Here is a 72,089-nt window from a genome sequence, read left to right as displayed (position 1 = left end):
TTACGTTTGTCCGCCTTTATGCCTTGCACATGAACTACATCATCGGGGTTGAGCAGATATCTAATATCTGTGTCGCTGACCCGTACTACATGCACGAGGGCTTCTTGGGAGTTTGCGGAAAGCACCGTGAATACGTGAGGGATTACATCGTCACTTTCATGCTCACCAATAAGGACAAGGAGGTGATTCTCGTGCCTTATCATCCCGTGTAAGTCATCCGCGCTGCTATCCTTCCTTTGATTTCAATCATTCATTTGCACGGCGGAGGCTAATTAATTTGAGGTGTACTTATTTTGCGCAGCGGCGGGCGGGCCGTCCTCATCATCCTCTACCCCCCGATTCTCCCACGCTCTTTACTTGGACTCGTCGAAGAACATTCACAAAAAAGATTACACCCACATCAAGGATGTTCTCAACAGTGCTATGTTTTACTACCAAGCAAGGGGTGGTGAGGTCAGGGACAAGAAGACAAGGGGCGGCTGGGCCGCCTTCGGCCAGAAGACCGACTTCTGCTGCATCTAGCAACCGAACGATTCTCTTAATGATGGATTCTATGTCCTACACCACATGCTGGAGTACAGACGGGATCACCAGAACCTTCGCATGTCACCTAGATCCGGCGATGCCCATATTCTGCAATGGGCAAAGGACATAGGAGATATCGAGGATCATCGACTTCGAGCTGAGTTCTATAACATCCAACGCGAACTGGCCCAAATCATCATGAAGGAGGTCGTCGGAAAAACAGGGATGTTCTACGGAGAAGGACAAATGTCGTGGGAAGACGTCCGAACATGGATAGCCTCTCAGTGTATCAACATGAAACCTTTCACTAAGCTCAAGGACTATCTCCCTGACTTGGATGGATGGAACGACATGTTGGAGTGATTGTCGATACATGACAATGTGTCTGTTTAGTCCATACTTTCTGTATGATAAAACTTTGACTTATGCACAGTGAAACTTTATTTGTGATGTAATTAAACCGTCCTCCTCCTCGACTAGTGAAAATCACTCTAGTTAGGGCATTTTGGGGTACGATGAACTTTGTTATTTATGCTTATGATATGTTGTTTCTATTTTTGCCAAGTCTGTCTCTTTCTGTTGCTCAACTATATATGTTGCATATCATCGACTCATGTGACGATGCAGGTGCATAGATCATAGATGGCGAAGAAGTGCTACACTAGGAGTATATATACGACAAGTGGCCGGAGTGTCAGGCCCAGGTGTACCGGTTTCCAGTTTCCGAGCGACAGGCAGTAGTTAGTTTAGGTTCACGCTAATGCGAGAGAGGGATACGAACTCATGTACTCAAAGTGATAGCTCTTCTCGCGTATATCATTGTTTAGATGGATGACGATGTATTTGCAAGTAATCGAGACTTGTATCGCTATTTTCGAGATGATGACGAGAGACCACTTTGTGTTGGATGATGATTATGATGAGACTATTTGTATGTATATGCTATGATTACATCTGTGGTCTCACAGGCATTTGTATGTGTATCATGATGACATTTGTATGTGCTAAAGATTCTTCTATAAAGCCTGTTCAAATACAAAACAAATATGCCGAAAAAAACAAAAAACTACTAAAATTAGCAGTAGCGAGTGGAGGAAAGTTAACAGAAGCGCGGTAGTAGTAGTAGCACGCACAGAAGAAGCGCGCTATAGCTATTAGCAGTAGCGAGCTTCCACTAAGCGCGCTGCTGCTACACTTGTGTAGCAGTAGCACTGGTGAGCACGCGCTACTGCTATGTGTTAGCTGTAGCGCCTTATTAGTAGCGCCGGTCCGCGCGCTACTGATACACCTAAAACCCATGCTGCTGCTAGCCTTTTCCCTAGTAGTGTATAAAGATGGTGATATTAGAGTCATGCTAGTTGAGTAATTATGAAATTGATAAATACTTTTGTTGAGGTTTGCAAGTCCCGTAACATGCATGTATGGTAACCATTGTGTGACAAATTTGAAGCATGAGGTGTTTCTTTGATTGCCTTCCTTATGAGTGGCGGTCGGGGATGAGCGATGGTATTTTCCTACCAATCTATCCCCCTATGAGCATGCGCATAGTGCTTGGTTTTGATGACTTGTAGATTTTTGCAATAAGTATGTGAGTTCTTTATGACTAATGTTGAGTCCATGGATTATACACACTCTCACCCTTTCCATCGTTGCTAGCCTCTTCGGTACCGTGCATTGCCCTTTCTCACCTCGAGAGTTGGTGCAAACTTTGCCGGTGCATCCAAACCTCGTGATATGATATGCCCTGTCACACATAAACCTCCTTATATCTTCCTCAAAACAGCCACCATTGCTAGCCTCTCTTGTGTCGCGCAACTTTCATCGGTACCATAAACCCATCATTTACTTTCCTCAAAACAGCCAGCATACCTACCTATTATGGCATTTCCATAGACATTCCAAGATATATTGCCATGCAACTTTCCACCATTCCGTTTATTATGACACGCTTCATTATAGTCATATTGCTTTGCATGATCATGTAGTTGACATCGTATTTGTGGCATGGCCACCATTCATAATTTTTCATACATGTCACTCTTGATTCATTGCACATCCCGGTACACCGCCGGAGGCATCTACATAGAGTCATATTTTGTTCTAAGTATCGAGTTGTAAGTAAATAAAAGTGTAATGGTCTTCATTATTAGAGCATTGTCCCATGTGAGGAAAAGGATGATGGAGACTATGGTTCCCCCACAAGTCGGGATGAGACTCCGGACGAAAAAAAGAGGCCATAAAAAAGAGAAGGCCCAAACAAAAACACAAAAAAATGAGAGAAAAAGAGAGAAGAGACAATGTTACTATTCTTTTTCCACACTTGTGCTTCAAAGTAGCACCTTGATCTTCATGATAGAGAGCCTCTTATGTTGTCACTTTCATATACTAGTGGGAATTTTTCATTATAGAACTTGGCTTGTATATTCCAATGATGGGCTTCCTCAAATTGCCCTAGGTCTTCGTGAGCAAGCAAGTTGGATGCACACGCACTTAGTTTCTTTTGTTGAGCTTTCATACAATTATAGCTCTAGTGCATCCGTTGCATGGCAATCCCTACTCACTCACATTGACATCTATTGATGGCCATCTCCATAGCCCATTGATACGCCTAGTTGATGTGAGACTATATTCTTCCTGTTTGTCCTCTCCACAACCACCATTCTATTCCACCTATTGTGCCATGTCAATGGCTCGCTCTCACATATTGCATGAAAGTTCAAAAAGTTTGAGAATACTAAAGTATGAAACAATTGCTTGGCTTGTCATCGGGGTTGTGCATGATTGGAGCACTTTGTGTGATGAAAATGAAGCATAGCCAAACTATATGATTTTGTAGGGATAAGCTTTCTCTGGCTATGTTATTTTGAGAAGACATAATTGCTTGGTTAGTATGCTTGAAGTATTATTATTTTTATGCCAATATTAAACTTTTGTCTTGAATCTTTCAGATCAGAACATTCATGCCACAATAAAGAAAATTACATTGAAAATTATGTTAGGTAGCATTCCACATCAAAAATTCTGTTTTTATCATTTACCTACTCGAGGACGAGCATGGGTTAAGCTTGGGGATGCTTGATATGTCTCCACTATCTATAATTTTTGATTGTTCCATCCTATTATAATATCTGTTTTGGATGTTTAATGGGTTTTAATATGCTCTTTTATATTATTTTCGGGACTAACCTATTAATCATAGGCCCAGCACCAGTTTTTGCTTTTTTTTTGCCTATTTCAGTGTTCCTTAGAAAAGGAATATCAAACGGAATCCAAACGGAATGAAACCTTCGTGAGGATCTTTCTTGGAACAAACGCAAACCAGGAGACTTGCTGTGGAAGTCTAGAACTCCGCGAGGCGTGCACGAGATAGGAGGGCGCGCCCAGGGGGCAGGCGTGCCCCCCACCCTCATGGGCCCCACGGAGCTCCACCGACGTACTTCTTTCGCCTATATATACTCTTATACCCTAAAAACATCAGGGGGAGCCCCGAAACCACCTTTCCACCGCCGTAACCTTCTGTACCCGTGAGATCCCATCTCGGGCCTTTTCCGGCAATCTGCTGGAGGAGGATTCGAACACAGAGGGCTTCTACATAAACACCATAGTCTCTCTGATGATGTGTGAGTAGTTTACCATAGACCTTCGGGTCCATAGTTATCAGCTAGATGGCTTCTTCTCTCTCTTTGGTTCTCAATACAAAGTTCCCATCGATGTTCTTGGAGATCTATTCGATGTAATACTTTTTGCGGTGTGTTTGCCGAGATCCGATGAATTGTGGATTTATGATCAAGTTTATATATTAATAATATTTGGTTCTTCTCTGAATTCTTATATGCATGATTTGATATCTTTGCAAGTATCTTCGAATTATCGGTTTAGTTTGGCCTAATAGATTGATCTTTCTTGCAATGGGAGAAGTGCTTAGCTTTGGGTTCATTCTTGTGGTGTCCTTTCCCAGTTATAGTAGGGGCAGCAAGGCACGCATTGTATTGTTGCCATCAAGGATTAGAAGATGGGGTTTATATCATATTGCTTGAGTTTATCCCTCTACATCATATCATCTTGCTTAATGCATTACTCTGTTCTTATGAATGTAATACTCTAGATGCATGCTGGATAGCGGTCAATGTGTGGAGTAATAGTAGTAGATGCAGAATCGTTTCGGTCTACTTAACACGGACATGATGCCTATAGTCATAATCATTGCCTAGATATTCTGATAACTATGCGCTCTTCTATCAATTGCTCGGCCCCCGGGTAATACATGTTATCATGAGAGAAGCCACTAGTGAAACCTATGGCCCCCGGGTCTCTTTCTTATTATATTGCATCTCTTTTTATTTACATCACATATCGTTTACTATTTTTCTATCTTTACTTTCCAATCTATACAACAAAAATACCAAAAATATTTATCTTACTATCTTTATCAAATCTCACTTTCGCAAGTGACCGTGAACGGATTGACAACCCCTCTATCGCATTGGTTGCGAGGTTCTTGATTGTTTGTGCAGGTACTAGGTGACTTGCGTGTTATCTCCTACTGGATTGATACTGATACGTTTCCATCGTATCTACTTTTTGAAACACTTTTGAACTTGTTTTCGACTCTAACTTGCATAATTTCAATGGAACTAACCCGGACTAACGCTGTTTTCAGCAGAATTGCCATAGTGTTATTTTTGTCCAGAAATAAAAGTTCTCGGAATGACCTGAAATTTCACGGAGAATATTTTTGGAATATATAAAAAATACCGGTGAAAGAATCAACGTCAGGGCCCCACACCCACTCCACAAGGGTGGGGGGTGCGCCCACCCCCTGAGGCGCGCCTCCTGTCTTGTGGGCCCCCTGATGCTCCACCGACCTCAAGTGCAACTCTATATATTCATGTTCGGGGAGAAAAAAATCAGGGAGAAGGATTCATCGCGTTTTACGATACAGAGCTGCCGCCAAGCCCTAATCTCTCTCGGGCGGGCTGATCTGGAGTCCGTTCGGGGCTCCAGAGAGGGGAATCCATTGCCATTATCATCATCAACCTTCCTCCATCACCAATTTCATGATGCTCACCACCGTGCGTGAGTAATTCCTTTGTAGGCTTGCTAGACGGTGATGGGTTGGATGAGATTTATCATGTAATCGAGTTAGTTTTGTTAGGGTTTGATCCCTAGTATCCATTATGTTCTGAGATTGATGTTGCTATGACTTTGCTATGCTTAATGCTTGTCACTAGGGCCCGAGTGCCATGATTTCAGATCTGAACCTATTATGTTTCCATGAATATATGTGAGTTCTTGATCCTATCTTGCAAGTCAATAGTCACCTACTATGTGTTATGATCTGGTAACCCCGAAGTGACAATCAGGACCACTCCCGGTGATGACCGTAGTTTGAGGAGTTCATGTATTCACCAGGTGTTAATGCTTTACCCGGTACTCTATTAAAAGGAGGCCTTAATATCCCTTCGTTTCCAATAGGACCCCGCTGCCACGGGAAGTTAGGACAAAAGATGGCATGCAAGTTCTTTTCCATAAGCATGTATGACTATATTCGGAATACCTGCCTACATTACATTGATGAACTGGAGCTAGTTCTATGTCACCCTATGTTATAACTATCATGAGGAATCACATCCGACATAATTATCCATCACTGATCCAATGCCTACGAGTTTTTCATATATTAATCTTTGCTTAGTTACTTTACCGTTGCTACTGTTACAATCACTACAAAAACAATACTGTTACTTTTGCCACCGTCACCATTACTTCCATATTACTTTGCTACTAAATACTTTGTTGCAGATATTAAGTCTTTCAGGTGCGGTTGAATTGACAACTCAACTGTTAATACTTGAGAATATTCTTTGTCTCCCCTTGTGTCGAATTAGTAAATTTGGGTTGAATACTCTACCCTCGAAAACTGTTGCGATCCCATATACTTGTGGGTTATCAAGACTATTTTCTGGCACCGTTGTCGGGGAGCATAGCTCTATTCTTTCAGTCACTTGGGATTTATATCTGTTGATCACTATGAGGAACTTGAAAGATGAAAGAACCAAGATTTTCCCCTCAACTATGAGGGGAGATAAGGATTTGCCATCTAGCTCTGCACTTGATCACCTTCTGTTTTGTGTAAACTTGCGACACCCACTCCTGCTATTTATTCTGATATGTCACATGTTATTGATGATGCCACTTCTTCTTTGCATCAAACTTATGATGAAACTACTTCTATGCTTGATAATACTGTGCCATTAGGTGAATTTCTTGATGAACAACTTGCTAGGGTTAAAGAGAATGAAATTATTAAAACTGATAATATTGATGAAAGTGATGATGAAGATTCTCCCCCTAGATATGAATTGCATGTTGTGCCTGAGGGTTATGTTATGGTTGAAGAAACTACTAGAGACTTTTTAGCTTGCAATGGTAGATATGATCTTAAGAAACTGTTAGCCAAGCTGAAAGAAAAGTCTTCGAATGCTAGAATGAAATATGACCATGCTTTTGCTACTTCACCTATCTGTATTTCCGACAAGGACTATGATTTCTCTGTCGATCCTCAGTTAATTACTTTGGTTGAATCTGATCCTTTTTATGGCTATGAATCTGAAACTGTTGTGGCACATCTTACTAAATTAAATGATATAGCCCCCATTTTCACTAATGATGAGAGAACTTGCTATTACTTTATCCTTAAGTTGTTTCCGTTCTCATTAAAGGGTGATGCTAAAACATGGTTTAATTCTTTTGATCCTGGTTGTGTGCGTAATCCCCAGGATATGATTTATTACTTCTCAGCTAAATATTTCCCTGCACATAAGAAACAAGCCGCCTTAAGGGAAATATATAATTTTGTGCAAAATGAAGAAGAGAGTCTCCCACAAGCTTGGGGGAGGCTTCTCCGAGTACTTAATGCTTTGCCTGATCATCCTCTCAAGGAAAATGAAATACTTGATATATATCTTTTATAATGGACTAACCGATGCTGGTTGTGTTTTCAGGGAAAGAACTATCGATCAAGCTGAATTGCTATTGAATAATATGTTGAGTAATGAAAATGATTGGACACTTCCTGAACCAACTCCTAAGCCAACTCCGAAGAAAAGGGGTATATCTCAGTCCTGAAGTTATGCAAGATGCAAATAAATCTATGAAAGAAAAAGGTATTAAAGCTAAAGATGTTAAGAATTTACCACCTATTGAAGAAATACATGGTGTTGATAACCCGACACGGGTAGTAAAGGTAAATTCTTTCTATAGATTTGATAAGGGTGAAATCCCATCTACTAAGTTTGCTAGTCAATGCTTGGATGAGTTTGATATTTTTATTGTTAAACAAGAAGACTTCAATGCTTATGTTGGTAGACAATTGAAACGTTATGCTTATATGATTGAACACTTGAGTGATTATATGTCTAGAGTTAAAGGAGAACTTAAACTTATTAGTAAACATGCTTCTAGGATTACCACTCAAGTAGAACAAGTGCTTAAAGCACAAGATGATTTGCTCAATGAATTAAATAATAAGAAAAATGACAATGCTGTTAGAGTTGTGACTAGAGGGGGTAAAATGACTCAAGAACCTTTGTATCCTGAGGGCCACCCTAAGAGAATTGAGCAAGATTAGTAGAGAACTAATGTTGATGCACCTAGTTCTTCCAAGAAGAAGAAAAAGAAAAATGATAGGACTTTGTTGACACACATGAGAAATCCAATGATATTTCTATTTCTGATGCTGAAACACAATCTGGTAAAGAACATGAACCTAGTGATAATTTTAATGATGATGTTCATGTTCATGCTCAACCTAGCAATGACAATGATGTAGAGATTGAACCTGCTGTTGATCTTGATAACCCACAATCAAAGAATCAACGTTATGATAAGAGAGACTCCGTTGCTAGGAAGCACGGTAAAGAAAGAGAACCATGGGTTCAGAAACCCATGCTTTTTCCTCCTAAACCATCCAAGAAAAAGGATGATGAGGATTTTGAGTGCTTTGCTGAAATGATTAGACCTATCTTTTTGCGTATACGTTGGACTGATATGCTTAAAATGAATCCTTATGCTAAGTATATGAAAGATATTGTTACAAATAAAATAAAGATACCGGAAGCTGAAATTTCCACCATGCTTGCTAATTATACTTTTAAGGGTGGAATACCTAAGAAACTAGGAGATCCAGGAGAACCAACTATACCATGCTCCATCAGAAGAAACTATGTTAAAGCTGGTTTATGTGATCTTGGAGCCGGTGTTAGTGTTATGCCTCTGTCTTTATATCGTAGACTTGATTTGAATAAGTTGACACCTATTGAAATATCTTTGTAAATGCCTGATAAATCAATTGCTATACCTGTGGGTATTTGTGAGGATGTGCCTGTTGTGGTTGCAAACTTTACTATCTTTACGGACTTTGTTATTCTTGGTATTCCCGAGGACCATAGTATGTCTATTATTCTTGGTAGACCCTTTTTGAATACTGCAGGGGCTGTTATTGATTGCAACAAAGGCAATGTCACTTTTCATGTTAATTGTAATGAGCATATGGTGCACTTTTCGAGGAAACAACCTCAAGAACACAGTGTTAATTCTATCGGAAAAACTTCAACGATTACTATTGGAGGTTTTGAATTTCCTCTTCCTACTCTCAAGAAGAAATATGATATTCTTATTGTTGGGGACATGCATATCCCCGTTGAGGTAACTTAGTGTTATTCGAAAATTCTTCGGTTTCATGTTATTCGGAAAGAGTTTGCTAACAAGACTTGATCAACCTTGTTAGTGGATTCCTTTTGATGAGCATGAGATGGACGAAGTTAGAAAGCACAACTCTCTGTACCCTCTTATTACTTTCTGTAACTTAGTTTAAATAAAGCAAAAATAGTATCTTCTGTCTATTTCTGAATTATCCTTGCAATAAGAAATACACCGAAATAAAAGTTCTCCAAATGTCCTGAAAATTTGATATGATTTTTATAGAATGTTTAAGAATTATTGGCACTGAGAACACACCTAGGGGACCCACCACCTAGCCACGAGGGTCCTGGGCGCCCCCACCCCCCGGGGCATGCCCCCCTGCCTCGTGGACCCCACGTGGGCCCCCTCCACTTATGTTTGCACCCACACACTTCGTCTTCCTCCAGAAAAAATCATCCACCAGCTCAAACCCGAGTTCTAGCTCATCTTGCTGCCATTTTCGATCTCCTTGCTCAAAGCTCCATTCACAAAACTACTTTGGGGGATTGTTCTTCGGTATGTGACTCCTCCAATGGTCCAATTAGTTTTTGTTCTAGTTCTAGCTCATATTTATTGCAATTTCTTGCTGCTTAGGTGACCCTGTTCTTGAGCTTGCATGTCAAATTTATGTGGTCAAAAGTAGTTTTAATGCATGATATGGCCTCTAGGCACTTGTGGGAGTAGTTGCTATCAATCATGTTGAGTTTGATTCACTTTTATTTTGAGTCAGTAAAATTTCAGAAATTTTTCAGAGGAAGAAAAACGTTTAGCAAAATGTACCAAGGTGGTTCCTCAAGGAAGCAAGGCCCAAGGCTCGCGATACGTGAGCCAGGCAGTGAACTACCAAGGGAAGCTCAAGTGCGGCCTTGTGAACGGCCGTCAGAGGAGTTCATGGTCCAGGCAGGCATCAAGGATGAATTTGACGCGTATGTGCGTAACGCTGATCTTGAGAGCTTTGTGTCAGATAAGTGCTGGCAATACCTCTATTTTTAACTGATTCATTTGTGAGAAGGTTTAAATTTACATCCTCGCACAATTCTCACACTGGTTTATTTGATCTTTATGATAAACCATATACCATCGACCTAGAAGATGTTAATACTGCTTGTAAACTCCCGCACTGGGCAATGTTAGTGAACCTCGCAAATCTAAATGTAAAGACTTTCTTGCTAGTATTACTGTGGGGGAATATAGGGAAATCACACAAGCTACCATAGGGAGCATTCATTTCCCTTCCATACATTATTTTGCTCTCTTCATTGGTAGATGCATTAACGGGAAAGATGAGGCTTGTCACATGTGCGTTCCAGATCTTAGTGTCCTCCAAAGTGCGGTATTAGGTGATAAACAATATAACTTGGGGGCTATTGTTGCACGTAGGTTGCATCACAACAATATAAGTGGAGATTTGTTTGGTGGAATTTATGCAACTCGTGTAGCTAACTATCTTGATATACCCATACATGGAAATTATATTGAGTTACCTCCTGCTTATCTAGATTATGAGGCTATGGTTCGTGCTACCTCTGGAGCACTGCGTTGGTTTTCCCTTGAAGAGGAAAGGGTGATGCAGCAAAGTAGCGTAAGTATTTCCCTCAGTTTTTGAGAACCAAGGTATCAATCTAGTAGGAGACTACACGCAAGTCCCTTGTACCTACACAAACAAATAAGAACCTCGCAATTAACGCGATAAAGGGGTTGCCAATACCTTCACGGTCACTTACGAGAGTGAGATCTAATAGAGATAATAATAATAAGATAAATATTTTTGGTATTTTTATGATATATATTGAAAGTAAAGATTGTAAAATAAAATAGATTGGAAACTTATATGATAAAAGATAAACCCGGGGGTCATAGGTTTCACTAGTGGCTTCTCTCAAGATAGCATAAGTATTACGGTGGGTGAACAAATTACTGTCGAGCAATTGATAGAAAAGTGCGTAATTATGAAAATATCTAGGCATGATCATGTATATAGGCATAATGTCCGCGACAAGTAGACCGAAATGATTCTGCATCTACTACTGTTACTCCACACATCGACCGCTATCCGGCATGCATTTAGAGTATTAAGTTCATAAGAACAGAGTAACGCATTATGCAAGATGACATGATGTAGAGGGATAAACTCAAGCAATATGATATAAACCCCATCTTTTTATCCTCGATGGCAACAATACAATACATGCCTTGCTGCCCCTGCTGTCACTCGGAAAGGACACCGCAAGACTGAACCCAAAGCTAAGCACTTCTCCCATTGCAAGAAAGATCAATCTAGTAGGCCAAACCAAACTAATAATTCGAAGAGATTTGCAACGATAACCAATCATACATAAAAGATTTTAGAGAAGAATCAAATATTGTTCATAGATAAACTTGATCATAAACCCACAATTCATCGGATCTCGACAAACAAACCGCAAAAAGAGTTACATCAAATAGATCTCCAAGAAGATCAAGGAGATGCTACCGCTTGAGCACTGCGTTGTTTTTCCCCGAAGAGGAATGGATGATGCAGTAAAGTAGCGTAAGTATTACCGTCAGTTTTTGAGAACCAAGGTATCAATCCAGTAGGAGGCTACGCGCGAGTCCCTCGTACCTGCACAAAACAAATAAATCCTCGCAACCAACGCGATAAGGGGTTGTCAATCCCTACACGGCCACTTACGAGAGTGAGATCTGATAGATATGATAAGATAATATTTTTGGTATTTTTATGATAAAGATGCAAAGTAAAATAAAAGCAAAGTAAAATAAAAGCAAAGCAAAGATGCAACAGTATAATATTTTTTATTTTTTTATTTGGCCTTTTTTTGGCCTTTCTCTTTTTTTAGGACAATGCTCTATGAATGATGGTCATCACACTTCTATTTACTTACAACTCAAGAATTACAACTTGATACTTAGAACAAGATATGACTCTATATGAATGCCTCCGACGGTGTACCGGGATATGCAATGAACCAAGAGTGACATGTATGAAAGAATTATGAATGGTGGCTTTGCCACAAATACTATGTCAACTACATGATCATGCTAAGCAATATGACAATGATGAATGTGTCATGATAAACGGAATGGTGGAAAGTTGCATGGCAATATATCTCGGAATGGCTATGGAAATGCCATAATAGGTAGGTATGGTGGCTGTTTTGAGGAAGATATAAGGAGGTTCATGTGTGAAATAACGTATCATATCACGGGGTTTGGATGCACCGGCGAAGTTTGCACTAACTCTCAATGTGAGAAAGGGAAATGCACGGTACCGAAGAGGATAGCAATGATGGAAGGGTGAGAGTGTTTATAATCCATGGACTCAACATTAGTCATAAGGAACTCACATTGAAGGGTGAGAGTGTGTATAATCCATAGCTCCAAGTAAATTTACCGATAGAAGTAGACGAAAAGAGGGGATGCCTTCCGGGGCATCCCCAAGCTTTGGCTTTCAGGTGTCCTTAAATTATCTTGGGGGTGCCATGGGCATCCCCAAGCTTAGGCTCTTGCCACTTCTTGTTCCATAATCCATCAAATCTTTACCCAAAACTTGAAAAGTTCACAACACAAAACTTAAAGTAGAAAATCTCGTGAACTCCGTTAGCGAAAGAAAACAAAAGACCCCTTCAAGGTACTGTAATGAACTCATTCTTTATTTATATTGGTGTTAAACCTACTGTATTCCAACTTCTCTATGGTTTATAAACTATTTTACTAGCCATAGATTCATCAAAATAAGCAAACAACACACGAAAAACAGAATCTGCCAAAAACAGAACAGTCTGTAGTAATCCGTACCTAGCGTAAGATCTGGAACCCCAGAAATTCTAAAATAAATTGCTGGACATGAGTAATTTAACTATTAATCATCTTCAAAAATAATTAACTAAATAGCACCTCCAAATAAAAATGGCATCAGTTCTCGTGAGTGCTAAAGTTTCTGTTTTTTACAGCAAGATATCAAGACTTTCCCCAAGTCTTCCCAACGGTTCTACATGGCACAAACACTAATTAAACACAAAAAACACAACCTAAACAGAGGCTAGATAAATTATTTATTACTAAACAGGAGTAAAAATGAAATTGGGTTGCCTCCCAACAAGCGCTATCGTTTAACGCCCCTAGCTAGGCATAAAAAGCAAGGATAGATCTAGGTATCGCCATAGTAGTAAGATAGATCATTAAAACTCATTTCATATTTTATACGTTCGGCAGCAAGTTTTCTTTGAGGCAAGCAAAAGTAATCAAAAGGGCTAAATTTAATGGGGCAAAAGTCCCCAAGATCAACCTTGGGAGGTATAGGTTCCTCCTTTGGTCCTTCGTATTGCACAACCAATTCATCATTATATGCATTCTTTTGACAAAACTTTGTGAGCCTATATTCAAGAGAATATCCTAGTTCATTATTTCGAATGGACAAATCATCATTAAGCTCAGAAATTGTATCAACTAAAACATTGGTAGGAACCCTTTTTCTATGATTTTCATTGAAAGCAACATAGTCTAGAGATTGAAAATGCATTATTTCTTCTTGATCAAAAAGAATAGCCTCTATGGGAGGACGGCAAGCGTCTACCCTATAATGCGCAAAGATTTCTTTGGCTTCTCTTATTATGAATCTAAACTCATGAGCCAAAAAGATAGTAGCGGCATGCTTAATAGAAGAATGCTCAATTATAGAAAATTCTAGGAAAATCCTTTGTATGCAAGGATGCAAGTGCATGAATTGTCTTTCAAGTTCAACTAAAAGCATGGCAATAGCGTCCGCAAGACTACTAGTGCTATGAAGGATAGAACTACCCATAGAAGGTAAAGCACCGACACAAGTAAAGAAATCTTGAATAACTCCTTTTCCAATAATATTACCACTACCAACACAGATATTTCTTGTATGTAAGATGGGGGGTTCTTTAGCAGGAGCATCAGAATTTTTCAAGACATTATTATTGTCCATATCGATAATAATTTCCCCTATTTCAGACATAATGGCGGACAGTGAGTGCAAAGGGCAAAAAGAGGCAAATAGAGAAAGAGAGGGAGGATAGAGAGAGAGAGGGCGAATAAAACGGCAAGGGTGATGTGGGGGAGAGGAAAACGAGAGGCAAATGGCAAATAATGTAATGCGGGAGATAGGGATTATGATGGGTACTTGGTATATTGACTTTTGCGTAGACTCCCCGGCAACGGCACCAGAAATCCTTCTTGCTACCTCTTGAGCACTGCGTTGGTTTTCCCCGAAGAGGAAGGGATGATGCAGTAAAGTAGCGTAAGTATTTCCCTCAGTTTTTGAGAACCAAGGTATCAATCCAGTAGGAGTGAGGGAGTCCTGGATTAGGGGGTCTCCGGACAGCCGGACTATCTCCATTGGCCGGACTGTTAGACTATGAAGATACAAGATTGAAGACTTCGTCTCGTGTCTGGATGGGACTCTACTTGGCGTGGAAGGCAAACTAGGCAATACGTATATGGATATCTCCTCCTTTTTAACCAACCTTGTGTAACCCTAACCCTCTCCGGTGTCTATATAAACCGAAGGGTTTTAGTCCATAGGACAACAATCATAACATACAATCATACCATAGGCTAGCTTCTAGGGTTTAGCCTCTGTGATCTCATGGTAGATCTACTCTTGTACTACCCATATCATCAATATTAATCAAGCAGGACGTAGGGTTTTACCTCCATCAAGAGGGCCCGAACCTGGGTAAAACATCGTCTCCCCTGCCTCCTGTTACCATCCGGCCTAGACGCACAGTTCGGGACCCCCTACCCGAGATCCGCCGGTTTTGACACCGACATTGGTGCTTTCATGGAGAGTTCCTATGTGTCGGGACCCCCTTCACGGTGGTTATCTTCTTAGCCCATATCGCAAGATGTACGGCTGATGGTGGGTTATTTTTAGTGGCCGACGGTGGTTGAACAAAATATACGGAACCACCTAGATTTTTTTAATCGAAAAATCAAGGGACGATGTGTTGCGCGTCCCAAAAAACGTCTGTATGCACCAAGCGGATTTTAGTAATGAGACGTATACAAAAGCGTCGAATAGAAAACGTCTCTACATAGCTATTTTGTTGTAGTGTAGGCTTGATGGCTCCTACTATCATCGATAGCAATGCGGTCCAGGGTGAGACTTTTCTCCCTGGACAGATCTTCGTATTCGGCGGCTTTATTTGCACTACGGGCTAATTCGCTTGGCCATCTGGAGCAGATTGAAAGCTACACCCCTGGCCATCAGGTCAGATTTGGAAGTTTAAACTACACGGCCGACATCCGTGGAGACTTGATCTTCGACGGATTCGAGCCATAGCCGGGCGCGCCGCACTGTCGCGATGGGTATGACCTAGCTCTGCCGCCGAACAGTACCCCAGAGGCCGCGCCCGCATCAGCTCCGACCCTTAGCTCGGAGCCAACTGCGCCAATCGAGGACGGGTGGCTAGACACCACCTCAGGGACTGCAGTCTCGACGGAGATCGAGCCAAACACCAGCATAATCCTCTGCGCAGCCCGTGACTCCAAGGTGCTGGACTCTTTTCCGGACTCCGAACCATCCGCGGCCCTGCCAATCGAATCCGATTGGGCGCCGATCATGGAATTCACCGCCGCGGATATCTTTCAACACTCGCCCTTCGGCGACATTCTAAATTCACTAAGGTCTCTCTCTTTGTCAGGAGAGCCCTGGCCGGATTATGGCCAACATGATTGGGATGCGGATGACGAAGAAATTCGACGCCCACCCACCACCCACTTCGTAGCCACTGTCGATGATTTAACCGACATGCTCGACTTCGACTCCAAAGACATCGACGGTATGGACGAGATGTAGGAGATGAACATGAATCAACACCTATAGGGCACTGGAAAGCCACCTCGTCATATGACATATACATGGTGGATACACCCAACGAAGGCAATGGCGACGAGATAGCGGAGGATGACCCCTCCAAGAAGCAACCCAAGCGCCGACGTCAGCGGCGCCACTCTAAGTCCCGCCAAAGCAAAAGTGGTGATACCGGCATAGGAGATAATAACACTCCGGATAGTGCCGAAGACAATAAGAATCCCCTCCAGCAAGATTTAGAGCAGGAGGATGAAGGAGCCAGCTCTCCTGAGAGAGCGGCAGACGGAGAGGAGGAGGATGATCACATGCCCCCTCCGAAGACGAGGCAAGCCTCGGCGACGATGAATTCGCCGTACCAGAGGATCCCGTTGAACAAGAGCGCTTCAAGCTCCGGCTTATGGCCACGACAAATAGCCTGAAGAAAAAGCAGCAGCAGCTTCAAGCTGATCAAGATCTGTTAGCTGACAAATGGACTGAAGTCCTCGCGGCCGAGGAATATAAACTCGAGCGTCCCTCCAAGAGTTACCCAAGGCGCAGGTTACTACCCCGACTGGAGGAAGAAGTGTATGATACGGCTGATCGGCCACCTCGTGGCCATGATAGAGAGGCATTCCAGCCAAAAGCTCAGCCTCCACCCCAACGCCATTCAAATAAAAAGGCATGGGGAGATACGCCAGACCTGCGAGACATATTGGAGGACAAGGCAAAGCATTCAAGATCGATCTACGGATCACGAGGGCGCTCCACTCTGCGAGACAACAAACGTCACGCCGGATACAGTAAAAGCAAATCCGACCGGGCCGAACACAGCGGGCAAGACCCATTCAAGCTGTGTCGCGATATAGCCCAATACAGAGGCGCCGCACACCCCTTATGCTTCACAGACAAAGTAATGGAATATCAATTCCCAGAAGGTTTCAAACCTGTAAATATTGAATCATACGACGGCACAACAGATCCCGCAGTATGGATTGAGGATTTCCTCCTCCACATCCACATGGCCCGCGGCGATGACTTACACGCCATCAAATACCTCCCACTAAAGCTCAAAGGACCAGCGCGGCATTGGCTTAACAGCTTGCCAGCGGACTCCATTAGCTGTTGGGAAGATCTGGAAGCCGCATTCCTCGACAACTTTCAGGGCACTTATGTGCGACCACCAGACGCCGATGACTTGAGCCACATAATTCAGCAGCCAGAAGAGTCGGCCAGGCAATTCTGGACTCGGTTCCTTACAAAGAAAAATCAAATCGTCGACTGTCCGGATGCGGAGGCCTTAGCGGCTTTCAAGCACAACATCCGAGACGAGTGGCTAGCCCGGCACCTTGGTCAGGAAAAGCCGAAATCTATGGCAGCTCTCACGACGCTCATGACCCGCTTTTGTGCGGGAGAAGACAGCTGGCTGGCTCGCAGTAATAACATATCAAAGAACCATGGTACCTCAGATACCAAGGACGGCAATAGCAGGTCACGTCGCAACAAGCATAAGCGCCGCATTAACAGCGAAAATACTGAGGATACGGCAGTCAATGCCGGATTCAAAGGCTCTAAACCCGGTCAGCGGAAAAAGCCATTCAAACAAAGTACGCCGGGTCCGTCCAGCTTGGACCGTATACTCGATCGCTCGTGTCAAATACACGGCACCCCAGACAAGCCAGCCAATCACACCAACAGGGATTGTTGGGTGTTCAAGCAGGCCGGCAAGTTAATTGCCGAAAACAAGGACAAGGGGCCGCATAGCGATGACGAGGAGGAGCCCCGGCAGCCGCACACTGGAGGACAGAAGAGGTTTCCCCCGCAAGTGCGGACGGTGAACATGATATACGCAACCCACATCCCCAAGAGGGAGCGGAAGCGTGCGCTCAGGGACATATATGCGTTGGAGCCAGTCGCGCCAAAGTTGAACCCTTGGTCCTCTTGTCTGATCACCTTCGATCGCAGGGACCAGCCCACTAGTATCCGTCATGGCGGATTCGCCGCACTGGTCCTAGACCCAATCATTGACGGATTTCACCTCACTCGAGTCCTTATGGACGGCGGCAACAGCCTGAACCTACTTTATCAGGACACAATGCGCAAAATGGGTATAGGCCCCTCAATGATCAAACCCACGAAAACGACCTTTAAGGGCGTCATTCCAGGTGTAGAGGCCCATTGCACAGGCTCAATTACACTGGAAGTGGTCTTCGGATCCCCGGATAATTTCCGAAGCGAAGAGTTAATCTTCGATATAGTCTCGTTCCGCAGTGGTTATCACGCGCTGCTCGGGCGAACCGCATTCGCTAGATTCAATGCGGTACCGCATTATGCATACCTCAAGCTCAAGATGCCAGGACCTCGCGGAGTTATTACAGTCAATGGAAACACAGAGCGCTCTCTCCGAACAGAGGAGCACACCGCGACCCTCGCAGCAGAAGCGCAAAGCAGCCTCTCAAGGCAATCAACCAGTTCGGCGCTTCAAAGCCCGGACACCTTCAAGCGCGCTCGGGGCAATCGGCAAATAGACCGCCTGGCGCGATCTGAGCTCGCGTAGCAATACGGCGGCCACCCCAATCCCAGCCCAACGGCGAAATTCGTGCCGCGCGTACATAATTACGCATTAAAAATACCATGGGCACAGGTGGGGAGGGGGGCACAACTGCGGCACGCCCCAAAACGCGGCCTAAACCGCACTAGGGGCTTCCCATTTGGTTATTTTTGTTTTTCTTTCAGGACCTTAATCTCTGGAAACACTGTCCGGCATCACTATTGCCGAACATATGATGCAGCAACCAAGGAGGCAAACAACTACGTCATACCACAGAATTCCTAGGTTGATTACAGTAACGAGCGAAATATTCGATTTCATATCATTCCTCAGCTTGCCCTTGGAAGGGACATAGTCCTACCCTTTGCTTATCGCACTATCTGTATCACTCTTCTTTAACGCAATTTTTCAATAAACAATGCATGACATTATGACTATTATTGCATTCTTGTTATATATATATATATATATATATATATATATATATATATATATATATATATATATATGTGTGTGTGTGTGTGTGTGTGTGTGTGTGTGTGTGTTCATTAATGACGCCTTGCAACTGTACACTCTGGTACGTCCAATACACCAGGGGCTTACGTACCCCACAATGCGGTGTGAAAAGTCCGAACACTTTCACAAGTGCGGCACCCCGAACTTATAGCATTATATGCATCAGCTCCGAATCATGTCTTTGGTCAAATGTTGGGTTTGCCCGGCTCCTATGTTTTGGTACCTTACGTTCCGCTCTATCGGCTAAGGTAGCGCTAGGAGAACTACTGCGATTGTGCCCTGGTTCTGCCGGGCTGAGCACCTCAGTAGAGGAAGCTAAAACTGACTATCATGATAATGCGAGAGACTGGTCGCTGTTCGGCGAGGTTTTTCGAGTCCCTAAAGACTTATGCCGCTTAGGGCGAGGGGCCGGCCCTGTCCGGCTTACAGGCGTGTATCGTGCCCCGAATTCGGCCTTCCGAATACCAGGGGCTTCGCTGAAATTTAAAATTATAGAATTCTATGGCTAAGTGAGAGTGATAAAGCATTATTAGTCCGGTTGCCTTGTTCGTTGTGCTGAGCACCTCCCTCGAAGGACCCAAACATGGGAACAAGAGTGCTCAGGTTTATCCCGAACACCCCAACACTCGTGGCATGGGGGCAGAAGTCGAGGACTAGCCATCTCTCAGATTGGATAAACAACCAAACAGAAGGTAATATTTTAAATTCAAACAAGCGTTGCATAGCGCATATGAAACAAGTTTTCATACATACAGGATAAAATGAGCAAATCTCATTCAAATATTACATCTTTTGAACACTTGTCCGCGATGAGACGGGCGCCCGGCAAAACACCCTCATAGTACATCTCAGGGTGGCAGTGCTCCTTGCCCTCTGGCAGCCCCTCCTTGATCAGCTTCACGGTGTCTGACTTGACCCACTGCAATTTCACATGGGCGAAAGCCCGGTGTGCACCTTCAATGCAGACACATCGCTTGACGACCTCCAACCGCGGGCAAGCATCCACGAGCCGCCTCACCAGGCCGAAGAAGCTGTTCGGAAGGGCGTCGCCAGGCCACAACCGGACTATAAAGCTCTTCATGGCCTGATCGGCCGCCTTATGTAGCTCGACCATCTGCTTCAGCTGGTCGCTCATTGGCACCAGATGTTCGGCCTCAGCATACTGATACCAGAATAGCTTCTCCGTCGAGCTTCCGTCCTCGGCCTAGTAAAATTGTGTGGCATCAGACACACTGCGGGGCAAATCTGCGAATGCTCCTGAAGAGCTCCGGATCCGGGTTAGTAATCAGTAATTTACTTTTACATGCTTACTTTGCATATAGAAAGCCTTACCCGCCGCTATCTTCTTCATCGCGTCGATCTCTTGGAGGGCCTTTTGGGCTTCGGCCTTGGCACTTTTTACACTCTCGAGGGCCGCGGCAAGCTCAGACTCCCGCGTCTTGGAGTCAAGCTCCAACGCATCGTGCTTCGCCACAAGAGCCTGGAGCTCTTGCTGCACCTTGCCCACCCGAGCCTCGTGCTTCTCTTGCTCGGTGCGCTCCTTGGCCGCTGTACCTTCGGCCTTGGTCAGCGCTTGCTTCAGGGTCGCCACCTCGGTCGTGGCCCCTGGCAAACATACAATGATCCTGTCATTTTGCAATCGCGTCCTTTTTTATATATACATATCTATAGACGGGGTATTACTTACCCTTGTTCTCCTCGAGCTGCCTCTTGGCAAGGCCGAGCTCTTTCTGGGACCCCTCGAGGTCCTGCTTTAGTACGGTGACCTCCGCAGTCAGTGCGGCGGATGCCAGCAGCGAAGCCTGCATACGCATATTGACATACTTATATTAGACCCCTGCGATATTATTTGATCCTCTGTTCGGCTTTTCTTTGTGAAGACCGAACAAAGCATCAGGGGCTACTGTCTATGCGGTAATATTTCTACTACATTTTAACACTTACCTCGAAGTCAGTTAGAAGGCTGGCACAGGCTTCAGTCAATCTGCTCTTGGCGGACTGAACCTTCTGGATCACCGCACTCATGATAGTGCGGTGCTCCTCGTTGATGGAAGCGCTGCGAAGCGCTTCCAGCAGACTGTCCGGTGCCTCTGGATGGACAGAGGTCACCAGCACAGGCGTCTTGCCCCTCTTAGAAGGAGGCCGCCTGCCCGAGCCTAGAACCGCTAGAGGGTCCGGCACGGTGTTCGGCTGAGGGCCGAACTCGGAGCTCTCGGGGGCCCCGTCCCCGCGGCTCCTGGAGTCCGGAAGGTCGCCTTGAGGCGCCTCCAGGACTGTCTCCCCTCGATCCGATGCCTCTTGAGACAACACCTCGGCCTCGTCGGCAGGATGAGGGGAGGTGGCGGTCGGAACTAGATCACTATCCATGTCCGACAAGCCCAAGGAGTCGTCCGATGATACATCGATACTGGCTCGCGGTGGCCTGCATAATCATGTTCGGCGTTAGGGAAAGCAGTGCGACAAAGGAATGCTATGAGTTACTCTGGTATCCGAATACTTACGATCTCCCCAGGGGCTTGGCCCAGGGCAACCACTCGCCTTCGCCCTTGTCGGCGGCGGTGGAACTATCGTGAAGGAGAGTCCTCCCCTTCTTGGACCCTCCGGCCTCCCCAGTTAGGGCGGCCTTCCTTTTCTTGTCTCCCCCAGTCGGTGGGGGAGCATCTTCTTCTTCTTCTTCCTCGTCTTCGGGGGAAGAGTGCGCCGCAGAGTCATTGGACGGTGAGTCCGACGACGCCTGGCGTTGGGAACTCTTTCGGGTTCCCTTGGCCTTCTTGGTATTCTCCGGCACCTTATAAGGGGCCGAAGTCAGCATCTTCGCCAGAAGAGCGTCTGCGGGGCCTTCGGGCAAAGGAGCCAGACAGTCGATCTGTCTGGCCATCTTCTGCCAGTCCTGTCAAAGGTACGGGAGTTTAGATCCCGCATAGAGTCAATCTATATAAAAAATAAGTATCCTGTGAAAGGTAAAGCAGCTTACCGCACTGGCTTGGCGCTTCGCGCTGAATCCGCGATCCTCCGTAATAGGGGGGGGACCTCGGCACTTTTGAACAGCACCCTCCAGGCGTCTTCATGAGTCGTGTCGAAGAGCCTGTTCAGAGTTCGGTGTTGCGCCGGATTGAACTCCCACAAGTTGAACTCCCGTTGTTGGCACGGGAGTATCCGGCGGATGAGCATAACTTGGACTATGTTGACAAGCTTGAGCTTCTTGTCCACCATGTTTTGAATACATGTTTGGAGTCCGGTCAGCTCTTTCGAACTACCCCAGGACAGGCCCTTCTCTTTCCAGGAGGTGAGCCGCGTGGGGATGCCAGATCGGAACTCGGGGGCCGCTGCCCATGCAGGGTCGCGCGGCTCGGTGATATAGAACCACCCCGATTGCCACCCCTTTATGGTTTCCACAAAGGAGCCCTCGAGCCATGTTATGTTGGGCATCTTGCCCACCATGGCGCCTCCGCACTCCGCCTGGCGGCCGCCCACCACCTTCGGCTTGACATTGAAGGTCTTCAGCCATAAGCCGAAGTGGGGCTTGATGCGGAGGAAGGCCTCGCACACGACGATAAACGCCGAGATGTTGAGGATGAAGTTCGGGGCCAGATCGTGGAAATCCAGGCCGTAATAAAACATGAGCCCCCGGACGAAGGGATGGAGAGGGAATCCCAGTCCGCGGAGGAAATGGGTGAGGAATACTACCCTCTCATGGGGCCTGGGGGTGGGGATGAGCTGCCCCTCATCTGGGAGCCGGTGCGCGATGTCGTCGGGCAGGTATCCGGCTCTCCTCAGTTTCTTGATGTCTCCCTCCGTGACGGAGGAGACCATCCACTTGCCTCCCGCTCCGGACATGATTGGAGAAGGTCGAGGTGGGAAGTGCGGACTTGGGCGCTAGAGCTCGAGTGTGCGAAAACGGATGGGCAAGGAGGAAGAAGGCGTGGATAGAAAGGTGAATCCTTATCCCTTTATATGGGCGGACGAAACTAAGCGTCCCCACTTGCCTGGTAAAACTCGCTTATCCCCCAAGCGCCGCAATTGATGGCGCGGTTGGGTTACCCACGCCCGTATTGATGAGAATCCCGTAATAAGGGGACACGATCTCTGCTTTGACAAGACGTGTCGAAAAACTGCCTCGCGTTATGTGCGGGGCTGGTTAAAAGAAACGGTTCGAATAATCACCGGGCCATGACGTAACGTCATGCTGCCAAAACAAGCCAGCAAATTAGATCTGCGAAAATATTATTCTCTCTACGGTGGAATGTGGAACTTATTTTGCAGGGTCGGACACTATCCTCGTATTCAAATTCTTCTGTGATGTATTCGGAGAAGGAACCCGCCTTGCAATGCCGAAGACAATACTGCGCGCCGGACTCATCGTCATTGAAGCCTGGTTCAGGGGCTACTGAGGGAGTCCTGGATTAGGGGGTCTCCGGACAGCCGGACTATCTCCATTGGCCGGACTGTTAGACTATGAAGATACAAGATTGAAGACTTCGTCTCGTGTCCGGATGGGACTCTACTTGGCGTGGAAGGCAAGCTAGGCAATACGTATATGGATATATCCTCCTTTGTAACCGACCTTGTGTAACCCTAATCCTCTCCGGTGTCTATATAAACCGAAGGGTTTTAGTCCGTAGGACAACAATCATAACATACAATCATACCATAGGCTAGCTTCTAGGGTTTAGCCTCTCTAATCTCGTGGTAGATCTACTCTTGTACTACCCATATCATCAATATTAATCAAGCAGGACGTAGGGTTTTACCTCCATCAAGAGGGCCCGAACCTGGGTAAAACATCGTGTCCCCTGCCTCCTGTTACCATCCAGCCTAGACGCATAGTTCGGGACCCCCTACCCGAGATCCGCCGGTTTTGACACCGACAAGGAGGCTACGCGCGAGTACCTCATACCTACACAAAACAAATAAATCCCCGCAACCAACGTGATAAGGGGTTGTCAATCCCTACACAGCCACTTACGAGAGTGAGATCTGATAGATATGATAAGATAATATTTTTGGTATTTTTATGATAAATATGCAAAGTAAAATAAAAGCAAAGGAAATAACTAAGTATTGGAAGATTAATATGATGAAGATAGACCCGGAGGCCATAGGTTTCACTAGTGGCTTCTCTCAAGAGCATAAGTATTTTACGGTGGGTGAATGAATTACTGTTGAGCAATTGAGAGAATTGAGCATAGTTATGAGAATATCTAGGTATGATCATCACGTCCGAGACAAGTAGACCGACTCTTGCCTGCATCTACTACTATTACTCCACTCATCGACCGCTATCCAGCATGCATCTAGAGTATTAAGTTAATGAAAAGAGAGTAACGCCTTAAGCAAGATGACATGATCTAGAGGGGTAAACTCATGCAATATGATGAAAACCCCATATTGTTATCCTCGATGGCAACAATACAATACTTGCCTTGCTGCCCCTACTGTCACTGGGAAAGGAAACCGCAAGATTGAACCCAAAGCTAAGCACTTCTCCCATTGCAAGAAAGATCAATCTAGTAGGCCAAACCAAACTGATAATTCGAAGAGACTTGAAGAGATAACCAATCATATATAAAAGAATTCAGAGAAGATTCAAATATTTTTCATAGATAGACTTGATCAGAAACCCATAATTCATCGGTCTCAACAAACACACGGCAAAAGGAAGATTACATCAAATAGATCTCCACAAGAGAGGGGGAGAACATTGTATTGAGATCCAAAAAGAGAGAAGAATCCATCTAGCTAATAACTATGGACCCGTAGGTCTGAGGTGAACTACTCACACTTCATCGGAGGGGCTATGGTGATGATGTAGAAGCCCACCATGATGGATATCCCCTCCGGCGGAGCTCCGGAACAGGCCCCAAGATGGGATCTCATGGATACATAAAGTTGTGGCGGTGGAATTAGGGTTTTGGCTCTGTATCTGATCGTTTGGGGGTACATAGGTATATATAGGAGGAAGGAGTACGTCGGTGGAGCAACAGGGGGCCCACGAGGGTGGAGGGCGCGCCTAGGGGGGTGGGGGTAGGCGCGCCCCCTACCTCGTGGCCTCATCCTTTGTTTCTTGACATAGGGTCCAAGTCTCCTGGATCATGTTCGGTGAGAAAATCACATTCCTGAAGGTTTCATTCCGTTTGGACTCCGTTTGATATTCCTTTTCTTCGAAACCCTAAAATAGGCAAAAAAACAACAATTCTGGGCTGGGCCTCCGGTTAATAGGTTAGTCCCAAAAATAATATAAAAGTGGATAATAAAGCCCAATAATGTCCAAAATAGTAGATAATATAGCATGGAACAATCAAAAATTATAGATACATTGGAGACGTATCAGGAGAACATTGTATTGAGATCCAAAGAGAAAGAAGAAGCCATGTAGCTAATAACTATGGACCCGAAGGTCTGTGGTAAACTACTCACACATCATCGGAGAGGCTATGGTGTTGATGTAGAAGCCCTCCGTGATCGATTCCCCCTCCGACAGAGCTCCGGAAAAGGCCCCATGATGGGATCTCTTGGGTACAGAAGGTTGTGGCGGTGGAAATAGGGTTTCGTGGTGCTCCTGGATGTTTTTAGGGTATATGGATATATATATGAAGAAGAGGTAGGTCGGTGGAGCTGCAAGGGGCCCACGAGGGTGGGGGCCTGCCTAGGGGGGCAGGCGCGCCTCCCTGCCTCGTGGCTCCCTCGTTTTTCTTGACGTCCACTACAAGTCCCTTGGATCACGTTTGTTCCAAAAATAACTCTCCCGAAGCTTTTATTCCGTTTGGATTCCATTTGATATTCCTTTTCTGCGAAACACTGAAATAGGCAAAAAAATAGCAATTTGCACTGGGCCTTGGGTTAGTAAGTTAGTCCCAAAAATAATATAAAAGTGTATAAATAAGCCCATTAACATCCAAAATTATAGATACGTTGGAGACATATCAAGCATCCCCAAGCTTAATTCCTGCTCGTCCTCGAGTAGGTAAATGATAAAAACATAATTTTTGATATGGAATGCTACCTAGCATAATTCTCAATGTAATTTTCTTTATTGTGGCATCAATGTTCAGATCTGAAAGATTCAAGACAAAAGTTTAATATTGACATAAAAATAATAATACTTCAAGCATACTAACTAAGCAATCATGTCTTCTCAAAATAACATGGAAAAAGAAAATTCATCCCAACAAAATCATATAGTTTGGTCATGCTCCATTTTCGTCACACAATAATGCTCTCATCATGCATAATCCCGATGACAAGCCAAGCAATTGTTTCATACTTTAGTAATCTCATACTTTTTTCAACTTCCACGCAATACATGAGCGTGAGCCATGGATATAACACTATGGGTGGAACAGAATATGATGATGGAGGTTATGTGGAGAAGACAAAAAAGGAGAAAGTCTCACATCGACGCGGCTATTCAATGGGCTAGGGAGATACCCATCAGTTGATGTCAATGCAAGGAGTAGGGATTGCTATGCAACAGATGCACTAGAGCTATAAATGTATGAAAGCTCAACAAAAGAAACTAAGTGGGTGTGCACCCAACTTGCTTGCTCACAAAGACCTAGGGCATTTGAGGAATCCCATTGTTGGAATTTACAAGCCAAGTTCTAAAATGAAAAATTCCCACTAGTATATGAAAGTGACAAAACAAGAGACTCTCTATCATAAAGATCATGGTGCTACTTTGAAGCACAAGTGTGGAAAAAGAGGATAGTAGAAATGTCCCCTTTTATTTATTTTTTTCTTTTTTTGGGCCTTTCTTTTTTTATTTGGCCTTTCTATTTTTTTATTTGGGACAATGCTCTATTAATGATGATCATCACACTTCTATTTATTTACAACTCAATGATTACAACTCGATACTAGAACAAAATATGACTCTATATGAATGCCTTCAACGGTGTACCGGGAAGGGCAATGAATCAAGAGTGACATGTATGATAAATTATGCATGGTGGCTTTGCCACAAATACGATGTCAACTACATGATCATGCAAAGAAATATGACAATGATGAAGCGTGTCATGAATAAAATGGTGGAAAGTTGCATGGCAATATATCTCGGAATGGCTATGGAAATGCCATAATAGGTAGGTATGGTGGCTGTTTTGAGGAAGATATAGGGAGGTTTACGTGTGACAGGGCATATCATATCACGAGGTTTGGATGCACCGGCAAAGTTTGCACCAACTCTCAAGGTGAGAAAGGGCAATGCACGGTACCGAAGAGGCTAGCAACGATGGAAAGGGTGAGAGTGCGTATAATCCATGGACTCAACATTAGTCATAAACAACTCACATACTTATTGCAAAAATCTACAAGTCATCAAAAACAAAGTGTTACGCGCATGCTCCTAGGGGGGTAGATTGGTAGGAAAAGACCATCGCTCGTCCCGGACCGCCACTCATAAGGAAGACAATCAAATAACACCTCATGTTTCAAATTTGTTACACAATGGTTACCATACGTGCATGCTACGGGACTTGCAATCTTCAACACAAGTATTTCTCAAATTCACAACTACTCAACTAGCACACTCTAATATCACCATCTTTATATCTCAAAACAATTATCAAGTATCAAACTTCTCATAGAATTCAATGCACTTTATATGATAGTTTTTATTATACCCATCTTAGATGCCTATCATATTAGGACTAATTTCATAACCAAAGAAATTTACCATGATGTTCTAAAGGACTCTCAAAATAATATAAGTGAAGCATGAGAAATCAATAATATCTATAGAATAAAACCACCACCGTGCTCTAAAAGATATAAGTGAAGCACTAGCGCAAAATTATCTAGCTCAAAAGATATAAGTGAAGCACATAGAGTATTCTAATAAATTCCAATTCATGTGGGTCTCTCCCAAAAGGTGTGCACAGGAAGGATGATTGTGGTAAACTAAAAATAAAAGACTCAAATCATACAAGACGCTCCAAGCAAAACACATATCATGTGCTGAATAAAAATATAGCCTCAAGTAAAGTTACCGATGGAAGAAGATGAAAGAAGGGATGCCTTCCGGGGCATCCCCATTCTTAGGCTTTTGGTTGTCCTTGAATTTTACCTTGGGTTGCCTTGTGCATCCCCAAGCTTAGGCTCTTTCCACTCCTTATTCCAAAATACATCAAATCTTTACCCAAAACTTGAAAACTTCACAACACAAAACTCAACAGAAAATCTCATGAGCTATGTTAGTATAAGAAAACAAGCCACCACTTAAGGTACTGTAATGAACTCATTATTTGTTTATATTGGTGTTAAACCTACTTTATTCCAACTTCTCTATGGTTCATACCCTCCGATACTAGCCATAGATGCATCAAAATAAGCAAACAACACACAAAAACAGAATCTGTCAAAAACAGAACAGTCTGTAGTAATCTGTAGCTTTCGAATACTTATGTAACCCCAAAAATTCTGAAATAAATTTGTGGACGTGAGGAATTTTTCTATTAATAATATTCAAAAAGAATCAACCTAATCGCACTCTCTAGTGAAAAATGGTAGCAAATATCGTGAGCGCTAAAGTTTCTGTTTTTTACAGCAAGATCGCTAAAACTCCCCCCAAGTCTCCCCAAAGGTTCTACTTGGCAAAAACACTAATTAAAAGCATAAAACCACATCTAAAAAGAGGGTAGATGAATTATTTATTACTAAACAGAACCAAAAATCAAGAAACAAAAATAAAATTGGGTTGCCTCCCAACAAGCGCTGTCGTTTAACGCCCCTAGCTAGCTAGGCATAAAAGCAAGAATAGATCTAGGTATTATCATCTTTGTGTTGGGGAACGTTGCAGAAAACAAAAATTTTCCTACGGTTTCACCAAGATCCATCTATGAGTTCATCTAGCAACGAGTGATCGGATGCATCTACATACCTTTGTAGATCGCGAGCGGAAGCGTTCAAAGAACGGGGATGAGGTAGTCGAACACGACGTGATCCAAATCACCGGAGATCCTAGCACTGAACGGACGGCACCTCCGCGTTCAACACACGTACGGTCAGCGTAACGTCTCCTTCTTCTTGATCCAGCAATAGGGAAGGAGAGGTTGAGGAAGATGGCTCCAGCAGCAGCACGACGGCGTGGTGGTGATGGAGCTGCAGTACTCCGTCAGGGCTTCGCCAAGCGCTATGGAGGAGGAGGAGGTGTTGGAGAGGGAGAAGGAGGCAACCAAAGGCATGGATGAAAAATCCCTCCTTCCCCCACTATATATAGGAGGGCCTAGGGGGGGGGGCGCCGGCCCTAGGAGATACAATCTCCTAGGGGGGCAGCGGCCAAGGGAGGTTTCCCTCCCCCCCAAGGCACCTAGGGGTGCCTTCCACTTGTGGGACTCTTCCCCTTTGGAAACCCTAGGCGCATGGGCCCCTTGGGGCTGGTGCCCATGGCCCATGTAGGCCACGGGGCACCCCCTTACAGCCCATGTGGCCCCCGGGGCAGGTGGACCCACCCAGTGGACCCCCGGGACCCTTCCGGTGGTCCCGGTACAATACCGGTGACCCCGAAACTTGTCCCGATGGCCGAAACAGCACTTCCTATATATAATTCTTTACCTCCGGACCATTCCGGAACTCCTCGTGACATCCGGGATCTCATCCGGGACTCCGAACAACATTCAGGTTACTGCATATACATATCCCTACAACCCAAGCGTCACCGAACCTTAAGTGTGTAGACCCTACGGGTTCGGGAGACATGTAGACATGACCGAGATCGCTCTCCGGTCAATAACCAACAGCGGGATCTGGATACCCATGTTGGCTCCCACATGCTCCTTGATGATCTCATCGGATGAACCACGATGTCGAGGATTCAAGCAACCCCGTATACAATTCCCTTTGTCAATCGGTTTGTTACTTGCCCGAGATTCGATCGTCGGTATCCCAATACCTCGTTCAATCTCGTTACCGGCAAGTCACTTTACTCGTACCGTAATGCATGATCCCGTGACCAGACACTTGGTCACTTTGAGCTCATTATGATGATGCATTACCGAGTGGGCCCAGTGATACCTCTCTGTCATACGGAGTGACAAATCCCAGTCTTGATCCGTGTCAACCCAACAGACACTTTCGGAGATACCCGTAGTATACCTTTATAGTCACCCAGTTACGTTGTGACGTTTGGCACACCCAAAGCACTCCTACGGTATCCGGGAGTTACACGATCTCATGGTCTAAGGAAAAGATACTTGACATTGCAAAACTCTAGCAAACGAACTATACGATCTTATGCTATGTTTAGGATTGGGTCTTGTCCATCACATCATTCTCCTAATGATGTGATCTCGTTATCAATGACATCCAATGTCCATAGTCAGGAAACCATGACTATCCGTTGATCAACGAGCTAGTCAACTAGAGGCTTACTAGGGACATGTTGGTGTCTATTATTCACACATGTATTACGATTTCCGGATAATACAATTATAGCATGAATGAAGACAATTATCATGAACAAGGAAATATAATAATAAAGCTTTTATTATTGCCTCTAGGGCATATTTCCAACACTTTGGTATGCAACCCATAAGTGGATCTCATAATAGATTCATAAGGTAATTTAATTTTCTTTCAAGGAAAGTGTTCCATGCCTTTCCTTAACGGAAATTGGAATCTAATATTCCCTTCTTTCATATCAATAATTGCACCAATCGTTCTAAGGAAAGGTCTACGAAGAATAATAGGACATGAAGGATTGCAATCAATATCAAGAACAATAAAATCTACAGGCACATACATTCCTATTTTCAACAATAAGAACATCATTAATCCTTCCCATAGGTTTCTTAATAGTGGAATCCTCAAGATGCAAATTTAGAGAACAATCATCAAATTCATGGAAACCTAACACATCACACAAAGTTTTTGGAATCATGGAAACGCTAGCACCCAAATCACATAAAGCATAGCATTCATGATCTTTAATTTTAATTTTAATAGTAGGTTCCCACTCATCATGAAGTTTTCTAGGAATAGAAACTTCTAATTCAAGCTTTTCTTCATAAGATTGCATTAAAGCATCAATGATATGTTTGGTAAAAGCATTACTTTGACTATAAGCATGTGGAGAATTTAGCATGGATTGCAACAAGGAAATACAATCTATCAAAGAGCAATTATCATAATTAAATTCCTTGAAATCCAAAATAGTGAGTTCATTGCTATGTAAAGTTTTGACCTCTCCAATCCCACTTTTACCAAGTTTTGCATCAAGATCTAAAAACTCCGAATCATTGGGACGCCTTTTCACTAAAGTTGACTAATATCCAGTCCCATAATTATCAAGATTCATATTGCAAAACAAAGATTTAATAGGAGACACACCAATTACTTTTAGATCTTCATCCTTATTATCATCAAAACTAGAAGAACACGCTTTTATAAAGCAATCCTTTTTAGCGCGCATCCTAGCGGTTCTTTCTTTGCACTGATCAATGGAAATTCTCATGGCTTTGAGAGACTCATTCATATCATGCTTAGGTGGAATAGATCTAAGTTTCAAAGAATCAACATCAAGAAAAATTCTATCCACATTCCTAGCCAACTCATCAATCTTATAGAATTTTTCTTAAACCAAAGCATTGAAACTCTTTTGTGAACTATAAATTCTTTAATATTAGATTCAAAATCATAGGGAATCTTATTATTATTTCCATAAGAATTGTTGTAGGAATTACCATAATTGTTAGAGGAATTAATAGGATAAGTCCTAGGATTAAAGTTTCCTCTATACGCGTTGTTACCAAGATTGTTCCTACCAACAAAATTCACATCCATAGATTCATTATTATTCTCAATCAAAGTAGACAAAGACATATCATTAGGATCAGAAGAAACACTCTTATTAGAAAACAATTTCATAAGTTCATCCATCTTTCCAATCAAAACATTATTTTCTTCTATAGCATGAACCTTTTTACTAGTAGATCTTTCGGTGTGCCATTGAGAATAATTAACCATAATATTATCTAGGAGTTTGGTAGCTTCTCCTAAAGTGATTTCCATAAAAGTGCCTCCCGCGGCTGAATCTAAAATATTTCTAGAAACAAAATTCAATCCAGCATAAATTTTTTGTATGATCATCCACAAATTCAAACCATGTGTAGGGCAATTGCGAATCATTCATTTCATCCTCTCCCAAGATTGTGCAACATGCTCATGATCTAGTTGCTTAAAATTTATAATATTGTTTCTAAGAGAGATGATCTTAGCGGGAGGAAAATACTTAGAGATAAAAGCGTCTTTGCACTTGTTCCAAGAATCAATACTATTTTTAGGCAAAGACAAAAACTAAGTTTTAGCACGATCTCAAATCGACAACGAAATAGCTTCAATTTAACAATGTGATTATCCACATATTTCTTCTTTTGCATATCACACAAATCAACAAAGATGTTTAGATGGGTAGCGGCATCTTCACTAGGAAGGCCATAGAACGGATCTTTCATGACAAGATTCAGCAAAGCAATATTAATCTCACAAGATTCAGCATCGGTAAGAGGAGCAATCAGGGTGCTAATAAAATCATTATTGTTGGTATTGGAAAAATCACACAATTTAGTATTATCTTGAGCCATCGTGACAAACAATCCAACACACAAGCAAACAAGAGGCAAACAAAAAGAGGCAAACAAAAAAGAGGCTAGCGGAAAAAGAGGGTGAATAAAACGGCAAGGGTGAAGTGGGGGAGAGGAAAATGAGAGGCAAATGGAAAATAATGTAATGCGAGGGATAAGAGTTTGTGATGGGTACTTGGTATGTCCTGACTTGTGCGTAGATCTCCTCGGCAACGGGCGCCAGAAATCCTTCTTGCTACGTCTTGAGCACTGCCTTGGTTTTCCCTTGAAGAGGAAAGGGTGATGCAGCAAAGTAGTGTAAGTATTTCCCTCAGTTTTTGAGAACCAAGGTATCAATCCAGTAGGTGACTACACACAAGTCCCTCATACCTACACAAACAAATAAGAACCTCGCAACCAACGCGATAAAGGGGTTGTCAATCCCTTCACGGTCACTTGCGAGAGTGAGATCTGATAGAGATAATAATAATAAGATAAATATTTTTGGTATTTTTATGATATAGATTGAAAGTAAAGATTGCAAAATAAAATAGATTGGAAACTTATATGATAAAAAATAGACCCAGGGGTCATATGTTTCACTAGTGGCTTCTCTCAAGATAGCATAAGTATTACGGTTGGTGAACAAATTACTATCGAGCAATTGATAGAAAAGTGCATAATTATGAGAATATCTAGGCATGATCATGTATATAGGCATCACGTCCGCGACAAGTAGACCGAAATGATTCTGCATCTACTACTATTACTCCACACATCGACCGCTATCCAGCATGCATCTAGAGTATTAAGTTCATAAGAACAGATTAACGCATTGGGCAAGATGACATGATGTAGAGGGATAAACTCAAGCAATATGATATAAACCCCATATTTTTATCCTTGGTGGCAACAATACAATACGTGCCTTGCTGCCCCTGCTGTCACTGGGAAAGGACACCGCAAGATTGAACCCAAAGTTAAGCACTTCTCCCATTGCAAGAAAGATCAATCTAGTAGGCCAAACCAAACTGATAATTCAAAGAGACTTGCAAAGATAATTAATCATACATAAAAGATTTCAGAGAAGAATCAAATATTGTTCATAGATAAACTTGATCATAAACCCACAATTCATCGGATCTCGACAAACACACCGCAAAAAGAGTTACATCAAATGGATCTCCAAGAGGATCGAGGAGAACATTGTATTGAGATACAAAGAGAGAGAAGAAGCCATATAGCTAATAACTATAGACCCGAAGGTATGTGGTAAACTACTCACACATCATCGGAGAGGCTATGGTATTGATGTGGAAGCCCTCCGTGATCGATTCCCCCTCCGACGAAGCTCCAGAAAAGGCCCCAAGATGGGATCTCTTGGGTACAGAAGGTTGTGGTGGTGGAAATAGGGTTTCCTGGTGCTCCTGGACGTTTTCAGGGTATGTGGATATATATATAGGAGGAAGAAGTAGGTCGGTGGAGCTGTGAGGGGGCCACGAGGTTAGGGGCGCGCCTAGGGGGGCATGCGCGCCTCCCTGCCTTGTGGCTCTCCCGTTTCTTTCTTGACCTCCACTCCAAGTCCCCAGGATCACGTTTGTTCCAAAAATAACTCTCCCGAAGGTTTTATTCTGTTTGGATTCCGTTTGATATTCCTTTTCTACGAAACAATGAAATAGGCAAAAAAAACAACAATTATACTGGGCCTTGGATTAGTAGGTTAGTCCCAAAAATAATGTATAAGTGTATAAATAAGCCCATTAACATCCAAAACAGATAAGATAATAGAATGGACAATCAAAAATTATAGATACGTTGGAGACGTATCAGTTCGCCACCAGTTTCTTGAGAGGAACGATCAATTCCCCAGTACCGACTAATCTTTGACAGACGGCGCACCGTCCATGTTGCTCTCCCTGCTCCTACTTTCTTTGACTTTCAAGCAAAAAGGAGATATGTTATAACCAGGGAGGAGGCGGACGAGTACGAGAGGAGGACGGAGGCGGCTCGCCTCCAAGATGCAGCTCGTCAGGAAGTAGCCGCTCCATCTCAGTACGACCCAAGCTACAACTTTGGATATCCAGCAGGCCAACCGTGTCCCTAGACCAACTTAGGCCAAAAGCCTAAGCTTGGGGGAGTATGTGTTTCCCACCGACATTACATTCATGTTCACACACTCATGCCAGTTGTCGGTGCTCATACCTTTTCATTGTACTATCCATGATAGTTTAATTTATTTTTAAGCTTTCTTCTTGTGTGTTTGAAAAACCTTAAGAAAAACCAAAAAAATTAGTTGTAGCTTTTAGGTAGTTTACTTTCCATTCCTTTAGTAGTAGTAATCAAAAGAAAAACCAAAAATATTTCTCGTTCTTCTTTTGCTCATTGGGAGCTTTCCCGTGTAAATAGTTTTGTTTCTTTTCTTTTCTTTGGTGGTCGAGAGGAGAAGACCATTATGAAAATATTGAGTGGCTCTCATATGCATTATTGTTGATCTAACAAAGAGCCCATATTACCTTGTCTTCTCCTGTGTATTAAATGCTTGTAGATTCCAGCTTAGTCCAATGCATGTGCACTATTATTATTATCCACACCGTTCGGTTGTGCAAGTGAAAGGCAATACTGACGATATATGATGGACTGATTGAGATGAGAGAAGCTGGTATGAACTCGACCTATCTTTTTTTTGTAAATATGATTAGTTCATCGTTCCTGATTCAGCCTATTATGAATGAAACATGTTTGCAATGACAATTAGATATTATAGTTGCTAATGTCATGCTTAATTAGCTAGGAGTTTATAATGGTTTACCTTGCGTGCCAACATGCTATTAAAATGGTTGTGATGTGGTATGATAGGGTGGTATCCTCCTTTGAATGATTCGAGTGGCTTGACTTGGCACATGTTCACGCATGTAGTTGAAACAAAAACAACATAGCCTCCACGATATTTATGTTCATGGTGAATTATATCCTACTCATGCTTGCACTCAGTGTTGATTAATTTTAATGCATGTTCATGACTGTTTTCGCTCTCTAGCTGGCCGCTTCCCAGTCCCTTTCTAGCCTTCACCTGTACTAAGCGGGAATACTGCTTATGCATCCACCTCCATAAATCCCAAAAGTTATTCCATATGAGTCCACCATACCTTCCGATATGCGGTATCTACCTGCCGTTACAAGTAAATTTGTATGTGCCAAACACTAAACCTTCAAATGAAATTATGTTTTGTATGCTCGAATAGCTCATGTATCAACTACGGCTGTCTATATATTCCATGCTAGGCGGGTTATTCTCCAGAGGAGTGGACTCTACTCCTCATTCACGAGAGAATGGCTGGTAACCGGGATGCCCAGTCCCATGCTCAAATTAAAATAATTGCAAACAAACCTCCCCTGGGATTGTTGTTAGTTGGAGGCACCCGTTGTTTTGGACAAGCCATGGATTGATGTTTGTTGGTGGAGGCGGAGTATAAAATTTTACCATTCTGTTTGGGAACCGCCTATAATGTGTGTAGCATGGAAGATATCGAGATCTCTCGGTTGTTATGCTGACAATGAAAGTATACCACTCAAAGTATTATTTATCTCTATTTCAAAATCGAGCTCTGGCACCTCTAAAAATTCCCGCTTCCCTCTAAGAAGGGCCTATCTATTTACTTTTATGTTGAGTCATCACCCTCCTATTAAAAAGCACGAGTTGGAGAGCACCGCTGTCATTTGCATGTATTACTATTAGTTTACATTGAGTATGACTGGATCTCTTTTACCATGAATTGCAATGTTTAGTCAGTCCTTGAACTTCATAGGTGCTCTGCATTTATGTTTTGCGGTCCCAGAAAGGGCTAGCAAGATACCATCTTGTTATATCATATTATGATTGTTTTGAGAAAGTGTTGTCATCCGAGATTTACAATTATTGCTCGATAGTTGATTATGCCATTGATATGAGTAAACATGAGACCTAAATGTTATTGTGAATATGGTTAGTTCATAATCTTTGCTGAAAACTTGAATGCTAGCTTTACATATTTACAACAACAAGATCAAACATAGTTTGTAAAAGTTTTTCTTTATCACTTTCAGTTTGTCAACTGAACTGCTTGAGGACAAGAAAATGTTTAAGCTTGGGGGAGTTGATACGTCTCCATCATATCTACTTTTCCAAACACTTTTGATCTTGTTTTGGACTCTAACTTGCATGATTTGAATGGAACTAACCCGGATTGACGTTGTTTTCAGCAAAATTGCCATGGTGTTATTTTTGTGCAGAAATAAAAGTTCTCGGAATGACCTGAAACTTCATGTAGAATATTTTTGGAATATATAAAAAATACTGGCAAAAGAATCAACGTCAGGGGCCCACACCCTGTCCACGAGGGTGGGGGCGCGCCCACCCCCCTGGGGCGCGCCCCCTGTCTCATGGGCCCCCCTAATGCTCCACCGACCTCAACTCCAACTCTATATATTCACGTTGGGGGAGAAAAAAAATCAGGGAGAAGGATTCATCATGTTTTACGATACGGAGCTCCCGCTAATCCCTAATCTCTCTCGGGAGGGCTGATCTGGAGTCTGTTCGGGGCTCTGGAGAGGGGAATCCATCGCCATCGTCATCATCAACCTTCCTCCATCACCAATTTCATGATGCTCACTGCTATGCGTGAGTAATTCCATCGTAGGCTTGCTGGACGGTGATGGGTTGGATGAGATTTATCATGTATTCGAGTTAGTTTTGTTAGGGTTTGATCCCTAGTATCCATTATGGTCTGAGATTGATGTTGCTATGACTTTGCTATGCTTAATGCTTGTCACTAGGGCCCGAGTGCCATGATTTCAGATCTGAACCTATTATGTTTCCATGAATATATGTGAGTTCTTGATCCTATCTTGCAAGTCAATAGTCACCTAATATGTGTTCTGATCCGGTAACCCCGAAGTGACAATAATCGGGACCACCCCCGGTGATGACCGTAGTTTGAGGAGTTCTTGTATTCACCAAGTGTTAATGCTTTGGTCTGGTACTCTATTAAAAGGAGGCCTTAATATCCCTTAGTTTCCAATAGGACCGCGCAGCCATGGGAGGGTAGGACAAAAGATGTCACGAAAGTTCTTTTCCATAAACACATATGACTATATTCAGAATACATGCCTACACTACATTGATGAACTGGAGCTAGTTCTGTGTCACCCTATGTTATAACTATTACATGAGGAATCACATCCAACATAATTATCTATCACTAATCCAATGCCTACGAGCTTTTCACATATTGATCTTTGCTTAGTTACTTTACCGTTGCTACTGTTACAATCACTACAAAACCAATACTGTTACTTTTGCCACCATTACTGTTACTTCCATATTACTTTGCTACTAAATACCTCGCTGCAGATATTAAGTCTTTCAGGTGCGGTTGAATTGATAACTCAAATGTTAATACTTGAGAATATTCTTTGGCTCCCCTTGTGTCGAATCAATAAATTTGGGTTGACTACTCTACCCTCGAAAACTGTTGTGATCCCCTATACTTGTGGGTTATCAATACCTTGGTTCTCAAAACTAAGGGAAATACTTACACTACTTTGCTGCATCACCCTTTCCTCTTCAATGGAAAACCAACGCATGTTCAAGAGGTAGCAGGTTGCCTCCCAACAAGCGCTATAGTTTTACGCCCTTAGCTAGGCATAAAGCAAGGATCTAAGTTTTATCATCCTTCTTCTTCTTAATTTTCTTCGAGGTGTTTTTATCAGGAGGTTTTGTAAACACAACATAAAACGTATTATCCATAGAAACTTTAGCATTCCTCAGTTGATTTTCATCATAACCCATTTGATTTCCTGCTACAATCCAAGAATAGTGTTGATTAACATTATTAAGAACTTGTTGTATTATATCTAAAATAGGGACCTCCTTTTTAAGATTCTCATCAAAGATCTTATTATCCCAAAGCAAGTGCCTTAGTGCATAGTCACTATTGTAAAGAATTTCATCAATCACGGGTTTGTCACGATTCATACCATAAAAGTCAAAGATTTCCCTTCCTTCCTGAATTATGTAGTCAAACTCGTTCATGAGAACGAGAGTGGCCAAATTTTTTATTTCGTGTGACGCCCGGATATTTAAGCTACAGCGAACCTCTGCTAATGATGCCACGTCACCTTCATTTCCGTTGCTAATCTAGCTTTAGTTCAAAACTGATTCAAATTCAAAATTAGTCAAACAATAAAAGTTTTCAATTGTCAAATCTAAAATGTTCAGATTGTAGCAAATAAATCATAGATGATTATGGTGGTGAAACCACATTGTTATGAGATGTTTAAATACTCCAAATTGAATAGAACAGCAGCCAAAACCAATTAGTACATGCCTTTATAAGATATAAAATATTAAACTAATTTGTTTTGGGTGCCCAAGATATAAAGACATTAGAATAAGAAGTAATACTATTTTAGGAACTAAGATCATAATTATACAAACTAACATAAAGTGAAAAAAAACATTAAACAAAAATTAAACAAAACAAAACAAAACAAAAAAAGATAAAAGGAGACCCCCCCCCCGACTGGGCCATGGCCTAGATGGCCTCGGGGCCAACCAGGCCGGCCCAGCTGGCACCTACAGAACCCCCCTGGGGCGACCGAACCATAGCTGCCCCCAACCCCCACTTCCACAACGTACTCCCCCCTGGGACCCCGACGCCTCCCGTCGCCCCTCACAACCTTGTCGGACCCCTCTCGACCCCTCACCTCTCTCTCCTTCCCCCGCATGTATCTGGTTGGGGCAACCGACGCCCTACGCCCGCGCCGACGCCGGACACCGTCATAGCCGGGCGTGCCACCTCGCTGGCGCCGCCCCCCACCGGACTGTCGCGTCCCCATCCTCCTCCTCGACCCCAACTGCCACCCCCTATAGCTACGCAGTCAGTTGCCGCGCCGGTCGCGACTTCCCTCCCCCCTCTCTGCTCCCGGCCGCGCCCGATGTGGGCGCCTGCGCACCGCCGTCCCGCACCCGAGCGTCCCGAGTGTGCTCGGCCGCGCTCATCGCATCCGCCGCGCTCCCGCCGCATTGCGCCAGCGCATGCCCCGCTCGCTCCTTTGCCTGCTGCTGCTCGCGCCGACCCCGCCACAGCGCGCTCACCACAGCGCTCCACAGCTCCTCCGCCGCCCGGCGCCCGCTGTTGCGGCATCGCGCCGCTCCGACCATGGCCCCGCAGCACCGCTTAGCCGCGCCCTGCGCCCGCTAGTGCCCAAGCCCTCTAAGGCCCATTGGGCCTATGACAGGAGGGCCCCACCCCAGAACGTTTTGAAAAAATAATATAAAAAAGAAATAAAAATATTATTTAATTATTTAATTAAATTAATTAACTTAATTTATTAGGTTTAAATAAACTAATTAAAATCTATTAGCCCAATAACTTGGTTAGACAAAATTAACAAGTTAGTTAGTGTAACAGTCAATGACAGGGGGGCCCACGCCCTGTTGACTGGTCAACAAGGACCCCTTAGCCCACCTGTCGGCCTCTGGTACACTTTTGTGTACTCAGAGCTGGGTGCACCTAGAATTTAGCTATTTAATTTCGAATTAATAATAATTTCAGAATGTTATTAAAACTTTGGAAAATAATATAAAATAAACCGTAACTCGGACGAAAATGTTTTGTACATGAAAGATGCTCAGAACGACGAGACGAATCCGAATATGGAGCCCGTTCGTCCGCCACATATCACTAGCATAGAGAACACGCATCTTTCCCCCTCTGGTTCATCTGTCCAAAAACGCGAAACACCCAGGGTACTTTCCCGGTTGTTTTCCCCCTTCGCCGGTATCACCTCCTACTCTGTTAGGGCACACCTAGCACCATTACTTGTCTTGTCATGCATCGATATGCATCTGTTTGCATTGTATTCATTGTTTCTTCCCCCTCTTCTCTCTAGTAGACTACGAGACTGACGTCGCTGCTGGTGCCCCGATCGACTACATTGTTAACGAGCCCTACTTGCCAGAGCAATCAGGCAAGCCCCCCCTTGATCACCAGATATCGCCTATTCTTCTCTCTACTGCTTGCATTAGAGTAGTGTAGCATGTTACTGCTTTCCGTTAATCCTATTCTGATGCATAGCCTGTCATTGTTGCTACAGTTGTTGATACCTTACCTGCAGTCCTAAATGCGTAGTATAGGATGCTAGTTTACCATCAGTGGCCCAACATTCTTGTCCGTCTGCCATGTTATACTATCGGGCCATGATCACTTGGGAGGTGATCACGGGTATATACTATATACTTTATACATGATACATGTGGTGACTAAAGTCGGGTCGGCTCCTAAAGTACCCGTGAGGGAGTCACGGATTGGGTCCGAAAGGACGTTTGTCCCGACAACCCTCTGAGTGGATCTTTGTGGCGGAGCGACAGGGTAGGTTGGGACCTCCTAGGAGAGAGGTGGGCCTGGCCCTGGTCGGCGTCTGTGGTTATTTCAAAATAATAGGCTTAACGAGATCTAGGTATTTGATCTGAGTATGGCCATTGGCCTATATGCACTAACCAACTACGCGGGAACAGTTATGGGCACTCGACGTCGTGGTATCAGTCGAAGCCTTCTTGACGTCAGCGACTGGGCGGCGTGCGCTGGGTTGGACTGGAACGCCTGCTCTTGTATAAGGGAAGCTAGGTCTTCTCGCCGGCCGCGTTCGCAACATGCAGGTGTGCAATGGGCGATGGGCCCAGACCCCTGCGCCATAGGATTTAGACCGGCGTGATGACCTCTCTGTTGTGCCTAGGTAGGGCTGCGACGTGTTGATCTTCCGAGGCCGGACATGACCAAGAAAAGTGTGTCCGGACAAAGGGGATCGAGCATGTTGGGAAATGTGGTGCACCCCTACAGGGAAGTTTATCTATTCGAATAGTCGTGTCCCTCGGTAAAAGGACGACCCAGAGTTGTACCTTAACCTTATCATAACTAGAACCGGATACTTAATAAAACACACCCTTCCAAGTGCCAGATACAACCCGGTGATCACCCTCTAACAGGGCGACGAGGAGAGGATCGTCGGGTAGGATTATGCTATATGATGATACTTGGTTAACTTACCATCTACTCTCTTCTACTGCTTGAAGATGGAGGCTGCCAGAAGCATAGCCTTCGGTAGGACTAGCTATCCCCCTCTTATTCTGGCATTCTGCAGTTCAGTCCACATATACTACGCCTTTCATTGATACAAATGCATATGTAGTGTAGCTCCTTGCTTGCGAGTACTTTGGATGAGTACTCATGGTTGCTTTGCTACTTCCTTTTCCCCTTTTCCCGGTTATTGCGATCATATGATGGAGCCCATGAGCCAGAGGATCCCGAGGATTATTCTACATGGAGTTCGGCTTCGAGGAGTAGTTAGGAGATCCCAGGCAGGAGGCCTCGCCTTTTCGATCATTGCTACTTTTGTGCTAGCCTTCTTAAGGCAAATTTGTTTATCTTATGTCTCTACTCAGACATTGTTGCTTACACTGACTCGGTTGTTTCCGAGCTGATGTATTTGAGCCCTCGAGGCCCCTGGCTTGTAATATAAAGCTCTTATTATTTTAATTTGTGTCTAGAGTTGTGTTGTGATATCTTCCCGTGAGTCCCTGATCTTGATCGTACACATTTGCGTGTATGATTAGTGTACGGTCAAATCGGGGGCATCACAAGTTGGTATCAGAGCCGACTGCCTGTAGGAATCCCCCTTCCACACTCCTTGGCCGAAGTCGAGTCTAGACATTGCAAAACTTTTTAAACATGGCTGTGTGTCTTATGGGCCCACGTCGCCATTGGGTGGTATTAGGATCTTTTATTCCTCGACCTATACTCTGGGACTCTAATCTCTCTTCTATTCAGGTTAAATGATTTGCTAACTCTAACTCTAGGTTCTCGTAAATACTTTCTCCTGGGGAGCCCCTCGGTTCAAACGATCGCTTGATTCACCAGAAGATTCCGAAGACACTCTACGATGTTCTCTCGAGACTATGTGACATTGCTTTTACAATTCCCTACCACCGATGTATCCTTATGGATAACTACCTACATTGGCGTTCATACATTCATCCCCAGTTGATCTTGTTATTACAAGATACACCAAAATTCTCTCTATTGTTCCGAGAATACTTTGTGCCTAATGCCTTGCAGTTCTTTGCCACATGAATACCCCTACGGATAATTTCTCACACTTATCGAGTATCCACTCATCCCCAGATGATTCATGTATTTCACAAAAGTATTCGTAATACCGTTCGGTCTTCCGAAAATCCTGAGTAGCCTATTGCTCCTAAATTCCTTGCCTTCCGGCACTATGATTAATTCCATATTTCTAGCAATCTCCGTTGACATCCTTTGTCACTATCATTTCGAGTTCCTTGATTCTATATCTTGCGAATGCTTACAATCCTCAATCAAATCCTAGAATTCATCCTTCCGGCTTAGACGTCATTTTAAACACGAGCTGGATCTCGACCAATCAAATTGCCATCGATTGTAACCCTAAGCCTACTCAACTTATCCATCCTTACTCAGAGCGTTTAATTTTGATCCGTTGATTTGGAAATCGTAATTCCTTTGCATTTGAGCTTTGAGTTAGTCAGTTGTTTCTATAATCTGATCTCCTTGCATTCTTTCTTCCCCTGGTTGAGTCCCGATGCTCACATCAGATCCCTTGTGGACCACCAGACCCTTTGTCGGATTTTATCCGACAATGTCCTTCATATTCAATAAGCTTGTGAGCCTTTCCTTGGATACATAATGCGTTTGGTAAATTGTATCCTCTGCTTTCTCAAGCGTGCTCTACTGTCGAGCTTGTGTTATTTATTCTTGAAATTTGTGGTATATGCTCCTAAGATACCCCGATGGGTTGAACCTATGCCTTCCCCAAACTGTATGAACCCGAAAGTTTTCACGAGTCATACTCTTATGTTGCTACGCCAAATAAAAAATTCAACACTACAACTTTTTCGAAAACGAGAAGTGAATGAAAGGTTATGCATTGCAGAAGTGGGAGTCGACCTTGAACCTTTGTGTTCATGCCCACAGACACGATGTGGAACTTACCATGAAAGATTCTTGCAAAAATATTTAATCATTTGAATAATTCTTCCGGTATCGTAAATTGGATCCTTTGTAGTTATGGTTCCGACCATGCTAACCTTATTCAATGTATCTGAAAGGAAACCATTCCATTACCTCATCTATTCTGACAAGATTAAAGTATCTGCTATCGCAAGTCAATGCTCCAATTCAGTTTCTATTCTGATTTGCCTTCGAGTAATACCCTCCAGTATCTCAAGAATATCACAGAATTGTGTTGCTTCCTATGAGTCTTCATCTAGTATTGCTTCTCACTGATTTCAGACCCCCCCGGGTTCTGAGTTATTTCACTCGAGAACACCGATAAGTGAATCAATTCCGCACTCTGATGCATAACTCTCAGAAATTTTCATTGCTTACGAGTTTAATAATCCTTCAAGTCATTCCCAGCCGATTTACTACATCATCATCATCATGCTAAACCTTTACTGTGCTACCTGGTCCTTATTCCCGGAGCACAACTTTCGACGATGAACTAAGCTTTCATCATTTTTCTCGTCTTATCGTTTCACCTCGAACAACAAACTTGACACCGAGTTTGTGTCGTATCTGTGGGTCCAATAATCTTTTGATACATCCGTCCTTTTGCTTGATGCAGTCGCTGTTCAATTGCTTCTTCGTGGATCTTATCGACAACAAATTGTCGTGATCATCATCAACATTTTGACTCCTTCCAGGATATCAATGGAATTCTTCATGATAAGTGACATCCTCGTTCCTTGGTAATTTGAGTTACCATCGACAACATCCTTGCCTTCTTTTCAACACAAACTTGTTCTTGTTTTGTGTTATACCTTGAGTTCCTTGCTATCCAGCAATTGTTCTTCTTTACATTGGAGTATTACCATCTTTTATGTCAAGAATGTCGCGAGAGTTTCACCACCTCTTATGAAATTCTTGATACAATGATGCTTCTCACCATCATCATTCTTCTCTTGGTCCCCGTGTTGAGTGAACTCTGTTATGAGAATTTAATATCTCTAGAAACCCTGTTACTTCAGAGTTAATGGACAATAATTCCATTGTAGTGTGTTGGTTGCTAAATTTCCATTCCGACATTGGTCGTGCAACCCAACCCATATTTCAGGTGCACCTTTCAACCAATGTTTAATTATGTATGTTTTCCTCGAGCATACATCATTATATCGTTTGATCTGACAAGTGTTGCCTCCTTGTTCACATCATTGTGGAAATCCATATTTTGCTAATCTTGATGAATAGTCTCTGAGTCCATCAGCCACCTCCTCATCCTCTCCTTGGTTTAATGATGAACTCTTGTTTCGTAACTCGCTTCCATAGTTCATTTCCCGAGAACCTTACAATGCCATCTCGTCAATTTGTGTTGCACCTTTTCTTCTCAAACATCCTGAGTTTGAGGTATCCTGACACCAATCAGATCTGAATCTCGATCAGATATGATGGTTGGAACATATTTCTAGGAGTTATAACATCTTTACATGACCCGGTAAGGTGATGTCATGCCTAGCACACCTGGCCGGAGGCCCTATTGTTATAGTTTCCTTTCAGCAAGGTTATCCATTCTTCCATGAGGAAATTGTAAGACTTATTCTACAAGTTGTTCCTGATGAGTCCTTCGTGTATCCAAAGTCTGACCTTTGCTTGAAGACCATGCCAATGCTCTCTCGAAGCATGTCTATGGTACTCCAATTTTCAACAAAAACATTTGAAGCACAATGCTAAATGTTTCCTGCTCAATTATCCAAACACCGCTCTATGGGTAATGTCATGAAATATCTCTTCCCTTACCTAAATGGTTTTCTACCTTCTGTCCTGTCATTTATATCATGTTCTGCTTGTCCTTGGGAAGGATATACCCCCAAAATATGTGTTTAAACACATTTTCCTTTCCATTATTATGTTTAATCTGATGATCACATTTTCCTTTCCATTGTCTTGTTTAACCTTTCTCGTGGTTTATATGATCTAAGCAGTAATGACTCGCTACTTATGTAAACACCTTGGTGTACAACTGTGTTAGTAAGACCCTGTTGCTATTGTTGATGACGTACCGACGATTGTTGCCGACATAACTGACATACTACCCTCTGACATGCCCTGCTATCTTGACCATGCATGTTGTCACCGCTCCTTCTACTTTTTACCCACATGGTGGGACCATAACCCACAGTTCCACAGGATCGAAACCTAACTCTCCTGTACCCCCTGTTTCCAAAGTTGTTCCTCACACCTAGCTATGTAAGTACTTCACGAGCCACCTTCCGAAAGATCATCAATTCTGGTATCATACACAATACTTATTATTGTTCCTACCCTTTCACACTCTGTTTCAGGCAACGAACGTTTTCCCATCCACTTGAAGCTTCTTATTGCACCTTCTTACTTTGCTCTCGATGACTTCCTTGAACTTCAACTCGAGACATACCTTGAGCTTCATTCCCTGAGATAATTACCGATTGTCAGTCCTCACCGACATCTGCCCTTATAGTTTTCCCCTTCTACCATTTTTGTAAGTATGATGAAGACTCTGAAGAAAGGATGACGACTTCATCATGATGACCTAAATCAGAGAAATGGAGACATCAACGAGAGGGTTCAACGTCTTCGACAAGGGCAACCAAGACCGAGAAGTGTCGCTAGAATTTCGTAACCAAAATTTCCCCCTTACTCCCCCTCTTAAATCTCGGGGCAAGATTTCTTGTAGTGGAGGAGAATTGTGATGCTCGGATATTTAAGCTATAGTGAACCTCTGCTAATGATGCCATGTCACCTTGCTTTCTGTTGCTAATCTAGCATTAGTTCGAAACTGATTCAAATTCAAATTCAAAATCAGTCAAACAATAAAAGTTTTCAATTGTCAAATCTAAAATGTTCAGATTGTAGCAAATAAATCATAGATGATTATGGTGGTGAAACCACATTGTTATGAGATGTTTAAATACTCCAAATTGAATAGAACAGCAGGCAAAACCAATTATTACATGCCTTTTATAAGATATAAAATATTAAACTAATTGTTTTGGGTGCCCAAGATATAATGACATTAGAATAAGTAGTAATACTATTTTAGGAACTAAGATCATAATTATAAAAACTAACATAAAGTGAAACCAAAAAATAAAACAGTGAAAGAAAATTAAATAAAACAAAATAACAAAACAAAAAAAAAGATAAAAGGAGAACCCCCCCCCCCACTGGGCCACGGCCTAGATGGCCTCGGGGCCAACCAGGCCAGCCCAGCTGGCACCTACAGAACCCCCCCTGGGGCGACCGAACCCTAGTTGCCCCCCTCCCCCCACTTCCCCCATGCACTCCCCCACTCCTCCTCCCACGATCCCGATCTGGATCGTGACCCCGACGCCGCCCGACGCCTCCCGTCGCCCCTCACCACCTTGTCGGACCCACCCCCCCTCGACCCCTCACCTCTCTTTCCTTCCCCCGCATGGATCTGGTCAGGGCAACCGATGCCCTGCGCCCGCACCGACGCTGGACACCGTCATAGCCGGGCGTGCCACCTCGCCGGCGCCGCCTGCCCACCGGACTGCCGCGTCCCAGTCCTCCTCCTCGACCCCCACTGCCACCCCCCTACAGCTACGCGGTGAGCTGCCGCGCCGGTCGCGCCTTCCCTCTCCCCCCTCTCTGCTCCCGGCCACGCCCGATGCGCACGCCCGCTCACCGTCGTCCCACACCCGAGCGTCCCGAGTGCGCTCGGCCGCGCTCACCGCCGCATCTACCGCGCTCCCCGCCGCGTCGCGCCCACGCATGCCCCGCTCGATCCTTTGCCTGTTGCTGCTGCTCGCGCCGACCCCACCACCGTACGCTCACCGCCGCGCCCCGCAGCTCCTCCACCGCCCGGCGCCCGCTGTTGCGGCCTCGCTGGCCCGCACGCTCGCTGCCACCTCCGCTCACGCACGCCGCTACCACCCTCGACCGCGCCGCCCTCCTGCGCCACCGCAGCCGCCTGCCTCCGCCGTCTACGCCGACAGCGCCCCCTACCCTGCACCCGCCGGCTCGCCGCTTCCCGTGTACACCCCGTGTTTTCTTCAGTACCACCCCCCCCCCCCCCCCCCCCCCCCCGCGAGCCCACTGCCACGCCCTGCTGCCCCGCTTGTCTCGCCTAACGCGGCCCCTCTCCTGCCTGCCGGTGTCGACCTCGCCCCGCATCGGGCTCGTGCCGCTCCGGCCACGGCCCCGCAGCACCGCTCGGCCGCGGCCTGCGCCCGCTAGCGCCCGAGTCCTCTAACGCCCCCTGGGCCTATGACAGGAGGGCCCAACCCCAGAACGTTTTGAAAAACATATATATAAAAGAATTAAAAATAAATATATATATATATATTAACTAAATTAATTAGGTTTAAATAAACTAATTAAAATCTATTAGCCCAATAACCTGGTTAGACAAAATTAACAAGTTTGTTAGTGTAACAGTCAATGACAGGGGCCCCACCCCCTGTTGACCAGTCAAACGTTGACTGGTCAACAAGGACACCCTGGCCCACCTGTCAGCCTCTGGTACACTTTTATGTACTCAGAATTGGGTGCACCTAGCATTTAGCTATTTCATTTCGAATTAATAATAATTTCAGAATGTTATTAAAACTCTGGAAAATAATATAAAATAAGCAGTAACTCGGACGAAAATGTTTTGTACATGAAAGATGCTCAGAACGACGAGACGAATCCGAATACGCAGCCCGTTTGTCCGCCACATATCCCTAGCATAGCGAACATGCATCTTTCCCCCTCTGGTTCATCTGTCCGAAAACGTGAAACACCCAGGATACTTTCCCGGCCCCTTCCCCGGTATCACCTCCTACTGTGTTAGGGCACACCTAGCACCATTACTTGTCTTGTCATGCATCGATATGCATCTGTTTGCATTGTATTCATTGTTTCTTCCCCCTCTTCTCTCCGGTAGACTACGAGACTGACGCCGCTGCTGGTGCCCCGATCGACTACGTTGTTAATGACCCCTACTTGCCGGAGCAATCAGGCAAGCCCCCCCTTGATCACCAGATATCGCCTATTCTTCTCTCTACTGCTTGCATTAGAGTAGTGTAGCATGTTACTGCTTTCCGTTAATCCTATTCTGATGCATAGCCTGTCATTGTTGCTATAGTTGTTGATACCTTACCTACAGTCCTAAATGCATAGTATAGGATGCTAGTTTACCATCAGTGGCCCTACATTCTTGTCCGTCTGCCATGCTATACTATCGGGCCATGATCACTTGGGAGGTGATCAAGGGTATATACTATATACTTTATACATGATACATGTGGTGACTAAAGTCGGGTCGGCTCGTAGAGTACCCGTGAGGGATTCACGGATTGGGTCCGAAAGGACGTTTGTCCCGACGGCCCTCTAGGTGGATCTTTGTGGCGGAGTGACATGGTAGGTTGAGACCACCTAGGAGAGAGGTGGGCCTGGCCCTGGTCGGCGTCTGTGGTTATTTCAAAATAACACGCTTAACAAGATCTGGGTATTTGATCTGAGTCTGGCCATTGGCCTATACGCACTAACCAACTACGCGGGAACAGTTATGGGCACTCGAGGTCGTGGTATCAGCCGAAGCCTTCTTGACGTCAGCGACTGGGCGACGCGCGCCGGGTTGGACTGGAACGCCTGCTCTTGTATAAGGGAGGCTAGGTATGCTCGTCGGCCGCGTTCGCAACATGCAGGTTTGCAATGGGCGATTGGCCCAGACCCTTGCGCCATAGGATTTAGACCGGCGTGCTAACCTCTCTGTTGTGCCTAGGTAGGGCTGCGACGTGTTGATCTTCTGAGGCCGGACATGACCCAGAAAAGTGTGTCCGGGTAAAGGGGATCGAGCGCGTTGGGAAATGTGGTGCACCCCTGCAGGGAAGTTTATCTATTCAAAAAAGCCATGTCCCTCGGTAAAAGGACAACCCGGAGTTGTACCTTGACCTTATGATAACTAGAACCGGAGACTTAATAAAACACAACACACCCTTCCAAGTGCCAGATACAACCCGGTGATCGCTCTCTAACAGGGTGATGAGGAGAGGATCGCCGGGTAGGATTATGCTATACGATGATACTTGGTTAACTTACCATCTACTCTCTTCTACTGCTTCAAGATGGAGGCTGCCAGAAGCATAGTCTTTGATAGGACTAGCTATCCCCCTCTCATTCTGGCATTCCGCAGTTCAGTCCACATATACTACCCCTTTCATTAATACCAATGCATATGTAGTGTAGCTCCTTGCTTGTGAGTACTTTGGATGAGTACTCACGGTTGCTTTGCTACTTCTTTTTCCCCTTTCCCGGTTATTGCGATCATATGATGGAGCCTAGGAGCCAGAGGATCCCGACGATGATTCTACATCGAGTTCGGCTTCGAGGAGTAGTTAGGAGGTCCTAGGCAGGAGGCCTCGCCTTTTCGATCGTTGCTACTTTTGTGCTAGCCTTCTTAGGGCAAAATTGTTTACCTTATGTCTGTACTCAGACATTGTTGCTTCCACTAACTCGGTTGTTTTCGAGCTGATGTATTCGAGCCCTCGAGGCCCCTGGCTTGTAATATAAAGCTTGTATTATTTTAATTTGTGTCTAGAGTTGTGTTGTGATATCTTCCCGTGAGTCCCTGATCTTGATTGTACACATTTGCGTGTATGATTAGTGTATGGTCAAATCGGGGGAGTCACATTTCGGGAAGCTAAAAAAAATCTTTGCAAAGTAGGATGAGTGCGGATAAATTTGCTTTCAAGTTTCAGAACTAATGCTGAAATAGCATCCGCATAAGATCTACTGGTTTTAAGTATAGGAGCATCACTGGGACTTAGATTCCCAACACAATTGAAAAATTCCTGGATACGTTCTTTTCCCATAACGTTCCCTTTCCCCAAGATAAAAGTTTTAGCATCCAGATTGCATGTACGTCCAATCTTAGGAGTCAGGCCATCATCCGTTGGTGCCATATCAAAATCACTCATGATTGCAAGCAAAGGATAGATCTGGCCAGAAAACGGCGAATGGAATAAGAGAGGCGAATAAAATGGCAATTTTTTGTGAAGTGGGGGAGAGGAAACCAGAGGCAAATGGCGAATAATGTAAATTGCAAGGAGATGAGATTTGTGATTAGGAACCTGGGTATGTTGAAGATCCTCCCTGGCAACGGTGCCAGAAATGGCGTGTTGATGGGAGGCTATCTTGACTTGATTCTCCCCGACAACGGTGCCAGAAATTCTCCTTAATGGTAGCTGGAACTACGTCGGTATTTCCCCGGAGAGGGAGGGATGATGTAGCACAGCGACGGTAGGTATTTCCCTCAGTTATGAAACCAAGGTATCGAACCAGTAGGAGAACCAAGCAACACAACGTAAATAGCACCTGCACACAAACAACAACACCTTGCAACCCGACGAGTTAAAGGGGTTGTCAATCCCATCCGGGGTATGGCGCCTCAAGATAGGCAAGCGGGCGTGAGGTAAATGGTAGTAGATTGATAGATCGAATGCCAAATAAAATAAATAAAGATAAAATGCAGCAAGGTATTTTTGTATTTTTTGGTTTAATAGATCTGAATAAAAATGCAAAGGAAAAGTAGATCGCAAGGCAAATATATGAGAAAGAAGACCCGGGGGCCGTAGGTTTCACTAGTGGCTTCTCTCGAGAAAAATAACAAACGATGGGTAAACAAATTACTGTCGGGCACTTGATAGAACTTCAAATAATTATGACGATATCCAGGCAGTGATTATTACATGGGCATCACATCCAAGATTAGTAGACCGACTCCTGCCTGCATCTACTACTATTACTCCACACATCAACCGCTATCCAGCATGCATCTAGTGTATTAAGTTCATGGAAAACGGAGTAATGCAATAAGAATGATGACATGATGTACACAAGATCTGTTTATCTATATGGCGGTAGATATAGATCTCGCATTTTTATCCTTAGTAGCAACGATACGTACGTGTCGTTTCCCTTTCTGTCACTGGGATCGAGCACCGTAAGATCGAACCCACTACCGGGCACCTCTTCCCATTGCAAGATAAATAGATCAAGTTGGCCAAACAAAATCCAAATATCGGAGAAGAAATACAAGGCTATAAGATATCATGCATATAAGAGATCAAAGAAATTCAAATAACTTTCATGGATATAAAAAGATATGACTGATCATAAATTCGAAGTTCATCAGATCTCAACAAACACACCGCAAAAGAGTTACAACATATGGATATCCAAGAGACAATTGTATTGAGAATTCAGAGAGAGAGAGAGAGAAAGTCATCTAGCTACTAACTACGAACCCGAAGGTCTACAAGGAACTACTCACGCATCATCGGAGAGGCACCAATGGAAGTGGTGAACCCCTCCGTGATGGTGTCTAGATTGGGTCTGGTGGTTCTGTACTTTGTAGCGGCTGGATAAATATTTCGTCGATGCCTTTAGGGTTTCTAGAATATTGTGGTATTTATAGAGCAAAGAGGCGGTCCGGGGGGCACCCGAGGTGGGCACAACCCACCAGGGCGTGCCAGGGCCTCCTCGCGCGCCCTGGTGGGTTTTCCCCTCCTCGGGACTCCCCCCAGGTGCAACCAAGGCCCATTTGCTTCCTTTTGGCCTATAAAAAATCATCATGAAGTTTTGTGGCATTTGGACTCCGTTTGATATTGACTTCCTGCAATGTAAAGAACATGGAAAAAATAGCAACTCGCACTTGGCACTATGTCAATAGGTTAGTACCAAAAAATGATATAAAATGATTATAAAACATCCAAGATTGATAATAAAATAGCATGGAACAATAAAAAATTATAGATACGTTGGAGACGCATCAAGGCACCAATGGAAGTGGTAAACCCCTCTGTGATGGTGTCTAGATTGGATCTGGTGGTTCTGGACTCTGCGGCGGCTGGAATTGATTTTCGTCGACTCCCCTAGGCTTTTTGGAATATTAGGGTAGTTATAGAGCAAAGAGGCGGTCCGGGGGGCACCTGAGGTGGGCACAACCCACCAGGGTGCGCCTGGGCCTCCTGGCATGCCCCTCCTTGGCCCATTAGGTGTCTTCTGGTCCATACAAAATCCCCGTGAAGTTTTGCTGCATTTGGACTCCGTTTCGTATTGATTTTCCGCGATGTAAAAAACATGCAAAAACAACAACTAGCACTTATCACTATGTTAATAGGTTAGTACCAAAAAATGATATAAAATGACTATAACATGATTATAAAACATCCAAGATTGATAATATAACAGCATGAAACAATCAAAAATTATAGATACATTGGAGACGTATCATAGATTCAATATGATCCAGGCAAGAGGAAATTGATAGAACATTATCATCCAAATTTGAAAGATTTTGTATGAAGAAAATACTTGCTTAATGGACCTTGTCAGCCAAAAGATATCAATTTTCCATATTCAAACTTTCGGGCTACGAGGAGAATGTTCAGTCCTGAATGGTTTGATGATCATGAGAGTTGGCCTGAATACAGCAAAGAGAAGAAAAAAGCATATTGCTTTTGTTATTTCTTATTTAGGGACTGTGGCCACAAGAAAGAAGTTGGGTATGAGGCATTTGTTCTGAATGGCTGGGATACCTGGAGCGTTCCATCAAGGCTAAAGGATCATGTTGGTGAGCCAGGTAGTGTCCATGATCAAGCAATGAAAAAATGTACCGCTCTACTAAAAAGAGATGAACACATTGATGTTAATATCCAGTTTCAAAGTGAAGCTTCAAAGGTTGCATATTTACTTGACTGAATGCCGCAATTGACACGGCTAGACTATTGTTGAAGCAAGGGTTGCCTTTCCAGGGCCGTGATGAGTCAAAGAACTCACACAATAAAGGCAATTTCTTGGAAGTTCGTGATTTCTTAGCTCAACATGATCCAGTTATTGGCAAGGCTATGGGAAAAGATGCTGCAAAGAATGCTCTTATGCCTGCTCCTCAATTCCAGAAAGATATTGCTGAAGGTTTTGCCCATGTGATAGTTCAATCTATTCTCAAAGAAGTTCAGAATAATGTGTTTTGGTTGCTTTTTGATGAGTCTAGAGATGCCTCTTGCAAAGAACAAATGGCAGTGGCCTTGCGGTATGTTGATAGTTCCAGAGATTCTAAAGAAAGCTTTGTTGGTCTTGTTCATGTGAAATAAGAAACTTCTTCGTACCTCAAGAGTTCAATTGATTCTCTTTTTACAAAATATAAGCTGAGCTACAATCAAGTTAGGGGACAAGGATATGATGGTGCCAGTAACATGCGAGGTGATTTTAATGGTCTCAAATCATTAATCATGAGAGAAAGTAGCACAACTTATTATGTTCATTGCTTTGCTCACCAACTCTAGTTAGTTGTTGTGGCTGTTGTAAGAAAGCATAAAGGAGTTAGTAATTTCTTCAGTATGATTTCTACCTTGTTAAACGTTGTGGGTGGTTCTTCCAAGAGAAGAGACATGATTAGAAATATAAATCTTGAAGAAATGAGCAAGGCTTTAGGTTGTGGGCAACTTACAACAGGAGCAGGTCAGAATCAAGAGCAATGCCTTCAAAGACCCGGAGACACTCATTGGGGTTCACATGCTAAAACACATACAAGTTTGGTTGCCATGTTTAGGACAGTTATTAAAGTTCTTGAATTTGTTGAAGAAGACACTCACAGGACAAATAGAGACCAAGCAATTGGTCTTCTAGTGTACTTTCAATCTTTTGACTTTGTCTTCTATTTGCATCTCATGTTGACAATCCGCAGTACTACCAACACATTGTCATTAGCATTGCAGTGCAAGGATCAAGACATAGTAAATGCCATGAAATGTGTCTAGTCAACTAGAATAGTTTTGACTAAACTTGGAGAAGATAGATGGGAATCTATGCTAGGTGATGTTCATGTGTTTTGTGAGAAACATGATATTGTAGAGTTGGACATGGAAGAAGCATATGTTAATCCAAAAAAGAGAAGGCAGGTAACTGGAATTACCAACAAACATCACTATCAGGCTGATTGCTTCAATGATTTTTTTGATTGGCTAGTTCAAGAGCTTGACAACATGTTCAGTGAGGCATCCTCTAATTTGCTTGTTTTTTCATCCGATTTGAGTCCAAGAGACTCATTTTGTGATTTCAATTTGGATAATCTCATGGTTTGGCTAAACTATACCCTCAGGATTTTGATTCCGGGGATTTGAGGGATCTTGATAAGGATCTACATCTCTATATTGCTAATGTGCGCACAGATGATAGCTTTTCCAACATAGCAACAATCACCGACCTTTCAAAAAAAATGGTGCAGACAAGGAGACATATTATGTATCCTTTGTTTTGTCGGTTGTTGAAACTAGTAATTGTGTTGCCTATTGCTACTGCTATAGTTGAGAGGTGCTTTTCAGCAATGAAATTGGTCAAAACTAACTTGCGTAGTCGCCTCAGTGATGACAGCTTGAGTGATGAAGTTATTTGTTATGTGGAGAAAGAAGAGATGAAAAAGGTCACCAATGATCAAGTGGTTGAGTATTTCATGGCTCGAAGGAAAAGAATGTACCGAAGGTAATTTATAAAAAAATAACAAATTTAAGTACTTTGATTTGTGCATTTTATTATGTTCCACACTTCTACTTGAAAATTTAATACTAGTTTTTATATTGTAGGTTACTGAACCTTGGTGTGTGATGAGGTGTTTTGGAATCTGAGAATGCAATACATCCTTTTGAAGTAATTTTGTCAGTTGTTTTAGTGTTATATTAAGCCGTTTAACTCTTACATTTTGTTTTTATAAACCGACTTATATTATGTTTTGTTATTCGTGTTACAAGATATGGAACATTTCTTTATTCATTGCATCCTCGCTTGAAAAATTTATGCCATGGTTAAATGGTGTTTCAGGGTAAGATTAGCTCCAGTTCCGCCCCCGGTGCATACATACATAGAGAGTTCGATCGAGGTGTTGGCTTCTTCACTACACACCTTCATGTCTTGTCTTTGCCTCGGCCTCATATTGCTTGCAGCACAATAAGCTCCTAGAAGTGCAATTCCTAGTTCACGCGCCGAAGGCAGTGTGAGAATGCTGAAATACCGTACCCATTGGGTATCGGCTTCCACATTAGCTGCGAGCTCCACGATGGCATACAGAAGACATTCAAAAGTGTGTTTGAGGTGCTCGACATCTCGTTGAAGCAAGGGGTTGCTCAGGTGCTCAATTCCATCGTGGTGTACTACTACAACACCTTCACCAGGAGCATCAAGTATTTTGGCCGATATGTTGGAGTTGGGTCGAAAATAGTGTATAAGGTAGGTTACAGTTGGACTTGTAGTTGTATTGTGTTTAGATAGGATATGGAGTCGTGTCCTAATAGGACACTTGTATCCTAGGCCTCTCATATATAACGGGGTAGACACACGATGTAACCTATGCTAACATAATAGCACCGGAACGCAGGGGAAGCTGGCGGCGTGTGCCGGCGTCCAGGGCGACCGGGTGCGGTATTGTAGCGGTGTCATGGGGAGGAGCGCCCATAGTCAAGCCCCGGGGATATAGCCATATCGGTGAACCTCGTTAACAAATCTCGGTGTCGTGCTCGTGTGATTGCTTGGTCCTCGAAAGATCGACGAAGTGCTTCGAATTTATTCTAACAAATAGTATTATGAGCTAGATTGTTCGGAGGCTGCAGATTGTTGATTTAGAGGAGGGATCGAATCTGAGATGCAGCCGACCATCGGCGTGGTTCTCAGCGTGATCGAAAAAAGGCAATCAGAAGAGGTACGTGACTGATCTCGGTGAGTTGCGGCGATCAACAACAAACTAGTATACGTGTGGCAGCGGCACGTGTGCGCACGCGGGATGTGCAGCGATCGATCGGATGGATCGCGCTCGATCGGGCGAGCATCAGGCGGCGGCGGAACGTGCACAGCGAGAGTCTTGGCGAGATTGTTCGAGTTGGTCGAGATCGGTTCGGTATGCCCCTGTGCAGCCGTGCGTGTAGGTGGGCTGAAGCCCAGGCGGAGCCAGCGTGGTCAGTGGGCTGGATCATATGGGTCAGCGCTGGCAGGCCAAGGCGGAGGTGGCCGATAGCGATTCAAGTTGGAACGTGGAGGCGCTGGCGTACATGATACGAGATTTGTTTAGACCAAAAGGGAGACCGAGTCTCCACATGACACGGAGATAGGCATGCATCAATCGCCGAAAAGATGAAATCCATTGATACATGTTACGAATCCATCGGGAAGGCTAGGACGAGGCAAAGCAAAGCTAGCATCGGAGTTTTGTGCAAGGATCTGAGCCATCACGTGAAGGCCAAATAATTTTTGGTTTGACTGCTGGTAGTACGCAGAGGTTTTGTTTGTGTACTTGGGGCATTGTGTGGACAGCTCAGGTATTTTTTTCATATAGTCGGTCATACGAAGAACCATGGCGCCAACGGGTACTAGGTTTGAGATGGAAAAGTTCACGGAACTGAAAACCTTGGATTATGGCAGACACGGATGAAACATTTGTTGGCACAACAGAGATGTTTGAAGGCGTTGCGGGAAGTCATGTCAGCTAAGATGGAAGTATCATGTGATGGATGAGACACTAATAGAAAACGGAGGTTTAAAACCGGTTCGTAAGGGCCTTTAGTGCCGGTTCCATAACCGGCACTAATTGGTGGGCACTAAAGCCCCCCCCCCCTTTAGTACCGGTTCGGCATGAACCGGCGCTAAAGTGCCACCACGTGGCGTGAGCTCGCGCCCTGGTATGGGGATTGGTGTTACCAACCGGTACTAAAGGTTTTTTCAAAAGAAAATTGAAAATTTTGAAAAAAAAATTATTATTATTTTCAATTTTTAATTTTTTTGAATTATTTGGTGATTTAGTCTCTAATCACCTCTTTTAACTGCTCAAGTGTCGATCACTCATTCCAAATCATTTAAATTCCCGACCGGTCATCCATCCCTCTCACTACTCCAGTCCGAGCACGCTTAACTTTCGGGTTCTATTCTCCTTCGTTTCCAAGTCTGCACTTGTTGTTTTCCTGACAATAGTAAGATGCCAATCCTATTAACCCTCAGGAGTTTAGCTTGAGCATGAAGTCACACATTTCACTGTTTGAGTTTGAAACTATTATTCTAAAAAACAGTAATTATTTAGTAACACTAATATTTCTTGAATAAGTTTGACCATACTTTGACCACCGTTTGACCATAGGTTGACCACAGTTTGACCATAGTTTGACCAGATTTGACCAAAATTCAAAAAATTGAAATAATTATTTAGTAACACTAATATTCTTGAATAATTATGTAGTAACATTAATACTTCTTGAATAAATAGTTTGACCAGATTTAACATTTAAAAAAAACTTAAATTTGACCATATCTTTTTTTCCTTTTGGAATTTGAGGATTCTAAAAAATTGCAAACAGGCCATAGGTTGTCTCCATCGGATGCGGATTTTCGTGCTGAATTTTTTGATATATTATACGTTTTTTTCCGACATCGTATGCAAAAGTTATAGCCGTTTTACATTTTCCCTACGCTTTTTGCAAAACATGTCCAAATTTAAGTTTTCAAATTTTCCTAACTAGTAGATATTGTAATATAACTACCTCTCAAAGGATTTTATTTTTTGAAGCTTTTATCATCTTCTTTTGATTTTTTCAGAACTGAAATGGCGACACATGGGGGGTAGAGTTTGAAAATTGCCCTATATTGCCGGTTTGTGTCACAAACCGGTACTACAGGTCAGATCCCTTTAGTACCGGTTCGTGGCACAAATCGGTACTAAAGGTTAGCCCTTTAGTACCGGTTTGTGACACGAACCGGTACTAAAGGTGATCGTGGGGCCCCGGCCTGATGTCAGCCTGCCATCACCCCTTTAGTACCCGTTCGTGCCACGAACCGGTACTAAAGGTTCAACACGAACCGGCATTAATGCATAGCCGTTCGAACCGGCACTACTGGTACCATTAGTGCCGGCTCAAATTCAAACCGGCACTAATGTGCTTCACGTTTGACCCTTTTTCTACTAGTGAGAATTCGCGGAAGACGATTTGGGAGCCTTGAATGTGTCATACAGTCGAACAAGTTCGGCTGGGTCGGACTAGACAGTCTGACGGATCGACGTGGGTCGGTTGGTACAGAAGTCGGTGGTGGGATCGGCGACGACGACATAGGAGCGTGATGCTGATGGTGACCGACTTCTGGGCGTGGAAACACGTGACGCAGGCCCGAGGGCTTGTGTGGCTTCAACAAGACTATGGCGCAGGGTTGATTCAAGACGGTGCACATGAGAGTTTGAAGTCGACGGGGCGCGGGGTGGACCGATCATCTACCATGGAGTAATGTTGAAGGTGGAGCTGGATTGAGGAGCTGCGATGCAAGGATCCAGGGAGTCAAAGCCTATTCAGCAAGCGGGAAAAAGCGAGGGACACGTAGTTCGGGCCGGAGCCCAGTGGTCTGATGGAAGCGTGAAACTCGGCATCGGTCAGTGATGATCGGTGGTACTCTACAGTGGGGTTGAGTGGTGTGGTCTTGCGACCGTTGAGGCTCGACCAGGACAGTAGAGGCTCGACGCGGTAATAGCGGCGAGGCGTGCGATATGCACGGGGCATGGAGACGGGCCAGGGCTCTGGTGGTCATACATGTGGTGAGACAACTGCGAATTTGACTCGGGATGACTACAAGCAATGGTGAAATTTTTTCAAGTTTCAGACAGGCGGTCAGGGAAGGAGCGGTGATATTGAGTTCAGGTAACTCTTATGTGTGACACCCAATATGTGAGTTGTTCAATTTCACGCAGGTCAGTGATCAGTGTGTGATGGCGTTGGACTGATACTCTGGAAGTTGGGAGTGCAAACTAGAGTAATGTGTAACTTAATTTCGTTCGAGTGTTGACTCTGGTCAAGAAAAAAAGGGACTACAAGTTGCAGGTGGAGTCATATGGAGTCTTTGGAGTAGCAGCGTACTCATGGGATAAGCTCAAATCTAATGTACATGAAAGTTTGACGCATGGACAAATCTAGGGTGATGGAGTATATTTGCCAAGGTGGAGTTTGTTGGAGTTATGTCGAATATAGTGTACAAGGTAGGTTACAGTTAGACTTGTAGTTGTATAGGATATGGAGTCGTGTCCTAATAGGACACTTGTATCCTAGGCCTCTCATATATAGCGGGGGTAGACACATGATATAACCTATGTCAACATAATAGCACCGGAACGCAGGGGAAGCTGGCGGCGTGTGCCGGCGTCCAGGACGACCGGGTACGGTATTGTAGCGGTGTCATGAGGAGGAGCGTCCATAGTCAAGCCCCGGGGATATAGCCATATCGATGAACCTCGCTAACAAATCTCGGTGTCGTGTTCGTGTGTTTGCTTGGTCCTCGGATGATCGACGGAGTGCCTCGGATTTATTCTAACACGATACACGTTGCTCAATGAAGGAGTTTCTTCTCCCTATTGCCTATTTGATGTACATAATAGGTTCATGGCCATCAGCTGCAACCATGACTTATAAACATAACGTAATCTGGTGTGCGAGTCGTGCGTGCGACTGGTCGCTCGAGGGCAGGAGGCCTCCTCATGCGATTCGTTCTCGGGTTTTCTTTCGCTGGTTTTTTTCGTAGGTTTTTTCGGCCGCTTTTCTCTGGCGCGAGGGAGATTTGTGCGTGGACTGGGTGTGGGGCCTCGCTAGGTTTTTTTTGGTTCTATGCGGCTCAGCGTTAGGTGGGAGAAGGAATCAAAAAACCATGGTAGGTGGGACGAAAATAAACCCAGAACGGAGACTACCAACTGAGATATTAGGAGTAGAGATGAGTATCTTTGAGAGACTGAGCCGACACAACATCTTGAGATCGAAAAGTTGCACATACAACTTCATAGTCGACGTGAACATCTCCTCCTACTAAACAATCCCAATTAGTAGACCCCCTAAAATATTACACAGCCAACATCAAATAAAAATATATAATGCTTGGATGAGTCAATATCTACAGGACTACAGAACTACATTGTGAACATATATATAGTTCTTGATGGATCTTTATGTGAGTAATTTGGTTTCACTTACGGTGTATTAAAAAAAGTCAAACTTATAAAATTTGACTTAAAACATGTTTTACTTATTATATATAAACTTAGAACGACAATTAATTCAAGCAGAGGAAAAATATTCTAATTTCAATTCACATTTTTCGCTTTAATTATCTTCCTTATTTACCATTTCTTAAGCATATATTAATATACTTCCTCGTATGGAAAAAGCGATAAGTCTTAACTTTGAAGTACTACCTATCCAAAGGTAATCTTAGGCACATTTTTAAAACTTTCCAAGCATTGGGGAGGACGACTAATCTATATAAAACCAAGCGTCCAATAGTTGTTGACACACACTTGTGTGGCACACCTTCCTATTTATCTAATGGCGATTGTCAAGTCGTCTGGTGATCTTCTAAGGCTCCTCACCTTCCTCATCTGCCTCCTCCATCGTTGCAGTGCAGGCTATGACGTCGAGTCGGTCGTCAGGACGCAGAACCTATTATCGGCTAATCTGAAACTTGAAGGCGGGACGACGGAGTTCGGGCCTGATGTCAAGTCGCTCGACCTAACTGCAAGGCAAGTTTTCCTGATCTTTATCCTGATCCGGAAGTTTAATTCATCACCTTATCTATACTTTTTCTAAAGTATCATAGACAGTATGTGTCGCACTGTTCTTCATATATTGATCCATACACCCTAAGCTAAACCGATTTAATATTAACATGATGGTACAGCCTAGAGACGGATAGCCGACTCCACGTGCGCATCACCGACGCCGACCATCCACGATGGGAGGTCCCCCAAGACATCATCCCGCGGCCAACATTAGTGTCGGATGACGTTCTGCTCGGATCGCCAGGCATGGACAATGCCACCTTGCCAAGCAGCGCCACCATCTCCAAGGTGTCTTCGGACCTGACCTTCTCCATCCACACCAAACCGTTCCGCTTCACCGTCTCCCGCCGCTCCACCGGTGACATCCTCTTCGACACTTCTGCAACCCTCATTTTCAAGGACCGGTACGTAATAAATAATACTCCTTTGTTTTCTCAAAATAGATCAAGTCATAATTTTTAAAGTTTAACCAAGTTTTTCTATAGAAAAAATATATATGCATCATGAAATATGTAATTTTTGACAATATATTTATTTGATACAATAAATCTTTAAATATTTCTACAAATAAACTTGACCTAACCTATGAAACGTTGAGTTAATACAAAACTTAGGGGTCTGTTTTATGGCAAGCAGTGAGTACAAGTGTGATGTGTGGTAGGAGCAGTATGTATATTAGCGAGTAGCTAGCCAAGTGATCGATGGGCATGCATGACAATTGGAAATGCAGGTACTTGGAGGTGACGACGGCGCTTCCAGCCGGGCGGGCATCATTGTACGGGTTCGGCGAGCACACGAAACGGACGTTCCGGCTCCAGCCCAATGACACGTTCACGCTGTGGAACGAGGACCTGGAGAGGTCAGACCAACTGGACCTTAACCTCTACGGCTCGCACCCAGGGGCGGAGCCAGAAATTTTCGCCAATGGGTTCATTCACTAACTAGTTGTGATTTTTTTTAATGAACTTAGTCCTATTCTGTGACAAATTGCAACGAGATTATATCAGTCAAAGAAAGCACAATGAATATGATATCACTTATCACACATATTTGTCACTTCAAAAAAATAAGAGTGCATAACATACCGACCGGATGAAATTATAAAATCATTTGCTTACATATTATAGATAAAAGTAGTACCAAAATAAACTTCATACTTTAGAGCCAACTTCTCATCTTTCTGAAAACAGTGAAGAAAATAACAAGTTAGTTTGGCAAGTTTAAAATAAAAGTGATATCATGTGAAAGAATCATGTAAAGTCACTCACATTTAGAGCTTCCCTTTTCGATCTTTTATCGCCTTAAAAAGATCAAACACAGCATCATTACTAATGGGAGAAAACATCTCTTTCTCCACATAGCAAATTAGACAATCACTCATGAACTGATCACCAATTTTGTTGCGCAACTTTTTCTTGACAACATTCATAGCTGAAAAGCATCTCTCCACGGATGCTGTTGCAACTGGTAATATCAATACTAACTTTAGAAGATGATAGACCAAGGGAAAAGTAACATGTTTATTTGTCTGCACCATTAACTTCGCAAGATCAGCAATCCCGTCCAAATTAGCAAACCTTTCATCCGCTCGCACATTATCAATGTAAGTGCGCAGTTCAGGACCAAGATCATCCATTTTTTTTGAATCAAAATCATCTGGATAAAACTCAGCTAGCTTCACTAAGCTATCCAAGTTAAAAGCAACAAATCCATCGTTTGGGTTGAAAGAAGCCATGTGACCAAGTAATGCAGAATTTACCTCATTGAAACGGTCATCAAACTCTTGAAGTTGCCAGTCAATAACATAATTAAGACACTCTACTCGGTAATGCTGGAGGTTTGTCTTATTAGTTTTTTGTCTTGGTTTGTGTCGATTGATATATTGCTCCTGCATGTCCGCCTTCTCAATGTGATGTTCTTCACAAAATGAATATGTCTTCTGTATCAGTGAGTCCCATCCATTCTCCCTTAGTTCTTGTAGCTCATTCCTTGTGGACTTGACACATGACATGGCATTTAGGATGTCTTGATCCTTCTTTTGTAAAGAATGTGACAAAGTATTTGCATTTCCTAATATATGCAGCATCATGTGCAAATAAAACACAAAATCAAAGGTCTCAAAATATGCTACAAGACCACGCGCCTGACTTTTCTTTTCATTTTTACCTTCTTTCTCCACATATTTCAGAACAGACATGACTGCAGGGAACAACTTCACTAGACTTGAGAGAGTTCTGTAGTGTGAGCCCCAACGAGTGTCACCAGCTCTCTGAAGAGTTTGATCTTGATTTAACCCTCTGCCAGTGCTAATCTGCCCACTACCTATGGCTTTTATTACATCCTCTCGATGTTTCTCTCTAATCATGTCCTTTCTTTTGCAAGAAGCTCCAACCACATTAAATAAAATGGAGATCATGTAGAAAAAATCTGAAATATCTTCATGCTTCTTTGCTACAGCTACAATAACCAACTGGAGTTGGTGAGCAAAACAATGCACATAATAGGCTGATTTATTCTCTTGCAAAATCTTTGCTTTCAATCCATTGAACTCGCCGCGCATATTGCTAGCCCCGTCATAACATTGTCCTCTGACTTGTTTTATGCTTAAACCAAGATCGGTGAATAATTTTTGAAGTGCGGCCTGAAGACATATTGCCGATGTTTCTTGCACATGTACTACTCCAACTAATCGTTCAATGATAAATCCACGCTTGCTAAGATATCTCAAAACAACTGCCATTTGCTCTTTGTCAGACACATCAGCAGCTTCGTCAATCAACAAACTAAACACATCACCTCCAATTTCTTCGATAATAGAATTCAAAGTTATCTGTGCAAAACAATAAGGGCATCATTAGAGATTAGTGTAACTTGTAAGACAACAAAAAATAGTAGGAAATATAATTTAACGATGATGTTACCTTGGCAAAATAGTTGGCAATTTCCTTCTGAATATCTCCACATACCCACTTGCAATTTTGTGGAGCATTCTCAAGAACTACTTTTCGTATATCATCATTTTGATTTGCCAAAGTTTTTACCAACTCTCGAAAGTTTCCCTTATTTTTTGACTCTTCTGTTTCGTCATGGCCTCGGAAAGCTAAGCCTTGATGCAACAAGTATCTAACAGAATCAATTGAAGCATTAAGCCGAATTCGATTTTGCTTTTTTGTAAGATCAGTTTGCTTATCGAGAGCTACCCGAATTGATTGATCTTGATTCATCAAAGCATCACACCGTTTTACTGCTACATTATGAAAGCTGTTAACATTACCTTTACCCTCGTGGGTATCCAGCCTACTTTTCTTGTTCCAACCGTTCCAACCATTAATTCCAAATGCATCACTCCCAGCTTGTCCCTCATTATTATCTCTGAAAAGATAACAACATAAACAAAAGGCCTTATGCACCTTATCACTATACTCAAGCCAACGACCATAATCTTTAAACCACTCTGGATTAAATCTTCGTTGTGTATCTCCAATGTCCCTGTGTGGATAAACAAAAGTAGACGGCGGCCTGTAAGGTCCCCTTGTTAAATATCGTCGCCTAATCTCATCTTGTTTCTTAGGATTTCTTGTGTACTCCGAAATTCTCTTCCGATCAGCCGGATCGTAGGGCAATTCATCTAAATTAATCTCTTTATGGATAGAAGGCTTTGGGAGACTACTTGCAGCGACATTTGATGCAGTTTGCTTACATCTGATGGGTGACCTCGATGTCCCCCCATCATTATCTGGGTCAGGTGATCGACTTCTCTTCTTGGAAAAATATCTTTCCATAGCCTGCATCAATGAAAGTCCATGAAAATAAGAATTAGAAAATTAGGGCAAAAAGCTCCCGTACTAGGCTATTAGATTTAGATTGGGTAGAACGTACGGAGGGAAGAGATGTGGAGGTGATATTACTGCCTTGAATTGGACTGCAGTTGAGCGGAGCGCTTCGACACTATTTGCCGTCGGGCGTCGGCGTCGAGATGAGGCGAGGCGGCGGAGAGAGAGGCGAGGCGAGTTGGAAAGCTACGAGGCGTGCGGCTGCCGTCCGTGTATTCCTCGTACAGGTATTGATTGATCTTCTTTTTTTAGATGTCGTACATGTATTGATCTAGGACTAGTAACGAAGATGCCTGGGCTTTTGGGCCTTTTATTTGTCTAATCATGTGGCGTTAGCAGCTTAATGGGGTCAGACTTAATTTTTTATTGGGGTCAGGCCTTATATGTCGTACATGACATGCACGTAGGTAGCGAATCTCATTGGGTTCATCTGAACCCAATGGTTCAACGCTGGCTCCGCCACTGCTCGCACCCATTCTACATGGATGTGCGCCCTGGCGGCAATGCGCATGGCGTGCTCCTCCTCAACAGCAATGGCATGGACATACTGTATGGCGGGTCCTACGTCACCTACAAGGTGATCGGTGGCGTGCTCGACTTCTACTTCTTCACCGGCCCCTCCCCGCTTGCCGTGGTTGACCAATACACCCAGTTCATCGGCCGCCCTGCCCCCATGCCATACTGGTCATTCGGGTTCCACCAGTGCAGGTATGGCTACAAGAATGTGGCTGATCTGGAGGAGGTGGTCGCCGGCTACGCCAAGGCCAAGATCCCACTGGAGGGGATCTGGTCAGACATCGACTACATGGACGGCGGCCAGGATTTCACGCTGGATCCGATCAACTTCCCGGCGAGCCGTCTCCGGCCGTTCGTCGACCGGCTCCACAGCAACGGCCAAAAGTATGTGGTCATCATAGACCCGGAGATCAAAAGACAAGCAACGCCTAACGAGGACTTTTTCCTCAAGAGAAACGGCACCAACGTGGTGGGTAGGGTGTGGCCAGGCGAGGTGTACTTCCCGGACTTCATCAACCCACGCGCCGTGGAGTACTGGGCGCAGAAGATCTCCAAGTTCCGGCGGACCATCCCCGTAGACGGGCTGTGGTGCGACATGAACGAGCCCTCCAACTTCGGGGCCTGGCAGCCGCTCAACGCGCTGGACGACCCACCATACCACATCAACAATTCCGGCACGCATCGTCCCCTCAACAACCAAACCGTGCCGGTCTCCACTGTGCACTACAATGGCGTGTCCGAGTACGACGCGCACAACCTCTTCGGCCTCTTCCAGGCACGTGCCACGCATGCCGCACTGCTCAAGGACACGGCACGCCGCCCCTTCGTGCTCAGCCGCTCCACCTTCCCCGGAGCGGGACGGTACGCGGCGCACTGGACCGGCGACAATTCCGCGCGGTGGGACGAGCTTGCCAACTCCATCAACACTATGCTCAGCTTTGGCCTCTTTGGCATCCCCATGGTCGGCGCCGACCTATGCGGCTTCAGGGGTAACACAAGCCAGGAGCTCTGCAGCCGCTGGATCCAGCTCGGTGCATTCTACCCGTTCGCGAGGGCGCACACGGAGAGAACCACCGAATGACGAGAGCTCTATGTGTGGGAGTCGACGGCGCAGTCGGCGAGGAAAGCGTTCGGGACGCGGTACCGGATGCTCCCCTACATGTACACGCTCATGTACGAGGCGCACACAACAGGGGCGCCCATCGCCCGCCCGCTCTTCTTCTCCTACCCGCAGGACGCCGACACCTACGGCGTGGACAAGCAGTTCCTGCTCGGGCGCGGCGTGCTTGTATCTCCGGTGCTACAGCCGGGTGCCACCACCGTCGACGCCTATTTCCCGGCGGGCCGGTGGTTTAGTCTCTATGACCACAACTACCCCCTCACCGTCGCCACACGGACCGGCAAGCGTGTTACACTTCAGGCGCCAGTGGACTCGGCTAACGTGCACCTGGCCGGCGGCAACATCCTACCATTGCAGCAGCCGGCGCTGACCATGTCTGCCGCACGGCAAGGCGAGTTTCACCTCCTTGTGGCGCTCACGGAGAACGGCACAGCCAGTGGGGAGCTATTCTTGGATGACGGCGAGTCCATGGAGATGGGCGGGGTGGGAGGCAAGTGGACCCTGGTGAAATTTAGCTGCAGCACGGAGGAGAGCGAGGGTATCATCACGACCACGGTGAGTTCCCATGTGGTGCAGAACTCATACGCGCCGAGTCGGGCGCAGGTCATCGGCAACGTGGTCTTTATGGGGCTCCAGTCGCCAGCAAAAGGGTTCACTATCTATGTGAACAACGTTGAGCTCAAGGCAGCCCGCACCAAGTCCCGGACGAGTGGAGCGTTTAGCGTCAGTGGCCTGTCGCTGGCCATTGGAAAGGAGTTCCAGATCAAGGTCGTCATGTCCCATTAACATTGATACCATTCTTGCATAATTATTGTATGTCTGAAGTTCTGAATAAAAGTTTTGAGAAATTTGAATTTTGTTATGGTTTGAGATTTCTAAACATCTTACATTATTTATTGTCCTTGGTCGTTTATCTACCATCTTCCACTCATCTCAGAGAAGCAAATCCGTATATATTTAACTAACTCCCTAAGACGGTTAATCACAAGTTCCATCTTGATCTGAAATTGCTCCTTCACCTTTTTTTAGGGGATTTTTTTTGGCAAACAACAACCCTCAAAAGAGGGTTCCAGATTTTATTATTAGCATCCAAGACAATGTACAGCGATCAAGTTCCCTCTAGGAAAAGAAATGGCCTCAAGAGCCATTTTTTAGTCACATCCTGCTCCTTTACTGCAAAGAAAGCTATAACTAGAAGGAGATTTAGAAAAATATGCCCTTTTTGCAAGATTATGAGCAATCAGATTGTTGATCCTTGGAATGTGCTCAATCCTGTAACAAGCAAGACCAGAAACAAGATTGAAGAAATCAGCAAGAGTGGGTCGTAAGTTCCAGTGTCCAGGATTTTGAATCAGATCCTTTGCTTTCACCGCCTCCACTGATGTCCTGCGGTCAGATAGGAAATAGACAGAGCTCCAATTCAAATACTTGACAGTTTCAGCCGCCAGAAGAAGCCCAAGTGCTTCAGCCTGCTGAACAAAACAAACATTCCTAGCAATAACTTGAATAAATATGGAATGATTCCTTGATTCGTCCCGTAGAAATACTCCGAAAGATGCTTTATCTTGGCTAACTATAGGATTGTATGTAGCATCAATATATGCTATGAAACATGCATGATGAAAATTCAGCTTCCTGTCAATATCATTGCTATTGGCTTCCATATTAGCAATCCTCTTATCTTCCAACTCATCCTCCAATATGCACCTGCATTAAGCATCGATTTGGTAGCGTATATAACCAAAATTGGACTCCAATTTTTCTTATTCAATAGAAGATCACTTCTAGCTTTCCAAATATTCCACAAAGTAGTAAAGATGATCTCTGAGCTTAAATCTAGGTGAAGGCTAGAAAAAATGAAGTTGATGACATCCGAAGGATATAAGCTATGATCTACCATATCCGATTTAAAGCCTAATTTCAACCAAACCGATTTAGAGAAATTGCATAAAAAGAACAGAAACATATCCGATTCAACCTGGCCACACCTACAACATTCTTTCTTTATATGTGTTGAAAATCTAGAAACTCTTAACCCTGAAGCAATAGCTCTTCTAATAAGTCTCCAAGCAAATGTTTTAACTCTAGGAGACAAAGTTTTTTTTCCGAACCTAGTTAAGAATAGCTATCTCCTGGTTGTTCACAATAGGTCTTTGGTTCATCGCATTATCCTGGGTATCCTGCATCAAAACTTTGTAAGCACTTTTAGTAGTACATTTTGCATTTGGAGTGTGAATCCAGGACAAGGTATCATCAAGCTCAGCATTTATGACAGGAGTATTTAAAACATCATTTTAAAAGTATCATCAAAATAGGCACTGACCTTATCTTCATCCGAAACTTCAGAATTAGGTTTCCAAAGATGACTAATGATGTTTGTTCAAGGACCATCTAGGTTGGGCTTGAGATGATCATAATTTTTTTCCCATCTTTTGCACCAAGGATTGTCTCAGATGGAAGTGTTTCCTTTAGCAATTTTTATGTTACAAAAATTAATAATATCAGGAAGAACTTTAATAAAGGAGGTCCAGAATGCAGATTTGGGGGAATAAATATTATGTTTCCATATGGTAGAGTTACGAAAATATTTTGCTTTATGAACCTTAGCAATTAAAGGGGAGGGATTATTAATGATATTCCAAGCCATATTAGTAATCAAGGATTCGTTCATAATGGCTAAATTCCTAAAGCTCAATCCTCCTTTATGCATAGGTCTACAAATATCATCCCAAGCTCTAAAGAAAATAGGCTTTGCCTTGTCATCCTTTTGAATTCCCGTCCACAAAAATTTTCTAACAATGGAAGTGAGTTTTTTTATGATGGACTTGCTTAAGAGGATATTGGACATATAGTAAACCGGCAAGGAAGCAAAGACCGATTTGATAAGAGTAAGCCTTCCTGCATGAGAGAGCCTACTAGCCTTGCAAATGTTAAGTTTGGATTTAAACTTATTAATAATAAAGCTATAAGTTGTTGCCATATTCCTACCCGGAAGAATAAGAGGATGTACTAGATGAATAGTGTTAAGATCGATATCCAGAAAAGGAAATATATTTTTATATAACTTCTAAGGTCGTTGTCTGTATTCCTCCTAAATAAGATTGATGATTTTTTCCAGTTGGGAGTTTGACCCGAAGCTTCGCAAAATTGGTTAATGATGTGAGCAATAGTATATGTTGAAAATATGAGCAAGTTACTATGAGATTTAATCCAAATAAGCCGTACTACAAAGACTTAAATATCTTGCACACCTTTCCTTCCTGACCAGGTACTACAAAACCATCTGGCTTATCCACGTAAATTTCCTCCTTCAACTCTCCATTGAGGAATCCGTCTTAATGTCCATTTGATGAACGAGAAGACCATGTGAAGCAGCTAGTGATAGTAGCACCCGAATAGTGGTCAGTCTAGCCACATGTGAGTAAGTATCAAAGAAGTCTTCACCTTCTGTCTGTGTCAAAACCGGCGGATCTCGGGTAGGGGGTCCCGAACTGTGCGTCTAAGGCGGATGGTAACAGGAGGCAGGGAACATGATGTTTTACCCAGGTTCGGGCCCTCTTGATGGAGGTAAAACCCTACGTCTTGCTTGATTAATATTGATGATATGGGTAGTACAAGAGTTTATCTACCACGAGATCGGAGAGACTAAACCCTAGAAGCTAGCCTATGGTATGATTGTATGTTGTCCTACGGACTAAAACCCTCCGGTTTATATAGACACCGGAAAGGGCTAGGGTTACACAAGGTCGGTTACAAAGGAGGAGATATACATTGCCTAGCTTGCCTTCCACGCTAAGTAGAGTCCCATCCGGACACGAGACCAAGTCTTCAATCTTGTATCTTCATAGTCCAACAGTCCGGCCAAAGGATATAATCCGGTTGTCCGGAGACCCCCTAATCCAGGACTCCCTCACCTTCTTTTTGGGTATAACCCTTAGCCACAAGCCGTGCCTTGTACTTTTCAATCGTACCATCAGGTCTAAACTTCTTCTTGAACACCCACTTACATCCTACAGGTTTGCACCCATAAGGACGGTCAGTGAACTCCCAGGTTCCGTTAGCTAAGATGGGATCAATCTCGCTACGAACAGCTTCCTTCTAGTAGTCGGCATCAGAAGATGCGTAGGCTTGTGAAATAGTCTTGGGTGTGTCATCTACGAGGTAAACAATGAAATCATCACCAAAGAACTTTGCAGTCCTCTGTCTCTTACTTCTTACAGGAGTTTCATTGTCACCCTCAACAGGATTCTCAACGTGCTCCATCGCAATGGTGGGTTCTGGAATTACAGCGAATTCCTCACTAGATGGAGTAGGTATCTCCTAATTTGATGAACTTGACACATACTTCATAGGAAATATGTCCTCAAAAAAAGTTGCATCATTCGACTCCATAATCGTACCAACATGCATGTCGGATACCTCAGATTTTATTATCAAAAATCTATAGCCAATGCTATGAAAAGCATAGCCCAGAAGAACACAATCCATGGTTTTGAAGGTAATATGCCCTAGAGGCAATAATAAAGTTATTATTTATTTCCTTATATCATGATAAATGTTTATTATTCATGCTAGAATTGTATTAACCGGAAACATAATATTTGTGTGAATACATAGACAAACAGAGTGTCACTAGTATGCCTCTACTTGACTAGCTCGTTGATCAAAGATGGTTATGTTTCCTTGCCATTGACATGAGTTGTCATTTGATTAACAGGATCACATCATTAGGAGAATAATGTGATTGACTTGACCCATTCCGTTAGCTTAGCACTCGATCGTTTAGTACGCTGCTATTGCTTTCTTCATGACTTATACATGTTCCTATGACTATGAGATTATGCAACTCCCGTTTACCGGAGGAACGCTTTGTGTGCTACCAAACGTCACAACGTAACTGGGTGATTATAAAGGTGCTCTACAGGTGTCTCTGAAGGTACTTGTTGGGTTGGCGTATTTCGAGATTAGGATTTGTCACTCCGATTGTTGGAGAGGTATCTCTGGGCCCTCTCAGTAATGCACATCACTTAAGCCTTGCAAGCATTGCAACTAATGAGTTAGTTGCGGGATGATGTATTACAGAATGAGTAAAGAGACTTGCCGGTAATGAGATTGAACTAGGTATTGAGATACCGACGATCGAATCTCGGGCAAGTAACATACCGATGACAAAGGGAACAACGTATGTTGTTATGCGGTCTGACCGATAAAGATCTTCGTAGAATATGTGGGA

General features: G+C 43.8%; 1 pseudogene; it reads left to right on the top strand.

Moving 5' to 3' along the window:
* Positions 1–61,154: 61,154 nt before the first annotated feature.
* Positions 61,155–67,642, top strand: LOC123186541 (probable alpha-glucosidase Os06g0675700; annotated as a pseudogene).
* The last annotated feature ends 4,447 nt before the right edge of the window (positions 67,643–72,089 follow it).

Source organism: Triticum aestivum, chromosome 2A, assembly GCF_018294505.1.
Source record: "Triticum aestivum cultivar Chinese Spring chromosome 2A, IWGSC CS RefSeq v2.1, whole genome shotgun sequence".
NCBI lineage: Eukaryota > Viridiplantae > Streptophyta > Magnoliopsida > Poales > Poaceae > Triticum > Triticum aestivum.
Note: the sequence above shows the minus strand (reverse complement) of the source record. Positions and strands in the feature narration are given on the sequence as shown.